The sequence below is a fragment of the Thalassophryne amazonica genome, chromosome 11 (genome assembly GCF_902500255.1).
Source record: "Thalassophryne amazonica chromosome 11, fThaAma1.1, whole genome shotgun sequence".
NCBI lineage: Eukaryota > Metazoa > Chordata > Actinopteri > Batrachoidiformes > Batrachoididae > Thalassophryne > Thalassophryne amazonica.
In genome coordinates, this window is record NC_047113.1 from 72,038,702 (window position 1) to 72,110,790 (window position 72,089).

At 39.7% G+C, this 72,089-nt stretch overlaps 1 protein-coding gene across 2 annotated transcripts; it reads right to left on the reverse strand.

The window, feature by feature from the left end:
* Positions 1 to 20,747: 20,747 nt before the first annotated feature.
* On the reverse strand, positions 20,748 to 49,859 carry LOC117520801 (alcohol dehydrogenase class-3-like). Of its 2 annotated transcripts, none has more exons than XM_034182136.1 (9): positions 49,839 to 49,859; positions 43,948 to 44,049; positions 34,101 to 34,251; positions 27,386 to 27,473; positions 27,055 to 27,274; positions 25,126 to 25,386; positions 21,877 to 22,009; positions 21,584 to 21,722; positions 20,748 to 21,488 (listed from the first exon to the last, which is right to left on the reverse strand). In XM_034182136.1, the coding sequence occupies exons 1-9, from the start codon at positions 49,842 to 49,844 to the stop codon at positions 21,464 to 21,466; spliced, it is 1,125 nt and encodes a 374-aa protein (XP_034038027.1). In that variant the 5' UTR covers positions 49,845 to 49,859; the 3' UTR covers positions 20,748 to 21,463. The 2 variants fall into 2 exon arrangements, with proteins under 2 accessions (XP_034038027.1, XP_034038028.1); XM_034182137.1 differs by lacking the exon at positions 49,839 to 49,859 and adding an exon at positions 49,377 to 49,502.
* Positions 49,860 to 72,089: the final 22,230 nt, after the last annotated feature.

Consider the following 72,089-nt stretch of genomic DNA (forward strand, 5'->3'; position numbering starts at 1 on the left):
TACAAGAAAGAGATCAAATGCAACCACTCACACCCAAGTGGAAACAATCACCTTTAACTCACTGAAGAGCACAGATTTACGCTTGCATTCTTATTTATTTAGTATTTATCAATAAAGCAGATGGGAAAGATCTATTCGGATCAACACATTAACCGGACAAGCAACAAAAACATTTGTTTTACATCAAGACAAAAATAAACTGAAAACAATAATCAACTGCTGGTACAGTTTAACATAACAGTGTACATTAAGTGAAATTGTTAATTTCAAGGAATAATGATAATAATGTTTCATTACATAATTATGATCAACTGCCAGATATTAACTGCATCCTGCTCCTTTGTGCAATCCGTTCCATCTGTTTTCCAACTTGCAGCAGCATACTGAGACACCCTGTAGCATGCTTGATTTTATGAAGCACAGCGCCCCCTGGTGGACCTTTACTTCTGCTGCACTTACCGATACAAGTAAAAACCATGAAGGTACTAAATCTGAACTTCAGCAAACAAAATGTTCTGTCGCACCAGTCGTGACACACGACATGTTATGTTTTCATAAAACCTGCAGAGCAACAGATTTAAAACCAGACAACGGCGGCTCAGAGGATCTTCTTGGTGTTTGCATTAGATGTGCAAATATGCATTTGAAAGTATATTTTCTATGTACTGGCATAAGATGACAGCTGACCTTGATTGTTGACTGATTCTAATCAAAACCAAATAATTTCTTCCCAAATTGTCCCACTTGGACCTGCTGATCAAAACTGGTTTAGTTACACATTATTAAGATATCTTGCTAACATACATGCATACAGAAGACCTAGAAGATCACAAGTGCGTACATCTCAGGCAGCGGCGCTGAACAGTTCGTACACATCTGTTGACAATTTATTGTATTGTCAGAGCAGCGCTGCAAGATGAACCATTTTCCAGTTCAGGGTTTTTTTTGGGGGGGGAGCAATCCAATTCCCCATTAGAGTGCTGATCCTGCAGCCACTGAGGCCTTCGATAAGGGGTTGGAACATGCATTGTGCACACAGGTATGGTTCTGATGCATGATCTTTTGAATACATGATTTATTTATTGCACCTATACCCTTTGCAGAGATAAACGCCCTAAAATCAACGTGTCCATGGGTATTCTCAAGAGCTTCTGTGGTGCACGAACGTGTCAGGGCAGGATGGAGCTCCTGGGTGGGTAAAGCTGCCTCCAGTGCCCTGGGGATGAGGGATTACGCTGGGCTCTTTGGCGGGTTCCAAACAGGTGAGGAGCCAAGTTAGACATGACAGACTTTGTTGGGGTGTCTAAGGCTTATAGGGGCTATTACTTTAAAAGCATCTCCGTGGGTGTTCCTCGCGCTCTCTCGCTGCGCTTCTACTTGTTTGTTTGTCAGAAACTAGAGATGGAGAGTTTTGTGTGGTGGTAGTTCTTAATCCGAGTGGTAGTGATTATAGGGCGGGTCGATGGAAGCTAATTGCATGGAGGCAATAACGCAAATGTAATCAGTCGTCTTTAAATCCTCATCTGGTTGCTGCAGGGTCTTCTTTATTAGAAAGATGATGCAGCACTAAAACAACCTTCTAATGAGAAAAACAACTAAGTATTTTTATGCAAACATAGTCACGTATTGCAGTGAGGCCTATCGCTCGCGTAAAAAATGTGCAGCACTAAAACAACCTTCTAATGAGAAAAACAACTAAGTATTTTTATGCAAACATAGTCACGTATTGCAGTGAGGCCTATCGCTCGCATTAAAAATCATCGTTACTGCGTGGACCCACACTTGGTTCACACCTAAACCTTTCTTGCCCGGGGACTTTGTTTGCCTTAATAAAGTCTAATCACTCGAAGCATTGTTTATTTTCTGTTGCTCTGGCCCCGGGGCCACACAAATTTAAACCTTCAAGCACTGAGGCTTTCCCTCAAAGCCTCACATATCCGCTAAATGCCACCAAAGATCTGAGACTTTTCCTCATCCGTCCCCTTCAGTAATGTTTGTGCTGACCTGACAGCTCCAAAATCTTGTAAATGGTGCGCAGACAATCAGAATTCTTTTGTTTTGTTTTTTTAATCATACATGCTGCCTACTACTATAATCCTTCCTGTCGGTTGATTTAACGTTTGTAGTTTTGAAGATTGCTATGAGTGAGACTGGATTAGAATTAGAATGTCATATAATACAAGATGAATATCTGGAAATTGCAAATGCAAATCTCGAAGTTTGTCAAAAGAGGGAGTACATAAGTACTTGAATAATAGACAAAGTATAATTTTCCTGTGAAATTCAAGTCAACATCACAATATGGTCTTTTATGGCTGGACTAAGTTTGAAAAAAAAAATTCTATTTGCAGTAGCTAACAAATGTTTTTAAAAAGATTTGACAGCATTAGTTTTGAGTATTTATAATGGGAATGTGCACATCTCAATTATTGTGGGCAGGACATCGCCACCTAGTGGATCGTGTTGACTGTACAAGGACAGCAGGGAGTCTCCAAAATTAAGAGTCTCTCAAAGTCCAGTCAGGTCGTGCACGGCTTCGCATGTTGGATATCTCAATAAGGAGCCAAAACATCCCAATTATCATTAACTGTCACTGACACTCATATCAAGGCCAGATTTTCCCAGTTTGCTCAGGGAACATCCCACTCAAGCAAATGTGTTTGCTCACACTCTCAGGACATGTGGGCCGAGGAACGAAATATCAAACACGACAACTATTTACGATCGCATGGGCAAATGCGCGCACGTTGCGTTTATAGTCTTTTAAAATTATATTAAATCCCGCGTCACGCCTGGTGCACGATCAACGGCGACGCCGTCGCTTTCACATTAATAAATTGTCAAGCAGAGAGAGTGCGGGAAGCACGAGATGTGTCCTGTTGTGTTCTGGGACATGAGAAGGCTAGATTACCCGTGTGCCAAGGGAATCTAATGCAATTACGAGTGTTTGCCTACACCATGTGTCCCCTTCCGTCTGCGCGGCAGCTTCGGGACTGCACCCGCCGCCAACCTCCCATTCAGCACTCTTATTTGTTTTCAGTATTTACACCACCCCAATCCTCCCTCTCGCCCCACTCCACTGCCTTGTCCCCCTCCTCCTCGTTTGCCCCTGCCTTCAATATCACTAATTAAAGTAAACCAATAAGGTTGGGGGGAAAGAAGGAGGAGGGTAGAAAATAAGACGTGTTTGAAGACCAGATTGAACTCTACCGGCAACTCAGAAGTCAAAAGAGATACTGGGGCGGGGGTTCTGGTAAAATATACATTATTTATAGTGGTAGAAAGAAAACCACATTGGGAGCGAGTTGGTTTGTTCAACAGATTAGCGATGGCCTGCTTTAGCTCTCAGCCCAAGTCATTTGCTGATTCTTCAAGAATCCAACAAGGTCCACAAAGAAGTAAAGATGGATTATTGATTAAAAACCATTTTGAGTTTTTAATTTGGTCTTCTTTGAGCTCCATGTGGCCAGAAATAGATTAGGTAGGTAGGTAGCTGTCTGGCTAGATAACCAGACAGACAGACATACAGGTAGATACAGTCCAATAATCAATATGTAATTATGCTTGGATTGAATTGTTGTCCTTTGCCCCACTGGACCTTCTTACTCCGACTGTACCCTGCGAAATGGACGACATTTCATCTTTGTGTATTTAGTGCCATGGATGATATTAAGATAATCTGCTCATGCTCCTGTTTGCTCGTAGGGATTTAGGAAGTATAGGCAAACAAGAAGCACAGAGAGACTCCTAACAGGCGTCAGAGAAGACTTTTGGAAGCACAATGTCGCCGAGGTGGCGGCAGAGAACTGTTGTTTTTCTCAGTGTGAGGTTGTCACAGTGTTGTCTATGACCAAACCTCACCGTTCCGGATTACATATTTAATGTTGAATCTGTTAAGTTCACCTCTGTGTGTTCTACAAAGTTGACCTTACCTAGTTTAAACAGTAAATTTACCAAATGCATTCTGAAAGGAGTGGATTTGGACAACAAATGACAACAGAGTTACAAAAAGTACAACCTAAAACAATTAGCACTGCACACTAATCAAAACTAATTTGGCTATAGTTGATGTTAGAAATTCAGTAGTCAGAGAGTAAAGGTGCACAAGAGGACTAAACACCGAGATCCAAAATAAGTCAAAAAGTGCTTCCTGCTTATAGGCCTTTACATGTTTATGGAGTAGTTTTAAATCACAAGGAAACAAATTGTTGAGCAAATTTTGTGAACATCTATTTGTCTCATATTGTATATAGTGACCCCAACATTAAGAAGAACTATTTATAGGTCACTTTTAATCACAGAATTATACAATACAGAGTGTTTTGAAATTAACAATTACATATACCATAATTAAAAGTAATACAAATTAAATAACCACTGTACAAAACTACAAAACCCACTTTAACAAACAATAAAACTTTGAAATACAGTTGACTTTTAGTAATCAGCACCATCCAATTTACAAAATAGGCTGTGACATAAATCCATTGGTTACCATTTCCTGCTTTATCAGCCTTTCCAATCATTTTTAAGTGACTTTGACAACAACCAGTTTCAGTAAAAAAAAACAAAAAAAAAAAAATCAGCTAATAGCCCAAACTGTATCCCAAAACTAAATGTTAAACCTTCCTGCTGGCTAATGGAGAATTCTTAGATGCAACAGAATTAATCACATTAGATGGATAAATGTAAAAATAAATGAATAAAAACATCACTTTTTTTTTTTTTGCAAGTACAAATAGCCGTAGTTTAGTTGGGCTGACCCAAATCGTTGGCCTAGAACCAGTCCAAGGATCAGTCATGTTGGAGCCACGTCTCCAGGCAACAAAACTGATACATTGTAATGCGGCTGCATAACAACTATGACTCACCAATTGTTCATTTCCGTTTCTCTCATCCTGATACAAAAGCTGGAATTAACTTTAAAGATGATTTCACAATAAATCATCACGGTGTCACTTTGTAATAAATCAACAGTTCTCACAGAATCTGTGTTGCACATTTGTCAAGAATGATCATTATTATTATTATTATTTTTAATTGGGCAGGTACTGTTAATTTTATATTTGTCCTTTTTTAAATCACACAAATTTATCTGAAGTTAGAGAATTTAGATCTCGGGCTGCCTCTGAGAAACTGGTTCATGATTCCACCTCCAGCAAATTGGCTTCATGTCTTTGTCTTTGTTGGACTACAATAACAGTGAATAATGACGATCTAACTCACCCAGATAAAGCAGCCAGTGCCCTTAAGACATACACCAAAAGACAACTATAGCTTCTGTCCTGAAATCACTTATTTGGCTTCCAGAATCAAATTTGACAAACCATAAGTGCTTTACAGGTTTGTTCCTCAATACATCACTGACCTGCTCTTGGACCAGAGAAGAATGAGAAGAGCCTTTAGAAATGTTTCCAGTGATCTGTGATTGACCACAACAGATAACGGTTTATAAAAGCAAACAGACATGCTTTCCATTGTCTTATGTTTTTGATAATCTTAGGTTTGAGATCATGTTTTCCAAATGATGATTGCTGAACAGCTCAGTGAAGCACACAGGCCATTTTATTAGGTACACCTTGCTAGTACCAGACTCCCGTTCACCTTCAGAACTGCATTCATTTTTCATGGCATAGATTCAACAAGGCGTTGGAAACATTCCTCAGAGACATTGGTCCATATTGACGTGCCAGCCCATTCAACCAGTCTGCCCATTCCCCTCTGACCTCTGACATCAACAAGGCATTTTTGTCCACACAGCTGCTGCTTACTGGATATCTTCTCTTGTTTGGACCATTCTCTGTAAATCCTAGACATGGTTGTGCATGAAAATCCCTGTAGACCAGCAGTTTCTGACCAGCCCGTTTGGTGCCAATAACCATGTCACATTCAAAGTCACTTAAATCCCCTTTTCTACCCCATTTTGATTCTCAGTTTGAATTTCAGTAAGCTGTCATCACCATATCTAAATGCACTGAGTTTCTGCTATGTGATTGGCTGATTAGCTATTTTGGTTAACATGTAATTGAACAGGTGTACTTAATGAAGTGGCTGGTGAGTGTATTACAATAGTGTTAACAATTTCACCTGCTTTTGTCGTAATTTTTAGGATTGTTATCTCACTAAGAATCTACATATGTAGACTCTTATATACATGGAGGAGTTACCGGCTTATCTACAGAAGAGCTTGTGTTAGTTGCGCTTTTGCATTAGTTAATACAATATAAAAATTAAATGTGATATTTCATTAATCCAGTTTTGTCCATTTGTCCTTGCTTCTTTAAACGGGCAAAATAATATACAACTGTAACAATTTGCTCATTTAAACATTTTACCCATTTAAACCCTTTTATTTTGGTTGGACTGGTTGACCCAACTACAGCTTTTCATTTCTTAGAGTGAACTACTATAATAAGAAAAAGAATTATTACAGTTTCTATTAAAGATGTCCGTCTAGCTACAGGTTGTTTGTACTCCAACTGCTTCAGACGGAATATGTGTTTTTCGGTCTAAACTCTCGTAAGTCCCTTGGACTGCTCCCTTGTTTGCACTTGGGGTCGCCATAGCAAATTTGAGTGGAATCTTCATGTTGAATTGGCACAAGTTTTACACCGGATGCCCTTCCTGATGCAACTCCACATTACATGGAGAAATGTGGCAGTGGTGGGGATTGAACTGGAAACCTTCCGCACTGAAACCAAGCGTACTAACCACTTGGCCAGTCTAAAATGTCTAAAATTGAATCCCCTGTGCACTGAATTAAAATAAAAGTCAATAGGAAAGGCTGTCAGTTAAAAGCATGCTGCTGTTAGAAGAAATTGGTAGCGACATCGACAACGGCAAGCAAGACTATCACAGCATGAGTATGACAGGGTTTTAGAACACGCTGTGGAACCCAAGCAGCTGAACACACATACAAGCAGTCCTGTGCACTTAAACATTCTCTTTATATACAACCCCTGGCAAAAATTATGGAATCACCGGCCTCGGAGGATGTTCATTCTGTTGTTTAATTTTGTAGAAAAAAAGCAGATCACAGACATGACACAAAACTAAAGTCATTTCAGATAATTGTTTTTCAGATAACTCTCTTGCTTGCCTCTACTGGTGGTTGGCTCTCACTGCGGTATTGTATCACTTCCTGTTCCGGAGCACAGCGGTGTTTTTCTGTATCTGTTAGCTGTTTAATCTGCGCAGTTAGATTGATCTAGTTATCTAGATTACGATTTGTTTCCCAGTGTAATCTTTACGTGCCTTAACTAAAGCACTCCTTCTACTGAATCACCTCTAAATTATTTACACATTATTCACTTTGCGTGTTTTTAGGAATCCGCTAGCTTAGCGTAGCTACTAGCTCTTAGCCGATTTAGCATGGCGGCTTCTCCTGTCTCTCCCGCACTTTTCTGCTCTGGGTGTGAAATGTTTAGTTATTCCTCGGCCTCCTTTAGCAGTAATGGTACTTGTAATAAGTGTAGCTTATTCGTAGCTTTGGAGGCCAGGCTGGGCGAATTGGAGACTCGGCTCCGCACCGTGGAAAATTCTACAGCTAGCCAGGCCCCTGTAGTCGGTGCAGACCAAGGTAGCTTAGCCGCCGTTAGTTCCCCCCTGGCAGATCCCGAGCAGCCGGGAAAGCAGGCTGACTGGGTGACTGTGAGGAGGAAGCGTAGCCCTAAACAGAAGCCCCGTGTACACCGCCAACCCGTTCACATCTCTAACCGTTTTTCCCCACTCGACGACACACCCGCCGAGGATCAAACTCTGGTTATTGGTGACTCTGTTTTGAGAAATGTGAAGTTAGCGACACCAGCAACCATAGTCAATTGTCTTCCGGGGGCCAGAGCAGGCGACATTGAAGGAAATTTGAAACTGCTGGCTAAGGCTAAGCGTAAATTTGGTAAGATTGTAATTCACGTCGGCAGTAATGACACCCGGTTACGCCAATCGGAGGTCACTAAAATTAACATTAAATCGGTGTGTAACTTTGCAAAAACAATGTCGGACTCTGTAGTTTTCTCTGGGCCCCTCCCCAATCAGACCGGGAGTGACATGTTTAGCCGCATGTTCTCCTTGAATTGCTGGCTGTCTGAGTGGTGTCCAAAAAATGAGGTGGGCTTCATAGATAATTGGCAAAGCTTCTGGGGAAAACCTGGTCTTGTTAGGAGAGACGGCATCCATCCCACTTTGGATGGAGCAGCTCTCATTTCTAGAAATCTGGCTAATTTTCTTAAATCCTCCAAACCGTGACTATCCAGGGTTGGGACCAGGAAGCAGAGTTGTAGTCTTACACACCTCTCTGCAGCTTCTCTCCCCCTGGCATCCCCTCATTACCCCATCCCCGTAGAGACGGTGCCTGCTCCCAGACTACCAATAACCAGCAAAAATCTATTTAAGCATAAAAATTCAAAAAGAAAAAATAATATAGCACCTTCAACTGCACCACAGACTAAAACAGTTAAATGTGGTCTATTAAACATTAGGTCTCTCTCTTCTAAGTCCCTGTTGGTAAATGATATAATAATTGATCAACATATTGATTTATTCTGCCTAACAGAAACCTGGTTACAGCAGGATGAATATGTTAGTTTAAATGAGTCAACACCCCCGAGTCACACTAACTGTCAGAATGCTCGTAGCACGGGCCGGGGCGGTGGATTAGCAGCAATCTTCCATTCCAGCTTATTAATTAATCAAAAACCCAGACAGAGCTTTAATTCATTTGAAAGCTTGTCTCTTAGTCTTGTCCATCCAAATTGGAAGTCCCAAAAAACAGTTTTATTTGTTATTATCTATCGTCCACCTGGTCGTTACTGTGAGTTTCTCTGTGAATTTTCAGACCTTTTGTCTGACTTAGTGCTTAGCTCAGATAAGATAATTATAGTGGGCGATTTTAACATCCACACAGATGCTGAGAATGACAGCCTCAACACTGCATTTAATCTATTATTAGACTCTATTGGCTTTGCTCAAAAAGTAAATGAGTCCACCCACCACTTTAATCATATCTTAGATCTTGTTCTGACTTATGGTATGGAAATAGAAGACTTAACAGTATTCCCTGAAAACTCCCTTCTGTCTGATCATTTTTTAATAACATTTACATTTACTCTGATGGACTACCCAGCAGTAGGGAATAAGTTTCATTACACTAGAAGTCTTTCAGAAAGCGCTGTAACTAGGTTTAAGGATATGATTCCTTCTTTATGTTCTCTAATGCCATATAACAACACAGTGCAGAGTAGCTACCTAAACTCTGTAAGGGAGATAGAGTATCTCGTCAATAGTTTTACATCCTCATTGAAGACAACTTTGGATGCTGTAGCTCCTCTGAAAAAGAGAGCTTTAAATCAGAAGTGTCTGACTCCATGGTATAACTCTCAAACTCGTAGCTTAAAGCAGATAACCCGTAAGTTGGAGAGGAAATGGCGTCTCACTAATTTAGAAGATCTTCACTTAGCCTGGAAAAAGAGTCTGTTGCTCTATAAAAAAGCCCTCCGTAAAGCTAGGACATCTTTCTACTCATCACTAATTGAAGAAAATAAGAACAACCCCAGGTTTCTTTTCAGCACTGTAGCCAGGCTGACAAAGAGTCAGAGCTCTATTGAGCTGAGTATTCCATTAACTTTAACTAGTAATGACTTCATGACTTTCTTTGCTAACAAAATTTTAACTATTAGAGAAAAAATTACTCATAACCATCCCAAAGACGTATCGTTATCTTTGGCTGCTTTCAGTGATGCCGGTATTTGGTTAGACTCTTTCTCTCCGATTGTTCTGTCTGAGTTATTTTCATTAGTTACTTCATCCAAACCATCAACATGTTTATTAGACCCCATTCCTACCAGGCTGCTCAAGGAAGCCCTACCATTATTTAATGCTTTGATCTTAAATATGATCAATCTATCTTTGTTAGTTGGCTATGTACCACAGGCTTTTAAGGTGGCAGTAATTAAACCATTACTTAAAAAGCCATCACTTGACCCAGCTATCTTAGCTAATTATAGGCCAATCTCCAACCTTCCTTTTCTCTCAAAAATTCTTGAAAGGGTAGTTGTAAAACAGCTAACTGATCATCTGCAGAGGAATGGTCTATTTGAAGAGTTTCAGTCAGGTTTTAGAATTCATCATAGTACAGAAACAGCATTAGTGAAGGTTACAAATGATCTTCTTATGGCCTCGGACAGTGGACTCATCTCTGTGCTTGTTCTGTTAGACCTCAGTGCTGCTTTTGATACTGTTGACCATAAAATTTTATTACAGAGATTAGAGCATGCCATAGGTATTAAAGGCACTGCGCTGCGGTGGTTTGAATCATATTTGTCTAATAGGTTACAATTTGTTCATGTAAATGGGGAATCTTCTTCACAGACTAAAGTTAATTATGGAGTTCCACAAGGTTCTGTGCTAGGACCAATTTTATTCACTTTATATATGCTTCCCTTAGGCAGTATTATTAGACGGTATTGCTTAAATTTTCATTGTTACGCAGATGATACCCAGCTTTATCTATCCATGAAGCCAGAGGACACACACCAATTAGCTAAACTGCAGGATTGTCTTACAGACATAAAGACATGGATGACCTCTAATTTCCTGCTTTTAAACTCAGATAAAACTGAAGTTATTGTACTTGGCCCCACAAATCTTAGAAACATGGTGTCTAACCAGATCCTTACTCTGGATGGCATTACCCTGACCTCTAGTAATACTGTGAGAAATCTTGGAGTCATTTTTGATCAGGATATGTCATTCAAAGCGCATATTAAACAAATATGTAGGACTGCTTTTTTGCATTTACGCAATATCTCTAAAATCAGAAAGGTCTTGTCTCAGAGTGATGCTGAAAAACTAATTCATGCATTTATTTCCTCTAGGCTGGACTATTGTAATTAATTATTATCAGGTTGTCCTAAAAGTTCCCTAAAAAGCCTTCAGTTAATTCAAAATGCTGCAGCTAGAGTGCTGACGGGGACTAGAAGGAGAGAGCATATCTCACCCATATTGGCCTCTCTTCATTGGCTTCCTGTTAATTCTAGAATAGAATTTAAAATTCTTCTTCTTACTTATAAGGTTTTGAATAATCAGGTCCCATCTTATCTTAGGGACCTCGTAGTACCATATCACCCCAATAGAGCGCTTCGCTCTCAGACTGCAGGCTTACTTGTAGTTCCTAGGGTTTGTAAGAGTAGAATGGGAGGCAGAGCCTTCAGCTTTCAGGCTCCTCTCCTGTGGAACCAGCTCCCAATTCAGATCAGGGAGACAGACACCCTCTCTACTTTTAAGATTAGGCTTAAAACTTTCCTTTTCGCTAAAGCTTATAGTTAGGGCTGGATCAGGTGACCCTGAACCATCCCTTAGTTATGCTGCTATAGACGTAGACTGCTGGGGGGTTCCCATGATGCACTGTTTCTTTCTCTTTTTGCTCTGTATGCACCACTCTGCATTTAATCATTAGTGATCGATCTCTGCTCCCCTCCACAGCATGTCTTTTTCCTGGTTCTCTCCCTCAGCCCCAACCAGTCCCAGCAGAAGACTGCCCCTCCCTGAGCCTGGTTCTGCTGGAGGTTTCTTCCTGTTAAAAGGGAGTTTTTCCTTCCCACTGTAGCCAAGTGCTTGCTCACAGGGGGTCGTTTTGACCGTTGGGGTTTTACATCATTATTGTATGGCCTTGCCTTACAATATAAAGCGCCTTGGGGCAACTGTTTGTTGTGATTTGGCGCTATATAAAAAAAAAATTGATTGAATTGATTGATTGATTTCAAATGGCAACTTTGTGGCTTTAAAAAACACTATAAGAAATCAAGAAAAAAAGATTGTGGCAGTCAGTAACGGTTACTTTTTTAGACCAAACAGAGGAAAAAAATATGGACTCACTCAATTCTGAGGAATAAATTATGGAATCACCCTGTAAATTTCCATCCCCAAAACTAACACCTGCATCAAATCACATCTGCTCGTTGACATTAACCCTATGTCATGAAATTGACCCTATGTGTCTTTTTGCAATGAATGTTTTCACAGTTTTTGCTCTATGGCAAGATACATTATCTTCTTGAAAAATGATTTCATCATTCTTAAACATCACAAAAGTGTCCAAAACATCAACGTAAACTTGTGCATTTATTGATGATGTAATGACGGCCATCTCCCCAGTGCCTTTACATGACATGCAGCCCCATATCATCAATGACTGTGGAAATTTACATGTTGTCTTCAGGCAGTCATCTTTATAAATCTCATTGGAACGGCACCAAACAAAAGTTCCAGCATCATCACCTTACCCAATGCAGATTCGAGATTCATCATTGAATATGACTTTCATCCAGTCATCCACAGTCCACGATTGCTTTTCTTTAGCCCATTGTAACCTTGTTTTTTTCTGTTTAGGTTTTAATGATGGCTTTCGTTTAGCTTTTCTGTATGTAAATCCCATTTCCTTTAGGCAGTTTCTTACAGTTCGGTCAGACGTTGACTCCAGTTTCCTCCCATTCGTTCCTCATTTGTTTTATTGTGCATTTTCGATTTTTGAGACATATTGCTTTACATTTTCTGTCTTGATGCTTTGATGTCTTCCTTGGTCTACCAGTATGTTTGCCTTTAACAACCTTCCCATGTTGTTTGTATTTGGTCCAGAGTTTAGACACAGCTGACTGTGAACAACCAACATCGTTTGCAACACTGCGTGATGATTTACCCTCTTTTAAGAGTTTGATAATCCTCTCCTTTGTTTCAACTGACATCTCTCGTGTTGGAGCCATGATTCATGTCAGTCCACTTGGTGCAACAGCTCTCCAAGGTGTGATCACTCCTTTTTAGATGCAGACTAACAAGCAGATGTGATTTGATGCAGGTGTTAGTTTTGGGGATGAAAATTTACAGGGTGATTCCATAATTTATTCCTCAGAATTGAGTGAGTCCATATTTTTTTCCTCTGCTTGGTCTAAAAAAGTAACCGTTACTGACTGCCACAATCTTTTTTTCTTGATTTCTTAGTGTTTCTTAAAGCCAGAAAGTTGCCATTTGAAATGACTTTAGTTTTGTGTCATGTCTGTGATCTGCTTTTTTTCTACAAAATTAAACAACTGAATGAACATCCTCCGAGGCCGGTGAGTCCATAATTTTTGCCAGGGGTTGTAGAACAATGTAAAAAAATAAATAAATAAATAAATCTTTCCCCCACATACATAACTATCAATTTTCTTCTCACAAAAATGCTTCTGCAAACATTTCCAGGAATTATGCAAACCCCACGTGACTGTGAACAAAGACGGGAGCGAGAAGATGAGCAGGTTTGGTGTGGAGGTTGTCTAAATCTTCCAGTACTTTCCTCATGCTTGTGAACTTCTTCTCAGGGATTAGGGAGGTAAACACGGAGGGTCTGAGAGAAATGCCTCCCACTACCGCCCTCCCATAACCACATAAAATAACTGTGCAGACAGACTCCATGCTGGCACGTTGGAGAAAAGCACGCAGCAGACGGGAGAGAACCGAATCCAAGTCAGACTCAAATTAGTTCCGTCAGGCGTAAACGTTCAAATAATCTGTTTAAGAAACAAAGTTGTCTGAATAAAACTTTAAGTTTGGGTGAATGAAGTTACCTGTACCTGCATTTTTGCATTTTTTTTTTTTTTTTTTTTTGTATTTCAGGACTTGGGCTCTGCTTCCTTAAACCATCTTTAAAGTTTTAAGACAGCTGCCAGACTTAACACTGGACAAAAGGCGTAGCGGAAGCAGGCGTAGCTCTTCTTGAACGGCTGAACAAAACTAAAATAAAACCCAAACTATGCCAATCGTCTAAGTGTGTTTGCTCCTTCCCACGCAGGCTGGTGATGTCCTGTGTGACCAATAGGAGACAGACCAAACAAAGGAGTGCCACCTTCACACCTTAAAGCTAATCTCTCAATTACTACTTTCGTACCGCTGTCAGACAAAACACAACAAAAGCTTAGAGCCGTCACGCGGGTAGCGGTGTGTTTGTGTGTCAGTCTTTCATAATAGCCATGTGTGGTCTCTCTAATCCTGTTTCTTTCTGTTGCCTATTTGTGTGGCAACTTTAAAACACTGACACAATTATGACTGACAAGTTGCAAAATCATAAACGGGGGTCTTTAACGCTTCAAAAATAGTGCAAACATTCATGATTAGACTTGGAATTTTGTAACAGACCTCTAAATGTGGTGTAATACAGTATTATTATACAACACCTAAATAGATTTTTGTCATTTGATTTTATATAATGCCTGAATAGATTCTTGTCATTTGATTGGTGGTTTGTATGTCACGTGATATGGATCATTTGTCCCATATGCCATTGTGTTCCATTTACTGTGTAATTTTGGTTCCATACGATTTGTACGATTGCACGGCGCCACCACCGTGGGACACTCACACTAGCAGTGACAGCACTTAGCTTAAAAACAAACATGGCAGGGTTTGTTTTATTAACGGTGCTCATTATTGTAACACAAAAAAACAAATGGAGTACGCCATAAGTCGTCTGGAGGAATTTGCAGTACTCGCTGGGATGTCTACCTGAAGTACAAGCACTGTCGGATTAAGAATTCTACAACTTTTTGGCGCAATTTTTCGCTGGGATGCAGACAGCAGACAGTACGTAAAGTCAATACGCAGCATTAGGTACCGACTACATTATCAGGATGGTTATGCATTATATAAAACAAATAAATGTTTTTCAATTCATGCAATGGAAAGAATATTTCTTTCAGCAAAAGATGGAATGTTTCCATCTTTCACCAAATGAAATATTCTTACCATTGCACTCATAAGCATTCATTATTTGTATAGTATGCCAAGCTGCTTTCATTATTTGTCCCATTTTATAGGAAAATAATTCTATAATTTCTGTATTTTTTGTGGAATTTGGCTCATGTTTCACTCCATTGAATAACTCCACTACCTTTAAAACCAGTTCCATGTTACAAGACAGCAAAATCCAACACACCATAAGTCCATGCGAAGACATCTGTAACAGAAGTTCTGCCAGATGAAGAAAGCTCTGACCATGATTTATTGCTGGACTGAAGAAAGCAAACATAAGTAATTTTCCACCAAATGCTTAAGCAAAATGTCAACTGACAATGATCCACTTAGGTGTCATATAAAACAAATAATGAATGTTTTATTCAACTCTGAGAAGACATGGCAGAACTGGATTGTTTAGTCCAGACAAGATCCCTCAAATTAATTACTGATTTTATCTGACATCACATTAACCTATTAGCTCTTAAACATTATAAAATTGCTTGAAGCTCTGCCATCCAGAGTGGGGGAAGAAGTGGGGTGGTGATGGGGGGTACTGCACCATCATGCTCTACATTTCTGGGGAGAGACCTGGGGTCCTTTTAATGGAATGCATTGTAAGGATGTTGACAGAATGTCAACTTAGTTTGTGCCCGGAGTGTTAGCAGACTCCACACTACGCACAAAACTTCCCACACCAAGTTGATGCTGGTTTTACAGTAGCATTACGGCACAATCATTGAGCTCCCGTGTACATGGGAGCTGACTTTGGAGCAATAACCAATCTGAGCGGAATATGAGGATGTTTTTAATCCTTAGGTACTTTGATAATGGATTAAAAAAAGGTGTATAATAAACAATGCAGCTATGATTTGGGTCAGTCACCCTCAATAATTTGGATTCTGATCACATGTAAATGATAGCCCTCAGTTATATGAGAGTGCATGGCACATTAATTGTGTTAAGTGTGTCCAAAGTGTGCTGTCCTGTACTGAAGCTGAGTGTATTTCTCTGACACAGAAGGTAAAGCTCACCAAGGATGTCACAGGCAATGCCTGGCATTAGCCGTATAATAATCAGGATTTGCTGATAAAACAGGAGCCTCACACTGACCATCTTTAGTGACTTAGCTCCTTCCTCCACAGCCAGTGGATATACACGGTACATTCAGACCTCTTTATTTCTTATTTAATCTTACAGGTTCCAACATGCTTCACTTTATGCGTAAAAAGTCTGTTTTATGCTCACGTGACTAAATTCTAAACTCTGGTATTTAGACCCATGTGAAATTAATCATAGGAACATGGTAAGTATCAAAAGTAAAACACAAGCAGAATATTGTATTTCATTGCTTAGTGGGCCATACAATGGTGATAGCCCAGCATGACATCCTCAAATGCTTCATTTTGTCCACAACCGAAAAAATATTTCATATTTATTGCCAAAGAGGAGGAAAAATCAAAATAAAAAAAATGACCCCAACAGAAAATATTAAAAATTAATAAGATACAGTCAGAGAATCTGGACATTCTTAAAAAGATGAACTGATTATCAAAATTATTTAATGACCAATTAAGTTAATCACTGCAGCCGTAGATGATGTGATACAGGTATGAACAGCACACATACACTGACCACTGTTTCATGAATACATCATGAATCTAAAGAAAATGGATCACAATGCGAAGTCTTTTACAATGATAAAGCCTGAGTAGAAATAAAAAGGAAAACGTAGATAATGCAAAAGGTAACTGTTGGCGACAGCTGAGCACACTTCTTTGGGGTTGCAACGGTTTTGAAACTGAAACGTTTTCTGAACCATGTATCATTTACTGTGTTCTTTGAGTATTTTGAAACTGTGAGCCATTTTGTGAGCTAAATGTTTCATATAATGGTGAACATTGTAAACTGAATTGAATTGAATTTGTGTTTGTAGCATTTTTAAATCATTATTTTCTGATTTCATTTTGAAACTGCAAATCATTTTCTGGATGCTGGTGTTGGGGGAGGTGATGGTCAAGTGGCTAAGCGTTGCGCTTGAGACCAGAAGATCCTCAGTTCAAACCCCAACAAGACCAGAAAATCACTGAAACCCCTCGGGCAAGGTCTGTAATCCCCAAGTTGCTCCTGGTGTGTAGTAAGCACCTTGCATGGCAGCACCCTGACATTGGTGTGTGTGTGTGTATGTGTGAATGAATGTAAGGCATCACTGTAAAGCACTTTGAGCTTCTGATTCAGATGGAAAAGTCCTATATAAATGCAGTCCATTTACCATTTCTACATTTTTTTCCAGCATTTCAAAACAGTGAGATTTTTTTCTGATTTCTTTCATTTAGTTTTAAATGGGTTGAAATAATGTGCGACGACTCCGCTGAGAAATAGAGCTGCTCTGAGTTTATGTTGACTATTCTGAATAAAGATTTTATTTTATGAAATTCTTGTTTTGTGCAGTATTTCCGAGAAGTTAATTTCCTTAAGTAGTTTTCTTCAAGACGCTGTCCCAAATAGTCAGACTTGTACTTTCCGAGTTTCATTCAAAGTGCAGCTGATTGCACAAATCCCAGTATGACTGCACCGTTTTTTCCCCAATAACCACCTTTGTTTAAAACAGGGCGTTTCCCACCTCTTTTTTTTATGTTCTCATCCTATTTATTGTGCCACCATCTGTGTGTCAAAGTGCAGCCAGGAACACGGCTTAATACTGCTTGATCCCAATTTAAATATTGTGAAAGGCAGCAGTTTTTGAAGTTTTCTTTTTCTTCTTCTTCTCAGCCCCAGACATGCCTTTGTGTGATGGCATTTATAAGCGCTGGCATTTCTGTTGTTTGTCAGTTATGTTTGCAAAGTCTCAAAGTACTTTTGCAGCAAAATGTCAGCAAGAGAACAACACAGAAATAACTAGACTGGGCCGAAAGAGTGCACAAAACAATCTTCAAATTCTAAACTCAGATTCACGTTGCTGTAAATGTGCAACTGACTTCATTAAAATCAGTTTTCCCAACTTTGTTTCTTCTTTTTCCACCAAGACCTTAGAATTTAAGAACCCGAATCACTTTAGCTCATAATGTGAACACCAACAGTTTTAAGCATTAAAAAACCCCCAAAAACAAACAAACAAAAAAACAAATTGGAAATTTTGTAGAGCAAGCTGAACGTTTCAGGATGAGTACAGAAAATTGTGTAGAATCACACACTAAAATTCCTCAGAAATCCCCCTTGTGGCCATTTCAAAATCAAAGGTGGCATCTGAATTGGCTAGCATTTCATTTATTTCTACATCTTTGCTTCTGGAAAGGTTGAAACTTGATTTAAGCATCTAAATGTATATTGAGGCACGAGAAACTACAATGATTATCTAGAAAACTAAGATGATGTCATACTGGAATCCAAAGTGGCTGCCATTAAATCTTACAATCCTCACACATAATTTAGATTTCTTTCAGTCTGATTTCACATTTTGCTGCCTCTCTCTCTCTCTCTCTCTCACACACACACACACCACCAGTGTTTACAGAGGTGAAGAGAATAACCGAGGTTTATGGAAGGCCATTTGGGAATTTCTTTATCCTATCCATAAGCAAATGCTTTAGCCTGTGATGATTCCACATAAGCCGAAATAAGAATGAAAATTAACAGCGCCGTCCATGGCATTGAGATCTAAAATGTTAAAATCTGTATATTATCAAGGTGTTCAGATATAAAACATCTAAACAATCATGGTAAAGAGATTCTTGTGCCCTAAAATGTATTTCAAGACTTAAATCAGGTTCGTAACCTTTCCAGAAACATAAGATATGTAAAAATCCTTAAATGGTGGCAATTCTTGAAGCCATCTTGGTTTTTGAGACAGCCACAAATAGGATTTTTTTGGGGGGGACTTTTAGAATGCAATTGTATACATTTTATCTCAATCCATCCTGAAAATTTCCTTTATTTGGCCATTTTTGAGTCAACGCTCTTGGGATCCATAACCATCTCAGTCTTCCATCATTGACAACGCTGAAATCATGAACCGGGCACTGCAAGGCACTGTTGCAAGTGCTGTACCCAGCAGAATTTTGGACTGCTTGCACCAAGATTTTTATGTCCAACACAAAACCCATTCCTTTCTGCAAACCATTATAAGTTCTGAGTTTTCAGTTTGTGATTCTTTAAATTCTATTAAGTTCAAATGACTCTGCTGATGTATTAATGTGCTGTAACAAAGGGGATTTCATTGAGGCCAAATGTTAAAACAGGAATTTTCCAGAAAAAAAAACATTTAGTTAGATCAAATGGCAAACTTGGCGTCAGAGTAATTTAAACTCAAAATCTGCTCTCCAGCCTCAGCGGTTGACATCCAAATATTAACGTTGTATTTTGTGGATTGTGTGGAGGTGTGTCAGGAAAGGCATCTGGCATGAAACTTGTGCCAAATGAAAATACAGGCTCCATATCAGATCCACTGTGGTACTAAAATGGAGGGGGAAAAAAAAAAATATATATATATACTCAACAAAAATATAAACGCAACACTTTTGGTTTTGCTCCCATTTTGTATGAGATGAACTCAAAGATCTAAAACTTTTTCCACATACACAATATCACCATTTCCCTCAAATATTGTTCACAAACCAGTCTAAATCTGTGATAGTGAGCACTTCTCCTTTGCTGAGATAATCCATCCCACCTCACAGGTGTGCCATATCAAGATGCTGATTAGACACCATGATTAGTGCACAGGTGTGCCTTAGACTGCCCACAATAAAAGGCCACTCTGAAAGGTGCAGTTTTATCACACAGCACAATGCCACAGATGTCGCAAGATTTGAGGGAGCGTGCAATTGGCATGCTGACAGCAGGAATGTCAACCAGAGCTGTTGCTCGTGTATTGAATGTTCATGTCTCTACCATAAGCCGTCTCCAAAGGCGTTTCAGAGAATTTGGCAGTACATCCAACCAGCCTCACAACCGCAGACCACGTGTAACCACACCAGCCCAGGACCTCCACATCCAGTATGTTCACCTCCAAGATCGTCTGAGACCAGCCACTCGGACAGCTGCTGGAACAATCGGTTTGCATAACCAAAGAATTTCTGCACAAACTGTCAGAAACCGTCTCAGGGAAGCTCATCTGCATGCTCGTCGTCCTCATCGGGGTCTCGACCTGACTCCAGTTCGTCGTCGTAACCGACCTGAGTGGGCAAATGCTCACATTCGCTGGCGTTTGGCACGTTGGAGAGGTGTTCTCTTCACGGATGATGCGAAGGAGATGTGTTGCACTGCATGAGGCAAATGGTGGTCACACCAGATACTGACTGGTATCCCCCCCAATAAAACAAAACTGCACCTTTCAGAGTGGCCTTTTATTGTGGGCAGTCTAAGGCACACCTGTGCACTAATCATGGTGTCTAATCAGCATCTTGATATGGCATACCTGTGAGGTGGGATGGATTATCTCAGCAAAGGAGAAGTGCTCACTATCACAGATTTAGACTGGTTTGTGAACAATATTTGAGGGAAATGGTGATATTGTGTATGTGGAAAAAGTTTTAGATCTTTGAGTTCATCTCATACAAAATGGGAGCAAAACCAAAAGTGTTGCGTTTATATTTACTTTAATCGTGTAACAAGAAATTACTCTTGAAAACATAGCTGGTAGCACCAGACCACCTTGTGTTCCAAAAATCTACACAGGTGCGTATGAAGTGACCACACAGCACAGGCATTCAAAAATGTGCACATTAATGCAGATCGCATGTCCTGACTGTATCGGTTGCACAATGCTGTGACAGTATCAGAGGTTGGGGTGAGACAGGAGCCTCGTGGACCTCAGTTTGGATAGTTTTCCTAAGAAAGCTTATAAATCTACAAGAGAGTCCAACGTTTAGCGACGAGGGTCACATGAGCACCTGTCACAACCCATCTTCATCTTTAGCTTCTGCACCATTCCCTGGATTTTGCTTCTATTTCTGTGTGTGTATGTGTGTCTGTGTGAGAGAAATTCAAAGTTCTGTTCTCCAAAAGGCATCCATTTATTTTGCTTTTGAAATCAAGATGGATAAATGGGAGAATCTGCCAAGAAAATTCATTTGATCTGAATGGAACTTCAATAACGCAAATTCCTCTGACCTGATTTCACCGAGAAACGTTCCCCAGATGACCTTTTGTCTGCTGTCCTGGCAGTCTACAATTGTTGTTTTAGCCCTTCATCTTGTCTCCGTCTTTAATAAATATATACATTTACCAAGAACAAAAATTCACTCTTCCTGACCACATGAAGCCGATGCTTCTCTTTGGATGATGATGGATTCAGGAGTTTGGCTTCAAGGATGGTTTAGGCCATTTTCTAGACAGGTGGGTTTAATTTCAAATTATTTCTTCACACTGACATCAGTTCCAGAGCTAAGTGAGACAGACGCAGGGAGAAGCCATCTTCATATCTACAAATTACATTCTGGATTATTTTACATGACGACTTTGATCATTCAGTGACATTAAAATATTGACAAAAAACAACAAATACTTTAGTATTTAATTTTCTGCAGTCAAGTTCATATTTAAGGATGGAAATGCTTTAGTCTTACACAAAAGGTTTTATGTGATATTTCACTGCCATCTAGTGGTCAGTGTGATTATTATCTGGAAAAATTAAGGTTTTTGTCCATATGATGATGGTCTGGATCATCTAATCAGATTGCGGTGTTTTGTCCTCAGCCACTGAGTCTCACAGATGGATAACTGTGCGAATGCTGAAAAAGAAAAAAGGATGAACAGATTGACACAAAAATATGTCTGCCCTGTTTACCACCTTTAAAGTAATACTGTAAAATTAAGGCAGAGCTACCCTGTCCCACTTTTCAGGTGGTCAAAAGCACGATTGATCTGGTCCAGTGGAAGGTTGCCGGTGATGAACTCATCCAGCTTCAGCTTCTGTGCCATGTAGAGGTCTACCAGCTGCGGCACTTCTTTCACACTCTTCCACCCTGTGAGGTAGATTAAAATGAACTCTTGTGAAGAAGGAAAAACTTGCCCCACAGAACTGGGCACACAGCACTCAGAGTTCCACTGATCGCTCCACATCTCTGTCATGCTGCTGAAGTCTTTACTTGGCAACGTGTTCACAGCTGCTGAATTCACCTCCAAAATATGTCCCCTTCAAGGTGCGACCCATCAGAAGCTTCTCCACACGGACACTCATTGATTCTGTCTCCGTCCATCCAGCTACAACACACATGCCCCAGCCATCTCTGGTTGACTCCAACGCAGCACTCTAGGATGACAAAAGCTCTGAAAATCTGCAGGTGTGCAGCTACAGAGTCCTCATTTACAAAGGCACAGCATGACCGCACGCTGGGATCCTTCTCTGTTGACACAGCTGACTTCAGTACCGACCCGTTCGTTTGGCATTTTATGTTCAGCGCAAAACTGGACTAATCAATCAATCAATTTTTTTATATAGCGCCAAATCACAACAAACAGTTGCCCCAAGGCGCTTTATATTGTAAGGCAAGGCCATACAATAATTATGTAAAACCCCAATGGTCAAAACAACCCCCTGTGAGCAAGCACTTGGCTACAGTGGGAAGGAAAAACTCCCTTTTAACAGGAAGAAACCTCCAGCAGAACCAGGCTCAGGGAGGGGCAGTCTTCTGCTGGGACTGGTTGGGGCTGAGGGAGAGAACCAGGAAAAAGACATGCTGTGGAGGGGAGCAGAGATCGATCACTAATGATTAAATGCAGAGTGGTGCATACAGAGCAAAAAGAGAAAGAAACAGTGCATCATGGGAACCCCCCAGCAGTCTACGTCTATAGCAGCATAACTAAGGGATGGTTCAGGGTCACCTGATCCAGCCCTAACTATAAGCTTTAGCAAAAAGGAAAGTTTTAAGCCTAATCTTAAAAGTAGAGAGGGTATCTGTCTCCCTGATCTGAATTGGGAGCTGGTTCCACAGGAGAGGAGCCTGAAAGCTGAAGGCTCTGCCTCCCATTCTACTCTTACAAACCCTAGGAACTACAACTAAGGTGGACGGGAAGTCAAGTGAATAAATAGGTACATAATGAAGGGTTGAACTTGACAAATCCAGAAATCAGGCATTTGACAAACACAGACTACATATAATCCATGAGCCCAAAGCCAATTCTGACCTAAAGTGTTTCACTTAAATCAAATAAATAGCACTTATAATCCAGCCTCAGTGTACCACAGCCAACACAAACATGTATGGTGGCCATCCCAGGGTGGCAGCTATAGCCAGGTAGAGCTCAATGAAAAAAAAAAAGAAAAAAAAAAGTATACCATATTATTTGTCTCATCATAAAGATTCCAAATAGTCTGGATGAGCTATGATGGAATGTTATTGAGTTATGTGGTAAAAACTACACAAATGGTGACAAAAATCAATTTTACTTTGCACGCAGTCAAAAGTTGAAGTTGCTCCAATACTGGCGAAAAAGTGATGCATATTATCGGTTGAGTTTATAGGATCAGTAAGCAGACTAGTTTTGACCGTGTTGACTATTTGGTTTCCAAAGTAATGGTCATCAAGGTTGATGTCCATTGGATTCTGTGACATATGTCACGTTCAGTGATGCCAGTAACGCGTTACTCTAATCTGACCACTTTTTTTAGTAACGAGTAATCTAACGCGTTAATCTTTCCAAATCAGTAATCAGATTAAAGTTACTTCTCCATGTCACTGTGCGTTACTATTATTTTTCATTGTGGGTCGATAGCAGCATTAAACTTGGTCCGGGGGCAGGGGGTCGGGGTTCGACTGAACTGCCCACTTTAAGCGAACTGTGAGCTTTTCATCCGCGTTTTTTTTGCAGCTGCTCAACTCGTTACATTTATAAACAATGTAGGTTCGAAATTGCAAGTTTTACTGTTACAGTGCTGTCAACAGTTAAATATGAGGTCAAGAAAGAGGTCTTTATTTTACTTTTTATAAAACAAGTATTTATTTTCATTGAAGTCAAGAAAGGGTGACTATAAAGTGAGTTTTGGCAAAACAGGTATCATTGTCATGTTGAGGTGGCAGAGGGTTGTTTTCGGCAGCTGGGAAAAGTAACTAGTAATCTAACTTAGTTACTTTTACAATTGAGTAATCAGTAAAGTAACAGTTACTTTTTCAAGGAGTAATCAGTAATTGGATTACTTTTTCAAAGTAACTGTGGCAACACTGGTCACGTTACCCTGTAACATGACAACTAAGCATAACAGATAGTGCAAATATTCCTTTTTACAACCATCTGACCACAACCAAAAAGTTGTATCATTTTTCTTTCTTTTTTTTTTTTTTTAAATACCAAAACTGGAGCAATTTTAACTTTTGACCCTTGCACAAAGTGAAACTGACCTTTGTAATGTCATAATGTTCACTCGTAGATAGTCTATACCTTTTTGGAATCTTTATGAACTGAAAAACTATGTGGTACACTTTTCCGTATGACTGGAGGATTTTTAGATGTGGACACCTGGCTATAGCTACTGTCCTGTCATACATTTTTGTGTAGGCCATGATATATTGAGGATGGATTGCAGGTGTCGTTCAATGTCAGACCGCATTTGGTGTAATCAGCAAAAAGACCGGGGAGGAGTTGGTCAACAGACATAACCTTGATCCCAGTGATTCACCTTTGACAAATTTGACCTTGTTGTCAAGTTCTGGAACCCACCTACGGTACGTCCAGAAAGTATTCACAGCGCTTCACTTTTTCCACATTCTGTTATGTTACAGCCTTATTACAAAATGGATGAAATTCTTTTTTTGTCCTCAAAATTCTCAATTTTTTTCTCAAAATACCCTATAATGGCAATGTGGAAAAAGTACTGAGGAAAGGATGTGAATAGTTATGTACATGTGATTTCTTATTTATTTTTTTTTATTTTGAATAAATTTTGAAAAATGTAAAAAGAAAAAAACAAAAAAACTTTTTTCATGTTGTCATTATGGGGTGTTGTGATTAGAATTTTGAAGGGAAAATTTATTTATTCCATTTTGGAATAAGGTTGTAAAATAAAATGTGGAAAAAGTGAAGCGCTGTGCCAAATTTGGTGGACATCAAAGAAGGGGGAAGGGTAATTTGAACGCCAACAGTGTGGGCATTTGCCAAACCAAACCTGTTATTGGCAGTTGTGGGGTCTACAGTCATCCACATATCAAGTTTGGTGGAAATTGGGCAAAGGGCTTGGGAGGGGTAGGGGAATGAACAAACAGACAAACGTTGCTCATATTACGTGTTACTGTAAGCATGCTACACTCACCTAGTGCACCATGAACAGACACTGCACAGATTACTCAAGGTTAATGACAGTATCTTTACTACTGAAGTTTTACCAACAAGAAATACTAATCTTTGGCAAACCTTAATGACTAGGACACACACCATGACTGCTGGTTTTCCAACACATTCCAGGGCGTAGTCCACCCCACCGTCTGTCATCTCCACCACAACCTCCTGGATGGGCCTGTTGTGATCCTTGGAGTTAATAAACTCAGTGGCTCCAAATTCCATGGCCTTACTAGCCTTGTCAGAGTTGGTGTCGATGCCAATGATCTTTGCAGCTTCGTTGGCCTTACAGCCCATGACAGCAGCCAGTCCGACAGCTCCAAGTCCAAAAACAGCACATGAGGCACCTTTTTTAACCTGGATGGCCACATAATATCCATAATCACATATTATGTAGATAATTGCTGGTCTATTATCCATTCATCCATTTTCTGAACCTGCTTATTCCAGTTAGGGGTCATCTGGGGGCTGGAGCCTATCACAGCAGTCATTTGGTGAGAGGTGGGGTACATCCAGTCAATCACAGAGTTGACACACATCTACCTCTGGCCACATCTAAGGTCAATTAACCGTAGCTGCATGTCTTTGGAAGCAGAAGGAAGCCAGAGCACCTGGAGGGAAGCCACGCAAACATGAGGAGAGCATGTGAAGGCCACCCAGAAAGGACCAGGTCGGAAGTGAACCCAGGACCTTCTCACTGTGAGGCAACAGTGCAAACCAAGCCTCCACCCTGCCCCATTTTCCTGTTAAATTATGCCATTTTATGCAAATATTATTTTTAAAGAACAGCTGTTATAAGACTCCAAAGAATTAAATTCACAATACAGTGCACTGCTAGCAGCTGCACATTCAGTTTTGATCAACATTAGGGTGGGTTGCATAGATGGATGAGAGAGTAGATATACATTTATCAAAACGGTACAAAAATTGTCAAATTTGCTGCAATCACAGCTGTGAGAAGTTTAGGTTTGACGTGCACCTTAATCACTCGTCCACTTTCAGGTTTCCAGTATCATCAATTTCCCATGATGCACTGTGTATTTTGGCTCAGCTCCACCAGCTGATAGGTGATGCATCATATTGCGAAACTAGCCAATTATCAGTCATGTGACTGTAATCTCAAGTTTGACTTAGTTATCAATTAAGCTTTGTTGTTTTGCAACAATATTAAGTGACTTTATATGTTTGTAATGCCATACAGTAGGTTTTGATGACAGAAGACGCGTGTCAGAAAACCTGTTTCTTTGCATAGAAAATAAGTCAGAAAGTAACAAACATCATTAAAATTATGCAGATGGACTTTGGGTTACAAAGAATTGATTCTATTTGTAAAAAATAAAATAAAATCCTCAGTCACTTTTTGAGGTTTCATCATTCATCAGATTCTACAATACCACCAGAGGGCAGTACAGGCCCACTTTCTACAGTGGACACAGAGTTGAGCATTTGATGTTTGTAGCCCAGAGATAGACTGGCGTCCTGTCCAGTGTGTACCTCTCCTCACACCCTAAGACTGCTGGGATAGGCTCCAACCCCCCCCCCACCGTGACCCTTAACTGGAGAAAACAGTTATAGAAAATGAATGAATGGAATATCCTCCTGACTTTTCAGGAGTGGTGATGATCAAGCCTCTGAGTGCATTCGAGTTTAATTATGGCTTGTTTTTTTTTTTTTAACTGAAAAAAGAAATCATACAAGGTGCTGTAGCACTAATGAAATATAAAGCACTGACATCATGCATTGCCATCTAGTAGTGGAAATACATCCTTCAGCTACATACTGAGTTTCAATGTTGACAAATTGCACAGGAAGTGAAACTTGCAACCACTTCCTGTTTTTTGAAGTCAGTGTTACCATGTGATTATTTTTTTTTTTTATGTTTTTTTTTTAAGCCAGCCCTGTACATAGTCTTGTCCGAATCCCTCCCCTGTCACATAAATTTCCACACAGTGAAACTGATTCACATCACAGATGGAAAGAATTTAAACTTAAGTGAAATATCACCGACATTTGACTTATTCTTACCTTTGCTGCTTTGACGGCGGTGCCGTAGCCAGTGGAGACACCACAACCCAACAGGCACACTTTGTCCAGTGGAGCGTCCTTACTAATGTTTGCAAGCGAGGTATCTGGAACAACAGTGTACTGGCAGAAAGAACTAATGCCCAAAAACTGGTACACCTGCTGACCTTTGCAAGAGATCCGGCTTGTTCCATCAGCCAACACGCCTGCTTGCATGTTGTGCCTGAAAGACATAAACAGTTTGTGTTATTCAGTAACTGGATGTCATGTAAGCCAACAAGAGTTTATGTGAATTTGTGTCTTTAAACAAGGTAATAGTTTGTCCTGAATTTACCAGTTACGTTTGCAAAGATTGGATTCGGGATGTTTACAGTATTCACAGTCATCACACTGCGGCAGAAAAAGTGGAATAACTTTGTCACCTGGGTAAACATTAAAAACATGCATTAAGTACCTCAGTCAGAACTGAATTAGGTCTAAACATGAGATTTCTGTGCATGATATCAAAAAATGTGAATAGAGACAAAGCAAACCTGCCGTTTTGAAGAGTTGCAACTGACGATTATTTTTACAGTCAGTTAACCTGTTGATATCTTTATGTTTTAATTATCGTGTGCCATTTGAGAAAAAAAAAAATAGCATTGAATGTCTGATATTCCAGCCAACAACAACAAAAAAGTTATTTTTTTTACTTACTGTGTGGAAATAAAAATCAAGATGGTGTCCATAGTGACCACAGGATGATGGCCATTTTTGAAAGGAATCTTCCTATTGTCTCCCCTAATATACCACCAAAAAGTGGTTTCAAATACAACCCCAGTTCCAAAAAAAGTTAGGCCAATGTGTGAAATGTAACTAACAACAGAGTGCAATGATTTACAAATCTCATAAACCCATATTTTATTCCCAATAGAACATAACAGATTGTGGAACAAACACATTTTCCATGAAATGGGAAAATATCTCATTTTGAATCTGATGACAGCAACACATTAAAAAAAAAGTGGAAAAGGGCACAAATCAAAAACAACTGGAGGAGCATTTGCCAACTAATCAGGTTTATTGGCAACAGGGCACAAACATGACTGGGCTTAAAAAGAGCATTTCAGAGAGGCAGAGCCTCTCAGATGTTCAGATGGGCAGAGGTTCACCAATTTGTGACAAACTGAATCTAAAAATTGTGGAATAATTTCAGAAAACATGCTCCTCAACATATAATTGCGAAGACCTTGAAGATCCCACCATCTACAGTGTATAATAAATCACGTCATCTTCAGGCCCTGAGGCAGCACACCATTAAAAAAAAAAACAGGTATGATGCTCTACTGGAAATCACTGTCTGGGTTCAGAAACTCTTCCAGATATCACTGTCTGTGAGCACAATTTGCTGTGAAATCCACAAATGCAAGTTAAAGCTGTATCATCCACAGAAGAAGCCATATCTGAGTATGATCTAGAAATGCTGGCTTCTTCTCTGGACCAAACAACATACTGCATCCATCACAACAGCATGGCTTTGCAGAAGAGTCCAGGTGCTGAACTGGCCTGCCTGCAATCCAGACCTTTCACCAGAAGAAAACATTTGGCGCATCACAAAATGAAAAATCCAGCAATGAAGGCCCAGGACTGTTAAGCAGCTAGAATCCTGCATCAGACAAGAATGAAACATTACTCTCCTAAATCTCCAGGAACTGGTCTCCTCACTTCTCAGATGTTTACAGACAGGTGTTAAAAGAAGAAAGGACACTACACAGTGGTAAACATCACCCTGTTCCTACTTTTTTGAGATTTGTTGCTGCCATCAAATTCAAAATGAGCTAGTATTTTTCATGAAATAGTAAAATGTCTCAGTTTCAACATCAGATGTGTTGTTTATGTTCTATTGAAAATAAAATATGGGTTTATGAGATTTGCAAATCATTGCATTCTGTTGTTAGTTACATCATCTCAACTTTTTTGGAATTGGGGCTGTCGAGTCTTTTATTACTTATTGTGTGGAAGCAAAACTCAAGATCATCATGCCCATGGCAGCCATATTGGATAATAGAGGAACCCATTTTTGAAAGGAACCTTCCTCTAGTCTCCCCCAATTCACCTCCAAGAAATGGTTTCACTCAAACAAGGTGTTCTTTAGTTAATGCGTAGAAATTAAAATCAAGATGGCATCCCTAGCAGCCATACTGGACCAAGGATGACAGCCATGTTTTAAAATGGATCCTTCCTCTATACACCTCTCTCCCTTCCTCCCTCTATATATGGGGGAGGTGATGATCTAGTGGTTAAAGCATTGGGCTTGAGACCAGAGGATCCTTGGTTCAAATCCCAGCCTGACCAGAAAAATCACTAAGTGAGTACCTTGTATGGCAGCACCCTCACATCGGGGTGAATGTGAGGCATTATTTGCAAAGCGCTTTGAGCATCTGATGCACCTATAAATGCAGTCCATTTATACACCTGCTAGAAATGGTTTCAATTAGAGGCGTTCTTTAGTTCTGAACAAAACCCTGAACAATTCTGTTAAGCGGAGTACTTCCTCCCCCCCAAATTTGGCATGCTGATCTTAAAATGAGGTGTGGTTAAGCGGTGTCAACACACCATGCAACTGTAGGAAGTGATTTCATCGTAGACAGCGAAAAACCTGGTCTCAAGTCAAGAGCAAAGTTTTTGTGCCATTCTTTTGGTACAATATTCAGATAAGTGGACTATACCAAGATGGTGCAGCATGTAGATGCAAGGACCCCTCTCTGTCCCGACCGTGCAGTGTTTTGTTCATCTCATCTGTCCACATCGGCATCCAAGTACACTTGACAGGCTCTGCTAGACATCTGCAGGAGTAAGTTTTTGGACATTGCACAAACTAAGACGATAAAGGAGCTTATACTACTCCTCTGGCCTGCCAACACACTGGAGTCGACTACTACTCCTCCAACTGCCGCAAGTGGTGCGCAAGGAAGCAGAAGAGGGGCAAGCACAGAGGTATCCGTGCTAGGCTAGTGGCTAGACCAACTCGTCTAGCGATACCATCCATCCTTCTGGCTAATGTACGATCCTTAGACAATAAAATGGAACACATACAACTGGAGTAGCTAACATACTATTGAGGGCCCTCGCAAACAGAGGTGGTGGTAGGGTCTGTGTTTATATCTGTGATGCGTGGTGCTGGGATGCTGTGATGGTATGCAAACACTGTTCACCTCTGGCAGAGTTTATGATCATAAGGTGTCGTCCTTTTTATTTGCCAAGGGAGTTTACTGCCATTTTACTAGTAGCTGTTTACATCCCTCCCACTCCCAAGAGCAGTGACAAGAATGGATGGATGGATGGATGAGATTTATTGTCATTGTCATTACATGAGTGCAACAACAAGATTACATTCACACTTCAATTACCACAGAAAATATACAGCAATTAATCCACAATTATTACTTGTTTACCGTAATAATGGCACACATCAGAATTAAAGACAACACATATACATTTGGCATTGTTTATGTGCACTAAACTTTGAAACAGTCCATTTTCCGAACTGAGGCGATGTGAGTGTGGGGGGGCCTCAGCAACATGTAGTCACGCCACCGCCAGCTTGGGGGTGAACGGGGAGCTATAACAGCTAAAACTGCACGGCACCCCGGAGGGGGGAGGGAGTGGCGTGAGCGAGGGCCGGGATGGGGTGGTGGGAGCATGTGACCTCCCTCGCCGGAGTCCCAAGCTTTTTTGCAGTACTTTTTGAACTGGATCAGACCAGCAGAGAACAACATTTCCCAACAAGAGGGGATAGCATTTTGGACCCAGTCTACACTACTCACAAAGGAGCATACAAAGCCACCGCCCTCTCCCACATTGGACTCTCTGATCACACCACTATTATGCTAATGTAAGCATACAGACTGAAAGTGAAAGTCACCAAACTGGTTAGGAAGCAGGTGTGTGCAGATCTTCAAGACTGCTTTGTCACAATGACTTGTAACAACCATACAGACATTGAGGAGTACACAGACATTGTGACTTCTTATATCACCAAACGTATCGATGATGTGACCCACACAAAAAAACATCATCACTCAGGCTAACCGGAAGTCACAGCTGATAGGGGATTGTACATCAACTGCTGAAGGCCAGAGATGAGGCCTTCAGAGCAGAGGATGAAACTGGCCTGAGAACAGCGAGAGCCAACCTGTCCCGTGGCATCAGGAAAAGAAAAAAGGATTAAACTCCACCTCCTGAGGAGATTGAGATCCTTTCGAGTGAGCAGGCCTCTGCTTAAGACCTTCTATGACTCTGTTGTAGCCTCTCCTCTATGCTGTCATCTGTTGGGCCCCAGGCAGCACAGAGCGGGAGAGAGAGAGACTGAATAAGCTGGTCAGGAAGCTCAGCTCTGTCCTGGGCTGTCCTCTGGACTCTCTGGAGGAGGTGGCTGAGAGGAAGGTGTTAGCCAAGTTCAAATCCATCATGGACAACTCCTCTCACCCTCTGCACTGGACTGTAGTGAAGCTGAGCAGCTCCTTCAGTGACGGACTGAGGCACCCTTAGTGCAAGAAGGAACGATACCGCAGGTCGTTCCTCCCTGCTGCTGTCAGACTGTACAATAACACAAATAACCACATGCAATAATATGTCCACAAATCACGTGCAATATTAATACGTATGTCCACAGATCATGTGCAATGACAACTCGTTTACAAATCCTAGCACTAATGTCACCTTATCACATCTAAATTCCACTTTACATATTGTAAATAAGATGCTCCTATGTTTGGGGATGATGAAATCATTTTTCAAGATGATAATGTATCTTGCCATAGAGCAAAAACTGTGAAAACATTCCTTGCAAAAAGACACATAGGGTCAATGTCATGGCCTGCAAATAGTCTGGATCTTAATCCAATTGAAAATCTTTGGTGGAAGTTTAAGAAAATGGTCCATGACAAGGCTCCAACCTGCAAAGCTGATCTGGTAACAGCAATCAGAGAAAGTTGGAGCCAGATTGATGAAGAGTACTGTTTGTCACTCATTGCCTCCATGCCTCAGAGACAGCAAGCTGTTATAAAAGCCACAGGTGGTGCAACAAAATACTAGTGATGTCCTGGAGCATTCTTTTGTTTTTCATGATTCCATAATTTTTTTCCTCAGAATTGAGTGATTCCATATTTTTTTCCCTCTGCTTGGTCTAAAAAAGTAACCGTTACTGACTGCCACAATTTTTTTTCCTGATTTCTTATAGTGTTTCTTAAAGCCAGAAAGTTGCCATTTGAAATTACTTTAGTTTTGTGTCATGTCTGTGATCTGCTTTTTTTCTACAAAATTAAACAACTGAATGAACATCCTCTGAGGCCGGTGATTCCATAATTTTTGCCAAGGGTGTGTGTGTGTATATATATATATATATATATATATATATATATATATATATATATATATATTCTATTTCTACCTCATTTTCTTATTTTATTTTACTGTTACAAGTATTATTATTGCTTATCCTTACACACGCTGTCTGATGCACATTTTCCTCTACTCGCACCCATCTTGTGTGTTTTTTTTAAACAGCTGACTTAACATGAATTTCTCCACTGTGAGATCAATAAAGTCTTATCTCTATTTTAAAGAGAGCAGAGACACACGGAGCCTGTGGCAGGGTATTCTGACCATCACAGGCTATAAACCCGTGCCACAGAGCTGCCACAGCAGCACCTCCCTGCTTAACAACCTTGCAAGCTTTGAAGCACAAAAAAAAGAAACACGCCCACGTGCCCCCCAACCACGATCTGACTCTGTGTTCATCTGTTCCGCTATCAACACCCGCAAGACAACTGGTCCAGACAACATCTCTGGTCGTGTGCTGAAGGACTGCACAGAGGAGCTTAAGGATGTCTTCACAGATATCTTTAGTACTTCTCTGAGGCAAGCTGCTGTTCCGTCATGTTTCGAGGCCACCACCATCATACCTGTGCTGAAGAAACATGCTCCATCCTGCTTCAACAACTATCATCCTGTGGCACTGACCCCCATGATCATAAAGTGTTTCAAAAGGCTAGTCATGTCGGACATCAAATCAATCCACCAGTTTGCCACTCCTTAAGCACTGTCCCAGAGCTCCACGCAATGTTGAAGAGATGTTGCATCCAAGACAGTCCCTCCACATCCAGAGCCTTCAGCATTTCTGGACAGTTCTCATCAACCCCCAGGGCTTTGCCACTGAGTTGTTTGACTACATCAGTGACTTCCACCAAGGAAATGGTCCTCCATCAGCTTCCAGCTCTGCCTCTACTAGTAAATGATCTGTTCACGCATTTTGACTCTTTGCGTGTAGATCTGTCCCCTCGTCAGAAAACCCTATATTCTGTCACCGGAGTCTGCCATCTAAAAGGACAGCTGACCATCTGACTGGTTTAATTTGTTACACCTAAAAGACACATGATTAATTAACTACATACAACATGTTTCCATTCAGGTAATTTAGTGTTTAATTGAGTCGGATGCTTCCCAAATGTACATGTGCCCTTGACTGTGTGCTATTTATAGACTGTCAAAATAGGGCCCAACTTCATTCCAGCATTACCAAACAAATCTCCACACAAATATCTAAATGCTGTTTAAAACCTGTTCAAAGAGCTATAAAGGCTTTTTTAAGTAAAAGAAAAAAACAATTATTCATACTTGAAAATTGGGAACAAGTCAAAATTTGACCTTCTGATCCATGACTAATGATCAATGAACATTCAAATGAAATGATTTCTGTGTTGAACAGGTACAGTGGGGGAAATAAGTATTTGATTCCCTGTCAATTTTGCAGATTTTCCCACCTACAAAGACTGGAGAGGTCTGTAATTTTTATCGTAGGTAAACTTCAACTGTGAGACAGAATCTTAAAAAAAAAAAAAAAAAAAATCCAGAAAATCAGTGTATGATTTTTAAATAATTAATTTGCATTTTACTGCAAGGAGACCAGACCAGGAACTAGATACAGAGCATTCCTTACATCAGCAAAAAGAACCAAACTTTAAAAATACAGAAATGGGTCAACTGTCACATGAGTATAGCTCCGTTACCTGGAGAAAACTTGGTCACTTTTGGACCAATGCTCTCCACCACACCTGCTGCTTCATGGCCGAGAACGAGTGGAAAGGGCCTATACATCATTCCTGTTCCAGTCTCATACAGGTAGGCCCAGTCTGTGCGGCAAACCCCTGAGGCAACAACCTGCAGGAACAGGAACAGACTCATGTGGTCCTTTGCATAACTCAATATACACACGGAAAAACAAACAAAAAAAAAAGACAGAAATAACTTCATGCTTCTTCTTCTTCGTCTCTTGGCTGTTCCCGTTAGGGGTCGCCACAGCAGAAATAACTTCATGCATGGGGGAAAAATTTGTGGAATGAAAGAGGATTAAAATTTAAGCTTCAAGCTCTGCAGCTGTTTATTTCAGAAAGCTCTCAGCAACAAATAAAACCCAGTCCACCCTTTCTCTTTCACTTCTTGGCACTTGTCAATATCCTCTTAGGCCCCTTCACCTGCAATATGACATCCACACTGAGAAACCTGAGCTAAGTTCTAATGCTGCGTTCACACTGGATGCCACTCGCGTCTCTCGCCTGGCGATGGACGCGCCACCATCGCCCGGTGTGTCGCTCTGCTTTTGCTGCGAAAATTCGCCCCAATGCGTCATGAAATAGGAGGAGCTTCCATTCCCCTCGCCGTTAAGTCAACATGGCGGACCTTGATCACACAAAGCGAGTTGCTCTATTTGTTGTGGAAAGCTGACAAATGTCACCAGTGGCGCCGTCCCTGGGTTTACAACATCCTCATGAGACGTTCCCAATTCGGGGAGTTTCATTATTTGCTGCAGGAGCTGCATTTGGATGACGGCCGCTTTCAGCGGTACTTCCACCTCTCCAGTTTGAGGACCCCCTGTCCCGGTCACGCGCACACATGTGAACAATTAAAAAAAAACTGGCTGCTGCTGCTCGCTGTCCTCTCAAACTCTGTCATAATTGTGAAATGAAGGACAAAAGGGACATAAGTCCTGCTCACAGGCTGGCTGCCAGAAACAGGACATGTCCACATCAAGTATAAACTCCAGACATCTTAACATCACTACATATCCAGTCCCTGATTGGTCATCGTGGCGCGACAAGATGAAAAAGTTCCAATTTTTCAACTTGGGGAAGAGGGTGACGCATCACAACGCAATGCGATATCGCGCCACAAACGCGCCAATCGCTCAAAATCGCTTTATTAGCATCCATCGCGTCGCATTGCATGGCTTGAACATTTGTGGTGCCACAACGCGTCCTTCCATAAGGATTACATGGCAACCTGTCGCTGCCGTCGCTCGCGTGCCATTCAGTGTGAACACGGCATTACAGCTACGAGGGGTGATTGAAAAGTTTTGAACCCAACCTCAATTATGTTTTCAACATAATCCCTGTTCTCAGAATTTTGTTATCTATGTGTGTTTAAAGAATATCAAGATTCAATCTTGGATGAGAACTTGATAAACATGTTTATTCCCTCGAAGAGGAACACTGGATGCACACATATGATTTAACAGTGGACTGTAGGTGTGTTTTTTGACATACGCCCCTGAAACATCTCCACTTTGTGAAGACATAAATAGAATCAGCTCTTGACAGCTGACTGAGCCTTTTTTCTCTGTAAACATCCAGTATGTAAATGCTTCTCTCGCACGAGATTAAATCTTTAAACTGTGTCTGACAGGTCTCCGGTCCGTTCCTTTACTTTACAATTATTTTAACAATCCCCATGTAAGACCACACACTTATTGCAGCGTGATTTTAACAGCATTCTTATAGAAGGTCTTATCCCGGAGCTCAAGGAACTCATCCACTGCAAATATGACAACATTATCCATATTATAATGAGTTCCAGCAAGATGCCTTTTCATGTTTGAAAACAGATGGAAGTCCAAAGGAGCCAAATCAGGGGAATAAGGTGGGTGCAGAACACGTTCAAAGCCACATTCATGAATGGCAGCCACAGTGATGAGTGATGTGTGGACCAGAGCATTGTCCCGGTGAAACAGAACACCTCGTCAGAGCATTTCATGCCACTTCTGCTTTAGTTTCTCCCACATTTGTTGCTAAAAGGAAGCTTAATAGGCCCCAATGATGGTCTGTATCTTCTGGAGACAGTCCACCATTATGATGCCCTCAGCATTTCAGAAGACAGAGGCCATGACCTTTCCAGCAGATGAGACAGCGTTGGCTTTCTTCAGCAGGGGAGAACCCACACATTTCCATTGCTTCGATTGTTGTTTGGACTCCAGTTTGAAGTGATGGACCCAGATCTCGTCCATGGTCATGAATCATCACATGAAGTTATCTGGATCGGCTTCAAAAAGCCAAAGATTCTCCCTACACATTTGGAACCTTGTGCATTTCTGAAGCCTTGAGACTCATTGTGCTGAAAGTTCATTCTCAGTTCTTCCATCATAACCAAATGAATTCTCACCTGGGAAATGCCTACACATAATGGCTATGTGACGCTCAGTCTTCTGTCAGCAAGGACCATGTCATGAATCACATCGGTTGATGTGGCAGTTCTGGATCTTCCTGCTCTTGCTCCACCTTCCAAGTTTGTTCTGCCCCTCTTAAATTTGCCTGACCAGCATTTAACTGTTGCATAACACATGGCATCCTCCCCAAATGTCACTACCATGTCCTCATGGATCTCCTTCAGAGATATTCCCTTTTTTGCAATCTACTGAATCACAGATATATTGTATCTACAACACTGCATCCAGTGAGTCAATATTTCACACATTCTCATGAGATGTTGATTTCTCGGAATGCAAAAAATGGACAACTACACCCTACTTTTTCTGAGTCAAGCTCAAAACTTTTCAATCACCCCTCAGACCTGAAGACTTATAGTTGTCGGCATTGGACACAGTGCCGAAAAGCTTGATGCTCCTGTGAAAGATCACACAAAATCTAAACCAAGTTAAATAAATGCTCCATTCAGGATGAGGATGTCTTATCTTCCAGAAACAGACACAGACCTTATCATAAACCATAAGTCTGTAGAGTCTTTGCACTGATCCTGCATCAACATTTCCACTTATGCAAGTCAGAGAAATCAAACGCCCATCCAAACCCGTATCCACTGGAGAGAAAGAAAATTATTTGGAAAGTTGCTTGGAAAATGAGATATCAGCTACATTCTCAATCCAGAAGGGCACGGATCCCGCCTGGATCTGCCCCTACTGAACTGACGATTAAAAAGTTACAAATTAACTATGAATGCAGGGTTCTAGCTAGGATGAAATTTTAGCGTAGTGCTAATGTCAAGGGAGCGAAGTGACTGGGTGGGGTACAGAAGGGGGGAAACTTTTGAAAATTCAAGGTAAATATTGGCCATTCTAGGGGTACCCAAAGGGGGATGAAGGGACAGCCCAAGTCCCTTCATCATGTCCAGAAGGCTGGGGAAGTTTGTTGAGTGGGCAATCTCATTCTGGGTTAGCCAGTACATGGCCCTCAGTGAGGCAGTCGGAGTCCTATTTTTATTCTCTTTCTTATGAATAGTTTTTATTTTGTTATGTTTTATTCTTTTACTTCTGTTTTTAATTAGGTATTTGAATTTATTTTTATTTATTTATTTTAATTTTTTTTATGTTGAACTGTTCTGTGTGAGGCACCTTGAGACGGCTTTTTAGACTTAGACAACTTTATTCATCCCACCAGGGGCAATTGGTTTTGGCAGCCTGCATACCAGCAAATTAACATACAACAACAACAACAAAAACAAAAAACAGAATAAGATAAAAAAAAATATATATATATATATATATATATATATACACACACAACATCCATACATCCTCATACCTATACATCTACACCTCACAAAGAATTTAAAAGACGGATAACAGAAGGGATAAAGGATTTTAACAATCGATTCGTCCTGCAGACAGGTGAAACATAACGTCGACCCGAAGGCAACAGAGAAAATTCACCTGCTAGCACATGTCCGGAAGAAGACAAAATACATCTTGCCTTCCTTATCATTTGTTGTTCACAAAAACTAGCTAGGTCTCTAGTTTCCATTCCAATGATCTTTGAACATATCCTTGTAATACTATACAACCTATTTTTATCCTTCAGAGCCAAGCTGGAAAACCAGCAGATAAAAGAAAAACATAAAAGGCTTTCAATAAAAGACTGATAAAAGCGGCCCATGATAACAGGCCTAACAGAGAAGGAATTCAGTTTGCGCAGAAGGTACACTCTCTGTTGCCCACGTTTCACAATATCTGCCGTATTTACATCAAATTTCAACTTCTCATCAAAGAAAGCGCCTAAATATTTATATGCAGAGACTTTTCCACGGCTTTACCATGAATAACAGTGTCCACAGCTGACCCTTTATTTCGTCTGAAATCAATTATTTACTCCTTCGTTTTGGATACATTTAAGTCCAAGTGATTTGCATCACACCATGAGACGAAATCAGTGAGGGCCTCCCCGTGTTCTGACTCATCTCCCTGAAGGAGCGACAGCAAAGCAGTATCATCAGAAAACTTAACCAAATAACTGCCCTGCGTAACACTTCTGCATTCATCTGTATATAAAATAAAAAGTAAGGGGGAAAGGACACAGCCCTGTGGTGAGCCAGTGGACAAAACCACGGAGTCTGAAACACGTCCATTTACCAAGACTCTCTGCCTCCTATTAGTCAAAAAGTCTGACAACCATACAACAATCTGGTGGGGCAATTTAAAATCATACCTCACCCTCTTAACTAAAAGGTGTGGTTGCATCAGATTAAAAGCTGAGGAGAAGTCAGCAAATAAAAGCCGAGCATGAGCTCTAGGCTTCTCTAAATGCCTATAAAGACAGTTAAGAATGAAAAGCTTAGCATCCTCCACTCCTTTTCCCGCCTGATACGCAAATTGGAGTGGATCTATATTCCCCTCCATATTTGCTATTATCATATTCTTCATGATTTTCTCAAAGACCTTCATGCACAATGATGTAAGCGCTACGGGTCTGAAGTCATTAAACTGCTTAGGGAATGAATTTTTCGGGACAGGAATTATGAGTGATTTCCATAAGTCCGGTACTTGACCACAAATAAGTGACCTCCGAAAGATATAAAGGAGGACACTACTAAGTTGGTCAGCACAATACTTTAGTGTGCGTCCACAAATTCCATCTGGACCGGAAGACTTCCTTACATTAACCATCTCCAGAAGTTTTTTCACACTATCCTCACTAATGGCTATCCCATCAGTAGCAGAGGGAGTACTTTCCAGGGGGAGTTTCTCTGCAACCTCATGGTTCTCAAACCGGGAATAAAAGCAGTTGAATGCATTTGGCAGATTCTCCTCGCAACTCCCCTCTACTTTAATTGGTGCTTTATTATTACCCTGTTGAACGTTAGTGACTGAAGCCATAGACTTAATGCCTCTCCAGGCCGCCCGCAGGTCACCACTGCTAAACATATATTCTACTTTATCCTTATAAGCTCTCTTCGCTTTCCGGATTTCAATCCTAACCTCTTTGTTAATTTCTTTCTTTTCCCTATTATTTCCTATAAAAAAAAATTTTTTTCTTCTTATTTAAGACACCCTTTAAATTTTTGGTAACCCACGGTTTGTTATTAGCATAGCTAATAATATTCTTTTGAGGGATATTAATGTCGACAGAAAGAAATATAAGAAGAAACAGTCTGTGTCAGTTCATTCAAATCCGAGCATATGTTATAAAAGACCTCCCACTCTGTCCATTCGAAGCAAGCCCTCAGTTTGTCGATACAATCTTCTGACCAGCACCTCACCGACTTTATAGTCCGTTCACGACGTCTGCAGACTGGCCTATAAGTCGGCAGGAGAAGGACACTGCTGTGGTATGAGGCTCCAAAAGAGGGCATACTGGTGGACCTGTAAGCTTTGGCTACTGAGCCATAGCAAAAGGTCCACCGTAGAGTTCCCCATTGTTGTTGGACATCTAACATACTGCTCGAATGTCCTCAGCACTCCGTCCAATCGGCAGTGATTAAAATCCCCCAAAATAAATTTGGGAGCATCAGGGGAAATTGCAGTCATTTTATTATTCACATCCTCGATCAGCTGGCAGGCTGCCGTGACGTCAGCTCTCGGGTGAATATAAACAAGAGAAAAAAACAGCTGAGGAAATTCCCTCGGTAAATATAAGGGGCGAAGTGAGATACACAATAGCTCAATATCCGAGGTGCATATTTTCTCTCGCACCACCACCGTTTTACAGTATCTCTCATTAATGTAAAAACAAACTCCGCCTCCCCTAGACTTGCTTGTGATAAAAGGGGAACGGTCAAGACAAATGGGGAGACCAAAGCCAGTTAAGCAGAAATCCTCATTCTTGTCTCGTTCTCCCAACCACGTTTCAGTGAACGCGAGGAGGCAAGTCTCTCTAAACTCGCGTTTCCACTTAGCGTAGATCTCGAGTTCGTCCCTCTTATTCCTAATGGACTGGATATTGGAAAGAAGGACTGTAGGGAGAGGCGGGAGCCGGCGTCTGTCGTCAAGTCCGACTCTTCTCAACCGGCGCTGGACGCCCCCCCTCCTCCCCCTTCTTCTCCGGCGCTTCCTTGGCACAACCCCACTTACTGCGATGTTAGAAAAACCGTCTGGCAGGCCAGGAGGACACAAGAACTCTGTACTCGCCGTTGGCAAACGGAGAGACATCAGGAGTTTCCGGCTGTAAGTAATCCTACCAGCACTCACATCTCCGCCATCTTGGTAGCCGCTAATGCTCCGACACCATAGCGACCAAAGGGCAACAAGGATCCCGATGTAAGCTCCCTTCATAGTTCCGCGTAATCCTCGGTAACAAATGTTAGGCGTAGAAGGAAAAAGAGAAAAGAAAAAAAATATCGGCAACACACAGCACTCAAACCATACGCCACAGCAAGCTGCACAGTGTCGCACAGGAAGACGAGCGCCACTTCCGCCACTTACTTTGTTGTAATTTGGCACTTTATAAGCTGATTAAGTTGAAATTGAACATTTTATTGAGTCTTAAAGTAAATATGAAACTGGTTACTGGATCCTTAAACTTTGGACATAATAAACTCTACATGGTGGATCCTTGATCTCTGGACATAAACAGAAATAAAATCTGTTAGTTTTTGTCAAAAGCATTTCCTTTCAGACATTATTATTGGCATGAATGTCTTTCCATACCTATGAGCTGCAGCTCTTGCAGATGTGCTGCAGGTCAGGTTTATAAAGAATGCAGGACGTCTCATTTTGGGAGGAAAAACGTTTTAGTCGATTGTAGTTTGTCTGTATTGCAACGTTTGTAAGACGTGTCATTTTATTTAAAGCGGCAATTCGTTTTGAAGTTATTAATTCCGAGCAGACTCTGTCTCAGCAGAGACCCGCGCAGCGTTTAAAGCTGTGACAATGGAATGGAGGACGATTCTCGTTTGTCGACTGCAACAAGACATGAGTCCAAGTTAGTGACTTTAATCCACACAAAAGTGACTTGTGATATTTTAATGGCTTTCAGAGGGGTTAAGAAGCGGACTTACCACTTCTGAAGAGTAGCGATTCAAAGAGCCAATGCTTCGATTCATACTTCAAACTGGAGTCGCGCTGCAGAAACTGTTGATTACAGACGCTGTACTGAAAATCGTAATGGTCCAAAATTATAGCGTAACGGGCGATAACACAAGTTTGTATGGGGTTAAAATTGTCTCATTAATATTTGTAATTGCACGCAGGGTGATCTACAAATAATCATTGATTTGCAAATGTATTCAGATATCCACAAATGCGAATTTCATATTTGTAACTTGTAAATTGGTCTTTGCAAATAATGTTGTATTTGCAAATATAAAACTTAATTAAAAAAAAAAAATTACATTTGTAAAAATGGAAATTATATTTGTGAATTGAGTTTCAGCATTTGTGGATCACCAATTACACGCATTCATCGCTTTCCTCTGTGACGTAATTTTGAGACATTCTTTTCACGAAATCCACACAGATCCACAAACTAATGCCTACTGATTTGCAAATACACACTCACGCACACTGGATATCCACTAGATATTCCTCCACTCCTCTTTCCATGACAAAAACTCCTGTAACAGTGGAATGTGCCAAAAAAGTGCTGATGTCCACGTCTTCTGCCATTTCTGTGGTAGTCAGATGATGCCCCGGATCAACACAGCCTTCACTTTGGAATTGATCTGGTCGTTTCAGCCTGTCGATCGCCGCTTGGAGCACGGCGCGCTCTCAGCCACTGTGGGCGGTCTTTAAACCGGCTGTAACACTCCTTAATCTGTGTGATCCCCATAAAATCGTCCCTGAAAGCCATCTGAATTTTCCGAATGGTGTCCACCTGGCTGTCTCTCACAGTTTCTGGAAAAATTTGATGCAGCAAAGCTCCAAATCGTTCAGACATTTTACTTGCAATAAAAATCCGACAAGCGGGGTGGACCACTGCTCACTCAAAGCGTGCTCACAGGCAAATGACGCAACCGACAGGCGTGAAAAAACTCATGCATGCGCACGAAGGTTCAAGCTTGGCTGATGCAATCACACGTGATTCAAATCCATATGGTTTTTGCAAAAAATAAGAAGGTCAGATAGTTTTCTAACAGACCTCATATAAAATGATGATGGGTGTTTTACCAGAGCCACCTAACTAGCATCAGGCTCTGGTACTATAAAATACACATCATCATGTCCGTCTTCCGTCCGATGCTTCATTTCTTTTTGGCTTTAAAGTAAGGCTGTAACAAAGATTAAAAAATAAATAAATAAATAAATAAAAATTATGGCTTTACTTAAAATTTGGCCCTCAAAATGCAGGCAACAGTGTTTCAGAGGGATATAAATGTCAAATGTTACTTTGGCCTCAGTCTCCCCTACAGTACTCGCACTTGGAGTGCTGCTGCAGTGTGACACCGGGATAAGTTCTCCCCAAGAGAATGGAGGACGTCTCATTTTGGGGAACAGTTTTGGTCGGTTGGAGTTTGTCTGTTTTACAACATTTGGAAAGAGTTGGCATTTGATTTAAAACAGCGATTCACTTTGAAGTTATTGATTGCGGACTGATCCGTCTTTCCACCTTTACTCGGCAGAGAGCTGCAGCAAATCCCACAACACACACACAGACACGGAGTGGAAGATATTATCATTATTATTTTCATGATGTACACAAACTTTAGTTTAGGAACCAGAGAAGCGGGAGATATTATGGTTCCAGTCCACAGCAAATATCTGCATCGTTGGCTGCCCCACAAAAAAATGCATGTTAATGATGAACAAATAAAAACTGTCCGTGTGAAGGGGTGGAAGATTCTCTCAGAAAAAGATGCCCATTTAGTGCCTTTAATCAGCAGAAAAGGTGAGTCACGACTGACATCTTTAAATGGGTTTGATACAGGTTGATGAATAAATTGTGGACACACTGCTTCTACATCAGAACCAGCGGCTCCACAATCAACATAGAGAAATTATTATTTTCCCTTTACACACCATCGAAAACAACGTAACAGCCCAACTGCAGTGTAATTTTTTATCATAGCAGCGTAACGGACCGTTACGCTGCTATGATGCTGGTGAGAACCCTGCTGTGTGAACTGAATTTTGAGCTTGTTCTAGTCATTAAAGGTTTAGGAACCACTGTTCAAAAGTATGAGAACACAGTTAAAGAATCTGAAGTCCCATGGATAAGGTTTAGCTTTATTGAATCGTTCCTACGTAGAAACCTGAAGGAAAGGCATAGCATTAGGTCAACTCTTCTACCTTGAAAGATGTGAAAATACTCGTAGCTTAATTCAGTGTCAAGCTGGTGAGCTGGGCTGTGTTTACAACGTAAAGCATGACAATGCTTCCAGAAATTAACGATATTTTTTTTGCGAATGAAATTGACTCACCTGCACACGCACTTCATGCTCTTTAGGGGGCGCCACCTCCACATCTTCGATTGTCAGAGGCTTTCCAAAGTCCCAAGCGATAGCTGCTTTACATTTAATCTCCTAAAACAAAGAAGAAAAAAAAATCTTCGATACTCAGCTAAAACAAACAGGGTTTAGAGATTTCCTCATGTGGATTTGAGACGTTGATACCTGCCAACCGTCCCAGATTGGGTGGGACAGTCCCGGAATTTGACCCCCGTGTCTCACATTGGTAATGTGTGGGATGCCCATCAGTCACATATTTGTGAGCTGAGCTGACTGTGACAGATTAATTTTGCCAAGCGCTCTCAGCCAATAAGGACGAAGTTTTGAAACTGTTCATTCGCAGACGACGGCCACAACTTTTGTGTCTCAATCAGGTTTAACTTTGTCTTGTCTTATTTCGTCAGTTTGCTTTTGCAATTGTTAGACAAAAAATTTGAAGCAAAGATCAGCGCTGAGCAGTCTTTGAAATCACAATGCTCCAGCACATTCCTTGCACTTAATACAGACTTTTTTGACAAAAAAACAGACTCCGGTGGTTCAACAGGCTCCTTACTCTCCTGATATGGCCCCTTGCGACTTCTGGCTGTTTCCCAAACTCAAGATGCCATTGAAAGGAACGAGATTTGAGACAAGAGAGGACATTATGGCTGCAACGACAGCGGAACTGAACTCCATTTCAAAAGAGGCTTTTTCAGAATCAATCAATCAATCAACTTTTTTCTTATATAGCGCCAAATCACAACAAACAGTTGCCCCAAGGCGCTCCATATTGAATGCTTCCAACAGTGGCGGCACCACTGGGAGAAGTGTGTGGAGTGCCAAGGAGACTACTTTGAGGGTGATTAGGTTTCCAACGCTCCAGGTATGCCAGTTTTTTTTCCCAGCCAAAGGTCCGATACTTTTCTAACAGACCTCGTACAATGCTTACATCACTTCAGAAGGCGAACAACGAAAGTGTCATGGACTATATCATCAAAGCAGAAGCTGCCATTACAGCACTGCGGAATGCAGGTGAGATGTTGGGAGACGGTCTACTTGTGGCTATGGTCTTGAAAGGACTGCCTGAGAGTTACAAGCCATTTGCCATACACATGGCACATACAGATGATAATATCACATTTACAGAATTTAAAACTAAGTTGCGAAGTTTTGAGGAAACAGAAAAAATAAGTGCGGCTGAGTCAAGTGACAGTGTGATGAAGACTCAGGAGAGAACCGGGCAGCAACACACCCAAACAAACGCACGTGACCGGCGCAGAGACGACACAGAGATGGTGTGCTTTAAATGTGGCACCAAGGGCCATCGAGCGAAAGAATGTCGACAAACGACAAGGTGTAGTCGTTGCCGAAGCGACACACACAAAGACTCCACATGTAGGCGTAAAGACAGGGACAGGAAGGATAAACAGGATGGAGCATGTAAAGTCAGAGACGGAGATGATGGAGCTGACTTTGCATTCAGGATAAGAGACGGCGACACTGGCACCCAGCAACAGCAGGTGAGCGGCATCCAGGAGAGAGGACTGATGGGGGATACGGGGGCCACCTCTCACATCATCACCGACGCGACCAAGTTTAAAAACTTTGACAGCACCTTCAGACCACAAAGGCACAGCGTCGAGTTGGCAGATGGGACCCGATGCAGCGGGGTCGCTTAGAAAAGGGGGACTCCTGAGGTTTCCCTAATCGACAACCGAGGACAGCGACGCTGAGAGACGCTTTGTACATACCATCGTACCCTCAGAACATCTTCTCAGTGAAGGCGGCAACAGTGAATGGAGCCATAGTCGTCTTCAAAGAAGAGAACGATGCACTGATAACCAGAAATGGTACCAGATTTGACATACATGTACATGATAAACTATATTACTTGCATACTGATGGTGAGTCTGAGGATAAATGTAATGCATGTCATGACATACAGACATGGCACAAAATATTAGGCCACTGCAATTACGACGATGTCCTAAAGCTGCAGAATGTGGTTGATGGTATGCAAATCAAGGGCAAAACATGTCGACCAGAAAAAGAGTATGAAGTGTGTATTCAGGGAAAATTTGCCCAAACAAGAAATAGGGACCCAGATGCTCGAGCAGAGGCTCCCTTACAGTTAGTACACACAGATCTTGCAGGTCCTGTAGCCACAGAGTCAGTAGATGGCTACAAATATGTGCAGTCATTCACTGACGATTACTCAAGCGCAGTGTTTGTATATTTTCTGAAAAAGAAAAGTGACACATCAGAAAAATTCCGAGCAGATGTGTCCCCTTACGGGAAAGTGAAATATCTCAGGTCCGACAACGGAACAGAGTATACATGCAATGATTTTCAAACACTGATGAGGAAAAATAAAATCAGACATGAGATGTCAGCTCCATATTCCCCTCACCAGAGCAGGACTGCAGAATGGGGCTGACGTACCCTTTTTGAGATGAGTCGGTGCATGCTAGTTGAAAGCAAACTGCCAAAACATTTGTGGCATTATGCAGTACAAACAGCAGCGGTTGTACGTAACAGATGTTTTAACAGGTGTACAGGGCAGACTCCTTACCAGATGCTGACAGGCAAAAAGGCTAATTTATCAAAAATACAAAAGTTTGGGTCAGTATGCTACACGTACAAACAGGAAAAAGGAAAACTGGATTCCAGGTGTGACCAGGGGCGTTTTGTGGGATAAGAACAGCCCAGCATACTTGATATATCATCCAGATACAAACAGGGTGCTAAAACACAGACTGGTGAAGTTTGTGACAGGACAGCTACAGAAAAGCAGACACAGACAGATGAGACTTACCAAAATGACGACTATGACAACACTAGGTCTAGGGAAACCACACAGGAGGTTAATAGGAGCACAGAAAATGCTCAGGAGCCAAGTGGACAGAGGAGAAATGCTCATAGTGGTAGTTCAACTTCTGTTATGAGGCCTACTGATCATACCCAAACACAACAGAGTGTGACAACTGATGAACCTGAGAGAAGGAGGTGTCCAACTAGAGAAATAAGGAAACCAAGTCACTTAAATGACGTTGTATGTGATGACAGTGATGGGGCTCATACCACACTAGACTACTGCTACAGGGCTGTATGTGGTGTTCCACAGACATATGAGGAGGCTATGAGGTCAGCTAGCTCTAACGAGTGGAGAAAAGCCATGGATGAGGAGGTCCAATCACTAAATGACAACAAAACATTTACCGTGACAACCCTGCCACCAGGCATGAAAACAGTGGGGGGGTCAATGGGTTTAATCTATCAAGAGTGATGTAGATGGAAAAGACAACTATAAAGCACAATTTGTGGTCAAGGATTACAGTCAAGTCTTGGGAATAGATTATGGGGAAACATTTTCACCCACTGCAAACCTAACGAGTGTTAGGGTGATGTTACAAAAAGCGGCACAGGAGGGGCTACTCCTACATCAGATGGATGTGAAAACAGCTTATTTGCACGCCCCCATAGATTATGAAATATACATCAACCCACCAGAGGGTTATGAGGAGATGGATGACCGCGTTATGTATAAACTTGAAAAATCACTCTATGGTCTCAAACAGTCCGGGCGAAACTGGAACAGAGTTTTGCACGATTGTTTAACTAAGAACGGGTTCACACAAAACTCAGCTGACAACTGTGTTTATGCCAAAGAGTCAAATGACGAGAAGGTGGTCATAATAATATGGGTAGATGACTTGATTATGGCAGCAAGCCATGAGAAGGTTTTGAGAGAGGTGAAAGAGATGCTTACAGGAAAGTTCAATTGAAAGATCTAGGCAGACTCAAGCATTTCCTGGGTATCGATTTCAACCAATCCGATGGATGTGTAACAATGTCACAGGAAAAATACATTAACAGGGTGTTACAGCGTTTTAAGATGGAAAACTGTCAAACCAGAGAACGACCATGCGATCAGAAGCTTGAATATACTGAGGATGCAGCAAATATGAGTGATGTCAGAATGTACAGGGAGGCTGTTGGAAGCCTCATATACCTATCCACTTGTACCAGGCCAGACTTAAGCTTTGTGGTCAGCACGTTGTCACAGTATTTTGCTGAGCCTACAGAGGAGCAGTGGGTTACTGTGAAACACGTACTAAGGTACCTCAAAGGCACTTCTGACAAAGGTTTAGCTTCAGAAGGAAGGACAGTGATAAGCTCGGTATACAGGCCTACAGTGATGCTGACTGGGCGTCTGATGTCAGCGACAGGTGCAGTACCACAGGATACTGTGTAAGTCTCAGTAAAAACAGCTCACTCGTTTCATGGAAAACTAGGAAACAGCCTACAGTTGCACTCTCCGGAGTACATAGCCTTGGCTTCAACCAAACAAGAGTGTCTGTACTTGGAGAACTTGCTTGAGGGTATAGATAACTATAAGTACACACAACCTATTGTGCAAGAGGATAATCGGGGAACAACTGCTCTTGCCAAAAACCCTGTTAACAGACAGAGAGCTAAGCATGTAGGCATAAAGTACCATTTTATCAGGTCTACTGTAAGTGAGGGAAGAGTAACCTTGGTTTATTGTCCTACCAATGATATGGTCGCTGATATAATGACCAAACCTGTAAAAAAGTTCAAACTGAAGAAGTTCGAAGCTGCTATTTTTGGAGTTTGAAATGTGTAAGACGGGAGTCCACATTCACTCTGTGTCTTTGTCTGTTATTTACGCTTAGTTTGATTACAAGAATCTGTGAACAAGTGGGGGTGTTAAATGTCACTTTCTATGTAATATGTAGTTCTGCGTCTACTGTTGAAGTATACAGTTATGCCACTGTGAGGCGCTATAGTGCCACGCTTCTTTTGTTCTTCTTCTTCTTGAGAATGAGTGTATCTCGCTAATAAATATGCCAGGCTCGGCTGAAAGTGTTTTCTCTCTCCATCGCCTTTTTCACCCGAATGCAACGTGCTGCAAAGAAGAATAACAACATAAACAATCAACAGTGCATTCACTATTAAACTTTATTGTGATTAAATCAGACTAAAAAAAAAACTAGGGTTGGGACGACTAATGAAATTCATTAGTCACTAACTAGTCGGTGACTAAATTTGACATTAAATGAATTAAGCCCATTTCAAATCTTCGTGGTGAAACTAAAATATTACATTTATTTTAACAAATATAACCAAAAATACAAAGAAAAAAACAGCATTAGCATGAAGACAATAATTGCATTCATTTACTGGGCCTAGACAAAAACAAAATGAGTCTCCAAAATGCATATTTTGAATGTCATTTTAAAAAAATTTCCCGGGATGGGAATTTTTTCTAATTACACGCCTTGACCACGCGTGGGTGTCCCACAGATGTTGACACCAGACTACAGGCAGCACTTTGAGTACGTTTACAGTGGTGAAGCGCAGACAAGCGGTTAGATAAACGCTTTTTTAAAAGTTCTTACCATTGATTTAGTGGGCGGCTGTTGGTAATGTTTCGTACACAGACGAGAGAAGACGGCGTTCTGCTCGAGAAACTAAACTAAATGAAAAAGTCCCGGTGTCACTATAGAGATTAAAAAAAAGACTAGAAGGGACAAAGATCTTTTTCCCGCGAGATTATTGTCTGCCATTTGGGGAGAGGGATTTCAATCACCACACTCTCACGAGCGACAGTAGCTTAATCTATGACAAGCTAAAAGTGGACGCTCTCGTTTTGGCCGAACAACTAACCAGTTTCTGGGTATTCTGTGTTAGTACGCGCCTGCAGCCGACGTGCTTGATGAATTCCTGCGCAAAAATTAGTTCCCAGACCTGCGATGACAGTGCGTTTTCATAGGTAACAAAAACATCAGGAGTATATTTGGCACAAGAACTTGTGTATCTCGTGTGTTTTTACACCTAAATGATCGTAGGTCAATACTCACACTCATCCAGCACCATCTTCTCGTCGGCAAATTCAGAGCTGGGTCAGGCGAAACTAGTCCGGCGAGCTATCCCACAATGCCAAAATAGCAGAGATGTTACTTGAACGAGGGCGCCACGGTGAGCAGGGTGATTTATTGCATAAAACCCGCCCTCTGGTGGCTGTGGTAGATACTACAACAATCCAAACAGGTTTATTGTCTCTCCTCAGTAAAATATTAGTATTCAGCCTCAGTATAGTTACAGAAATCTCTCTCCAGACACAGCCACGCTGTGCCTGGCACATCGATGCTGCAAATGACTCTTATTGGAGCTGAAAAACGTAATTTGGCAAGACAGTAGAGCTGATTTCACTCTATAATAGAGTGTATTTAACTGTATTTGGACTGATGTAAATCAATGTTCTCAATACTCTAATATCTACGACTCAATTTACATTTGCTAATTTAGATGATTTTCTTACAGACTGTCATTTTTGGATCCACTAAAAATGTGATTTTTTTTTTTTTTTGTGCACAGTGAAGGTGAGTTGTTTCCTTGTATGCACCTGAGTGCAGTTTATCATGTGGACCCACTGATTCATTCAGCTTCTTCTCTAAAAAATTGCACAGCATTTTTAATAAGCAGACATCTGAGCTTATTAACATACTCCATCATGTGTCAGTTTAGCATGGTCAGACAAAAATGTTCTGGAAAGCAAGCCTATACCATCTGGGCAGACACATTTTGCATTCAAGTTTAGACCAGGTTTTGGCTGGTTTGTGGCAAAATCACTTTCTTCTTCACTGCTCATGCATGTGCACCGACACCAAGGCCCACCTCTGAAAAATAAAGCTATTTCCATACAATAAAAGGCAAGTGGCCACTGTGTGTGTTTGTGTATCTGGAGCATCAACTGAAATCCAGAAAGAGCTGACTTTCCTCCTTTGGCCAAGTTATGGATTTTTCATGAGGATACATGTGGCGAAAATAACAAGGTGATCAGGCCAATATTTTTTTTAAGAAATCAGTCAATTTGTAAAATTCAAGCCTGTTTATGTCGAACTTCCACAATAAGAGCCTGTATTTCAAAATAAAAGCCTGTGAGGTTGCTGCAGCCCAGGCAGAATTTATCACTCTGAACATCCTCTAACATCCCAGACAGCAGATTCAAATTTGGACATTTTCTGTGTGCATGTGACCCCAAACCCAGAATTGTCATGTTCACCCTCCAGACAGAACAGCAGAATTGTCTCTCAACAGTGTCACACAGGACAAAAAATAAAATAAGATAAATAAATAAAAAGAAATTTGATCTAATGTGAACACGGTCACAGTGCAAATATAAAATGAAAGTTCATCATTTCTTTACATGGAAAAGCTTACTGACAACAAAAATTCACTCACTCAGTTATCTTCAACCACTTAGTCCAATTAAGGGTCGCGGGGGGCTGGAGCCTATCCCAGCAGTCATAGGTAAGCCAGGTACATCCACATATAGACAAACACATTCATCGACAGACAATTTAAAGTTTCCAACCCACCTAAGCTGGAGCACCCAGAGAGAAGCCACGTAAACTCCACACAGAAAGGCCCCACGTGGGAATCAAACCCATGACCTTCTGGTTGTGAGGCAACAGTGCTAACCACTAATCCACCAGGCTGCCAACAACAAAAATTCATTTTAGAAAATTGAACATAACTGAAAACAGATTTAACCTTCAATAAACACTTTATAAAAAAAGACAATACTTTAAAAAAGTAGCATAAATGTAAACAGATTTTCCACAAAAGGCAACTGTCCTCCGTATATATGATGATGATGATCATCATCATCATTTTTTTTCATCGTACGGATGAAGAATGGTTATATCACTGCACTGCCTTTACACACATTATGTGATATTTCTACCAACATTATTAACTTAATTATTTAATTCATCATTACTATTATTTATAAAAGCTGAAGATTCGTATTTACTAAGCAAACAAAGGCTTCTTAGCTTTCAATTCAATCAATTTATTTCAAACACATAGTTCACAGCAGCACATAGAAATAAAATAACACGAATTTACCAAGAAATAAAAGCTCATAAAAAGATCCCAGTCCTGCTATTTAAAATAAGCACCACAAGAGGTCACTAGCACCTCAAGTGGTCGTCAAGAATAAAAGCCTAACGCCATATTTGTATTTAAAACATTAAAAACGGCAATATAACCATGACATTTATTCCCTGTATTTATGATCCTTTTGTTTGTTCACCACAGGGTGGCGCTCTCGACCGCACTGACGCACGTCTTGCAGGCTGGCCCGTGCAGCGCGCGTTGGATAATTATTTTAGCTTTAAGTGCACCTTATTTGGCCCCCAACATGTTTTAAAATCTTCGATGTGACTGTAGCGCATTTATCGGAACATTATTGGCACCTGTGTGTCGCAGGACGGATGATGTGTTTGCTGCAGATGCCATTTGAAAATATAGGCAGTGTAAGCACTGTAGAATCTAATTATTTCTTTGCAAAACCTAATTAGGCATTAAAAAAGGTTAACGCCAGCGCCTGAAACGTTTTTGTTTAATAATCCCATTACTGACGGCTCATCATGTATAAAATGGTGCAGGAGGACACTAAGTTTCCACTTGTTTAAGGGAATCTCTGAGAAATAGTCGCACATTTTTGACACGATTTGGAAATTAGTAATTAAAGCGCGGAGAGTCTGCACGGCGCACGCAGTAAGTAGGCTGCAGCGGCATCACTCTGCATGCATCTTCTAGCTTTAATTCATCATTCTGTCTGCCTATTACAAAAAGCATTTTTCTGATTTGTTGGGCATCGTTAAGTGATGGTGAATATTGAGACGTGGTGATTTTTTTTTTTTTTTTTTAAGCGTCAGCTCCTCTCGGACATTAGTGAGTCACTGGAGACTTCAAGGTGAGAATTTAAATGAGGGATCGGGCTTGAATTTTAAAAGGAGCTTTGCTATCTTCTTTTTTTCTTCTTCTTCTTCTTTGCTTTAAAAAATAAGGCGATATTGCTCAGAAAAAAAAGGTAAAATCAAATGTTAGTGTGCGCGCAATTAAGCTTTTCATATCGCAGCATATTCTTGCAAAAAAGATACAATAAAAAAGTTTCAATTCACGCTTCAAAGTTCATGTTCGTTTTCGAATATAAACGAGCCAAATATTAAATGAATATATTAAGATAAAAGATAAATCGGTGTGATGCTGCTTGTTTTGCTCCCTCGGGATGATGAGAATTTCCAGCTTTGTTTTCTTTCCCGTTGTGCTCTACGGAAAATACATGTATTTGTAATATATACAACAAACGTATTTATTACAGATAAAGTATAAATCCTTATTTTAATACAGTTTCTGCATATATAATGTTGCTATTACCTAATTAATCATCAAAATATAAGCGCAAATAATTTGTAGTGCAACGGAAATTCTGTACTTTCTTTATTCCGTTAATTAAAGTAAACCATTTTAATTTCATTTCATTAATCTATGCCTATTGGCTATTTTATCTTATTTTATTAAGCTGTACGTGCTTCTTTCTTTCTTTCTTTCTTTCTTTCGTAAGCAGTTTGACACGAAAATATTTTAGACGGATTTTTATTCATTTAATTTTCGTGAAAATATACTATTGTAATTATTTTAAGCATTCGACATTTGTGAATAATAATTTAAAAAATCACGTGCGGCATTTTATAATAAAGAATGTCGAAATTTGACAAGTAGAAATTAAGAGGACATAAATGATAATGTCAACCCTTTATAAACCCAAAACAAATCACCATGTAATAATAACAATAACAACAACAACAACAACAACAACAATAATAATAATAATAATAATAATAATAATAATAATAATAATCCCCCAAGGCAGATTTTATTTTATATTATAATCTCATTCTCAAACAAAAGCTTATTTATAAGAGAGTGCTTCATTAATTCCACCATATTTTCCCCTTTCAAATCTTCTCCATCAACGGTTTATACATAAAAGACTTAAAAAAAAAAACTATAAATAAATAAATAAATGCGCGACTGATCAAAGCCATAACCTTCTTAAAGAAGTAAACCGCCCTTGATTGAAAGACATCAAAGCTCTTGTAAGGGCCGCGCGTCACAGTCAGGCTGTGGGATCGGATGGAAATCAGGACAGGCGAGGTAGACGACAGGAAGAAAGAGTCCGTTTATGTTGAGAGGAAAAGAAGGACACGGTCATTTTCCCCTCCTCAGACTGGTTAAAGAAACAATAAAGTGAGTTATCGGCATTTTATCCCTTCGTTGACGGCTCCAGCAGCAAAACGTAACAACACACACACACACACACACACACACACACACACACATATATATATATATATATATATATATATATATATATATATATATATATATATATATTCATAATGCGCTTGGTTTCAGTTCGGAAGGTTCTGGGTTCAAATCCCACCCCTGCCACATTTCTCCATGTAATGTGGAGTTGCGTCAGGAAGGGCATCCGGCGTAAAACCTGTGCTAAATCAACATGCAGATCCACCTTGGATTTGCTGTGGCGACCCCGAGTGCAAACAAGGGAGCAGCCGAAGGGACTTACTTTACATGCATTAAATGGGGTGGGGTAAATGATTTTCACCAGTGACCACTGATCTGCAAATGTTATAATAATAATAATAATAATAATAATAATAATAATAATAATAATTATGATGACAACAATAATAATACATGCTTTTATTTTTTATTTAGAGCATCATTATGATTTTAGAAGTTGCTAGTAGAAGACTTTAAACCAGTCAAAGTTGTTTTTTTATTTGACTGTTTATTATTCTATTGTTATTAATTTAAAATCCTGAGCAAGATGCTGCTTCTGAGAACTATAAGGAGAATTTAATAACAGTAATCAGAAATTCTCCTTTAAAAAACGAAATAAATAAAATTAAGCCACATTTTGTAACAAGTCCTCTATAATGCTGTTTTATTATTATGCACTTTTTGGGGCTAATTTTCTTTATAGGAGAGTTTAAACAAACAATACCAGACTGCTGATTTTTCATTTAACTGTCTGGATGTCATTTAAAAGTAGAGAAAAATTTTGATCAAAGCTCTGCTCTGGCGGAGGAGGATAAAAAGGGACATTTCTGAATTATCCAGATATTATTTGTCTCACTGAGCCAAAATTTTAAAATTTGTTCTTAAATATTACAGGTAAACACTTGTTTGTTTGTTGTTTTTTTTTTTGTTTGTTTGTTTTTGGGTAGGGGGTTATAAAGCAATAATGACACCTTTTGAGATTAGATTTTGCAATATTGTTTTCTGTTTTCTTACAGGATACTGTAGGATTCCCCATATTTACAATTCATGTGAATTGTTTCCTGATTTGCATTTTTGTTGTTTGTTTTTGCATTGGCAATGGTACATATGTCAGCTTTCTAGGGTTTTGCATGTCAAGAGAATGTGCACTCATTTTACTACGTGTGCAATTTTCTATATTGTGCACTTGTTTTACTAAATCATGTGCTCGTTTTACTGTGTTCTTGTTTAATATATACTGTGTGCACAATTTTCTATATTGTGTGCTTGCTTTACTAAATCATGTGCTCGCTTTACTAAATTGTGTTTTCGTTTTGCTATGCTGTGTGCACAGTTTTCTATATTGTGTGCTCGTTTTACTAATTTATGTTTGTTTTACTAAATTGTTCTCTCGTTTTACTATACTGTGTGCACAGTTTTCTATATTGTGTGCTTGTTTTACTCAATCATGCTCATTTTACTAAACTGTGTGCTTATTTTATTATACTGCATGCATGTTTTACTAAATTGTGCTCTTGTTTTACTATACTGTGTGCACAATTTTTTATATTGTGCATTCATTTTACTAAATCATGCCCTCGTTTTACTAAATTGTGCTCTCGTTTTACTATACTACTGTGTGCACAATTTTTATATTGTGCACTCGTTTTACTAAATCATGTGCTCATTTTACTAAATTGTGCTCTTGTTTTACTATACTGTGTGCACAATTTTTTATATTGTGCATTCATTTTACTAAATCATGTGCTCGTTTTACTACATTGTGCTCTCGTGCTATGCTGTGTGCACAGTTTTCTATATTGTGTGCTTGTTTTACTAAATCATGTGCTTGCTTTACTAAATTGGGTTCTCATTTTACTATACCGTGTACACAGTTTTCTATATTGTGCACTGATTTTACTAAATGATGTGCTCGTTTTACTAAATTGTGCTCTCATTTTACTATACTGTGTGCACATTTTTTTATACTGTGCGCTCGTTTTACTAAATCATGTGCTCATTTTACTAAATTGTGCCCTCGTTTAATATACTGTGTGCACAATTTTCTATATTGTGTGCTCGCTTTACTAAATCATGTGCTTGTTTTACTAAATTGTGCTCTCATTATACTATACTGTGTGCACAATTTTCTATATTGTGGGCTCATTTAACTAAATCATGCTCATTTTACTAAATTTGGTTCTCGTTTTACTATACTGTATGCACAATTTTCTATATTGTGTGCTTATTTTACTATAGTGTAATTTTAAGCATTCTAAAATGAACACACAGTTTAATAAAACAAGGGCACGATTTATTAAAATGGGAATGATTTAGTATAATGAGAGCACAGTTTTGTGACCACTGTTATAAAACGTTGTGTGCACAATCTACTTATTGTAAATGTGGCCACAATTTGTAAAATGTGCACTCAATATTGTCTTGACACATGTAAACATGAGCACGTTACAGTATATTCGAGATCTTGATCTACTAAAATAAACCCAGGAAAAATTAAAATGTGTGCTCGAACAAATTAAATTGTGTGCACAAAAACATAGGCTGTTTAGTCAATAGTCACCACCTAATGGTGAAAACTAAAAAAGCTTTAAATAAATGCCTACAGTTGTCATCACTTATCAGTATTAACTGTAATGTTACAGACATTTTACTAGTAGCCCAAATATCTGTAAAATAACTTATGACAGCGAGCGATGAGAAAATGTCAGAAATGACTAAATCTAAGCACGAAATACATATTTCAAGAGCTCAGTTTAGGTCTATAACATGCTCACATATTATTAATTTGAAGGCTCAATTAAATGAAAACGTGCTCACAAATTTTAATGGACAGAAAAAAATATCACTTTTAGTGACCACTTCTGTGCATCATCCAAAATGCCTGTTATTTTTCACTTATGTTTTCATTATCAAATCAATACAAAAAGCATAAACATTGGCAATGTTACAGCAGATTAAAGGCCCAGTGCCCAGCTTCTTTTTTATGGGGGGTGTTCCACAATTAAAAGAAATAAAATCAATGACACATTCTGCTGTAAAAGTTAAACATTATCTGGAGCTCTGAGCCCAAACACACTGAATTATAGAATCAAAGAGGATCCAACAGAAAACTGAGTTTTTTTTGTTGTTGTTGTTTTTTGTTTTGTTTTTTTTTCAGTGAGGCCGTGATTGTTTCTGGGGTTGAATGGGGCTCTATAATGGAACTGATGGCATCAGGATTGCCACCACAAATGGTCTGGGCGTTTTGCAAGGCTGTTTGACACAACCTATTATGTCATCAGTCACGTCCCTCCACTTCTTGCTCGCTTCGGCTTGAATGGGAGTGAATTAATCAAATGGTCTGAGAGAGATCAGCCAACTTAATGCACTCTGTGTCAGGGTCCGTATGTGATCCTAGACCCTGACCTCCCTCTACCTGCCCGGTTTTCATCTGACCTGAAATGCCAATGAACCTAACATGTCTCTCAGAGATGTGATGTTCAGCTGACTGATAATCAAAACATCAAGGACTTCAATATCAAGCTTGCAGAAATTACTTCAAACTCAGATTACTAGAGGATCACTATCCAGTTTGAGCAATTAAAGATGAAATGAGAGGGACACCCAACCAAGCACACATCATCACCAAAGCACAACAGGTCTTAAATTTAAGGGGCATTTCCACCATCTGTGTTTAACTCGACAGCCACTGAACTGTAGGCTCATCTCAGATTTGGTGAGTCCTGTTGACATCTTGCTGACATCAGGCACCATGTTATGGGGTCATGGTGGCCTATGACACACCGAAATGTTCAAATTCTTGCACCATCTTGACATGTTATGTCACATCATGATTAAGAATTGGTGCATCTTGCTGATGTCTTGGTATTTTCGTGATGGCATCTTTCTGAGTCATGAGTATTCATGGTGATTCACGAGGGAAAAACAAATGGTCAGTAGTTCTCAAGGTGGTGTCAGGAATGCAACATGAAGCCCAACATACATCGATCACAAACTGGGATGATGCAGTCAAACTCACGTGATGGCAAATGTTCTTTCTTATCAGCCTGTCGCAGCATCCATCATCCATAAAACAAACAAAAAAACAACAGACAAACAAATGTATTGATTATTACATTTACTTTGACTTTTAATTTATTCCATACAGTATGAACCCAAGATAATTCATGTTTTTCTGGTCAAATTCATTTTATTTGTTAATATACATCCATTCCTGCACTTAAGGTCTGCAACACTTTACAAAAAAGTTGAGAAGTTAAAGCATTTACCACTTTGTAATGCTGTCATTCCTTCTCACAACAAAACATGTTTTGCTATTGAGGATACAAAGCAATGAAATGTTCTGGGTGTTATTTTGTAGCATTCTTCTTACAAACATGTCTTTTTTAAGGTGTGCAACTGTGGAACATTAAAAATTGTTGCATTTTTCATATCAAAATTCTCCTCACATTCTCTAGTGGGGACAGGTCAACAATGCAGGCAGGCCAGTCCAGTACCCGTACTCTCTTCTTTTGCAGCCATGCCTTTGTAATGTGTGCAGAATGTGGTTTTGCATTGTTGTATTGAAAAAAATGCATCCGCATCCCCCGGAAAATATGTGGTCTTGAAAGTAACATTTTTACTCTTAAATCTCAAAGTAGTTTTCTGTGTTAATTCTGCCATCATAGAGTTGTAAATTTCCTTTCCTTAGACAACTGTTCATATCCATATCATAACCAGCCCAGTGTCATATTTGTCTGCTTTTTTGTTTTATTGTGATACGCCACAAAATGTTTCATATTTTCATGACACAGTCATGTTTCAGTCACCATTTTTAACCCTAATGCTAACCCTAACCATAACCCCAATGCACCCCCCCACCCACCCCCATGTCACCCCAAATTTCGTGATACCTTCACGAACTGTGTTACACATTTGTGATGCTATCCTGAACTAATACAACCCCTGGCAAAAATTATGGAATCACCGGCCTCGGAGGATGTTCATTCAGTTGTTTAATTTTGTAGAAAAAAAGCAGATCACAGACATGACACAAAACTAAAGTCATTTCAAATGGCAACTTTCTGGCTTTAAGAAACACTACAAGAAATCAGGAAAAAATTGTGGCAGTCAGTAACGGTTACTTTTTAGACCAAGCAGAGGGAAAAAAATATGGCATCACTCAATTCTGAGGAAAAAATTATGGAATCATGAAAAACAAAAGAACGCTCCAACACATCACTAGTATTTTGTTGCACCACCTCTGGCTTTTATAACAGCTTGCAGTCTCTGAGGCATGGACTTAATGAGTGACAAACAGTACTCTTCATCAATCTGGCTCCAACTTTCTCTGATTGCTGTTGCCAGATCAGCTTTGCAGGTTGGAGCCTTGTCATGGACCATTTTCTTCAACGTCCACCAAAGATTTTCAATTGGATTAAGATCCGGACTATTTGCAGGCCATGACATTGACCCTATGTGTCTTTTTGCAAGGAATGTTTTCACAGTTTTTGCTCTATGGCAAGATGCATTATCATCTTGAAAAATGATTTCATCATCCCCAAACATCCTTTCAATTGATGGGATAAGAAAAGTGTCCAAAATATCAACGTAAACTTGTGCATTTATTGATGATATAATGACAGCCATCTCCCCAGTGCCTTTACCTGACATGCAGCCCCATATCATCAATGACTGTGGAAATTTACATGTTCTCTTCAGGCAGTCATCTTTATAAATCTCATTGGAACGGCACCAAACAAAAGTTCCAGCATCATCACCTTGCCCAATGCAGATTCGAGATTCATCACTGAATATGACTTTCATCCAGTCATCCACAGTCCACGATTGCTTTTCCTTAGCCCAATGTAACCTTGTTTTTTTCTGTTTAGGTGTTAATGATGGCTTTCGTTTAGCTTTTCTGTATGTAAATCCCATTTCCTTTAGGCGGTTTCTTACAGTTTGGTCACAGACGTTGACTCCAGTTTCCTCCCATTCGTTCCTCATTTGTTTTGTTGTGCATTTTCGATTTTTGAGACATATTGCTTTAAGTTTTCTGTCTTGACGCTTTGATGTCTTCCTTGGTCTACCAGTATGTTTGCCTTTAACAACCTTCCCATGTTGTTTGTATTTGGTCCAGAGTTTAGACACAGCTGACTGTGAACAACCAACATCTTTTGCAACATTGCGTGATGATTTACCCTCTTTTAAGAGTTTGATAATCCTCTCCTTTGTTTCAATTGACATCTGTCGTGTTGGAGTCATGATTCATGTCAGTCCACTTGGTGCAACAGCTCTCCAAGGTGTGATCACTCCTTTTTAGATGCAGACTAACGAGCAGATCTGATATGATGCAGGTGTTAGTTTTGGGGATGAAAATTTACAGGGTGATTCCATAATTTATTACTCAGAATTGAATGAGTCCATATTTTTTTCCCTCTGCTTGGTCTAAAAAAGTAACCGTTACTGACTGCCACAATTTTCTTTCTTGATTTCTTATAGTGTTTCTTAAAGCCAGAAAGTTGCCATTTGAAATGGCTTTAGTTTTGTGTCATGTCTGTGATCTGCTTTTTTTCTACAAAATTAAACAACTGAATGAACATCCTCCGAGGCCGGTGATTCCATAAATTTTGCCAGGGGTTGTAGATTAAATCACTTTTTGTGATGCCGTCACAGGTTTGGCGTGAGATCAGGTTGACCATGACAGTCCCTGGCTTTTGGACCTGTTGTCAATAACAGTCTGGAGGGTCATTTTTGAGCACATAGGGTCAATTTCTTCAAAAAAAGATCCAGAACATTGATTCAGCTGGCCACAACACACATTTACACTGTGTGGTGGTTCAACCCAGATACTTTCAAGGCCAGAGAAGAGCCAGAGAAGACACTGCCCTTCTAAGGCAAGGTGAACATAAAGCTTTTTTGTATGTTTGTTTGTTTGTTTTGTTCTTGTACAGTTAAGTTTTAAGTGGCATTTGTGAATGTACTCTATATTATTATATATTTAGTGCGTGACAAAGGATTCCCATAGTAACCCCTTGCCCATGTGGTTATATAAGCTATTGATGAATGACGGTTCTTGATCCAGTGACATCTGAAGGACACTGTCTGCAATAAAACAGAAGTAAAACTGAATGTAAGAATCACTACGTTTTGTTTTAAATTTGCATGTTTCATACAATTTCAATTCAATTTCAATTTATTCAATTTGTAGAGCGCCAACTCACAGCAATGTCACCCCAAGGCGCTTCACACAAAACAACCCAAAAACAAATTAAAATGAATTAAAAGATTAAAAAGCACAATTAAAAGACACAATTAAAAAGTAAAAGAAATATTAAATATTTAAAGAAATGAAAAAGCATAAAAACAACAATAAAAAGCATAGTGACAAATATGCTAACTAAATGAGAGGGAGAACAGATGTGTCTTCAGTCTGGCTTTGAAAGTCTCCACAGAATCTGACTGCTTTATTGAGGCTGGAAGACTGTTCCACAGAAAGGGGCATGCTAAGAGAAAGATCTTTGCTCCGCAGACTTTTTATTCACCCTAGGAACACAAAATAGTCCTGCATCCTGCAAGTGCAAGGCCCGGGCCAGAACGTAGGGTTTTACAAAGTCAGCCGGGTAGGAAGGTGCCAGTCTGTGAACAATTTTATTGTTAAGTAGCAGAACCTTAAAATCTGCTCTCACAGAGACAGGCAGCCAGTGAAGAGACGTCAGAATTGGTGTAATGTGATCAAATTTTCTGCTTTGTGTCAAAAGTCTGGCAGCAGCATTCTGAACTATTTGGAGAGTCCTAATGCTGGACTGTGGTAACCCTGAAAATAGGACATTGTAATAATCCAATCTAGAAGAAACAAAAGCATGAATCAGGGTCTCAGCATCAGCCAAAGATAGGATGGGACGAATCTTCGCTATATTTCGCAGGTGGAAGAAAGCAGTCTTCATGATGTCCCTGATGTGGAGGTCAAAAGATAACGTAGGGTCAAAAATTACCCCAAAATTCCCCACTTTGTCTGTAAGATCATGCCATCCCAGCCTTTTATGATTTGGGGTTGTAATGTATTTAGAGTTTTTAGTGGGTTTTCTCGCACCTCATGCAAGCAGTGGCTGTATCATGCCAATGTCTTGTCTTACCTTTGTATGCCTTACTAGCATTATAACATATTTGTGATATTTCACATTGACATTGTGACAATTCACAGTGATGATGGACTTTAATAATATCAAGATGAGGGCGCGGCTGTCTCAAACTGTTGCACTAACTATCTTGCAGCAGTCTTGGTGGTGTCATGGTGGGCGGGGCAATTTTGAGCCATATAGCCAAGGAGTGTCATGAAGTACATTTCGTGGTGGTGGTGGTGCAACTTGTAGGTCTTAAATGGGCCACATTTATATAGTGCTTTTCCATCTGAAGCGCAAAGTGATTTACAATGATGCCTCACATTCACCTATGCATGCACATACTTACACACCAGGGGTCTTCAACTCCAGCCCTGGAAGGCCGGTGTCCTGCAATTTTTAGATGTGTCACTGCTTCAACACACCTGAGTCAATTACGTAATGAGGTCATGAGCAGCATTCTGGAGAACTTGACTGCATACTGAGGAGGTAATTCAGCCATTTGATTCAGATCCTCCAATCCCCGAGGATTGGAGTTGAAGACTCCTGCTACACACCAATGACAGGGTGCTCAACTGCACGGCCTTAGCGATTTTCTGGTCTGGCTGGTGCTTGAATCAAGGATACTCTGGTCTCTAGTCCAACCCTAAAACACTAGACCATCACCTCCCCAACTGGTCATGACAATTCATGAAAGTAGAAACCCAGAGTGACCCATAGCCACGTGATATTAATGCTCCAGTGGTTCTACGTAGATCAATCCATGCAAAGGTCCTGGGCCCATCTCTGAATCTGCATCTGCACGAAAATTTAGTGGGTCATTAATTTGCCCAACCTTCATCCCTCCATCAATTTTCATGAAAATTGGTTAAGTTTTTGAATCATCTTGGCTTTAAATTAAAATGAATAAACAACAACAACAATAATAATAATAATAATGAATAAATTGCCTACAGGATTGAGTGATTTATTTCGATCAGAAGGTGATGGTCTAGTGGTTAAGCGTTGAGCTTGAGACCGGAGGATCCTCAGTTCAAACACCAGCCACAGCAGACAATCATGAAGTGCCCTTGGGCAAAGGTCCTATATCTCCAATTTACCAAGTGTGTGTAGTGAGCGCTTCTCTTGACAGTGCCCTGATATCAATGTATGAATGCGAAGCATCATTGTAAAGTGCTTTAAGATTCTGATGCAGTTCATTCGCTGGAAAATGGACTGATATAGTTCTACTGTACTTTAAGACACCTGTGCTTTTTTTTTCCAAGCACAAAATTAGATTCAATATGATTTGAAGGGAACAAGTATTTACAAAAAATCTAAGATACGAACAAATATAAAGCAAAGATGTGTTTCTGTAAGAGGTGTTAATTTATGGAATAGCTGTGACAATGAATTAAAAAGGTGTACTTCATTTTCATTATTTAAAAACAGGTTTAAAACTAAAATATTATGGAACTATATAAATCAAGTATGAAGAATGATAATGTAACTAATGTAATTTTTGGTTGTATTATTATTATGAAAGTGTATTTATTTCTATATTATTTTTTCTAAAGTGCTTCAGGTTTTTTCTTTTTTGCTCTTATATTTCATATTGTTGAATTTGTTTTTGTAAAAAGGTTAGGCATAATAAGCTTGAGCTTCAGCCTATACCTTTTTCATTTGCGTCATCCCTTTTTGAAATGTTTTTTGTTGAATATGTGTGTGTATGTATATATGTAATTGTATTTCATTTGGGGGGTTGAATGCTAATCAAATAAAAAGTTTTCATCATCATCATCATCATCATCATCATCATCATCATCAGCATGAATTTGACAATTTGACAAGAATAACTATAGTTGACAGTAATGTGCATTATTATCACTTACTGAGGCGTTGCAGGGCCGGTAGCATAGATTTACATTTACGCTACCTGTCGGTACCTGCCCACATTAACGGGCATAAAGTGATGACATCATATCATGTGCAACCCAAGAACTGTCCACAGACGATAACATGAAAAGACGAGAAGTGTGTGTTGGTCCCAATATGGATATTCCGGATGATTTTATCATGGATAGTCTGACAATAACAGCAGCCAAAGCAGCCAGCTTGATGAGGACGCACTGGTGAATTTGGAGAACAGCACGGTACCAGCCAACACAACAGAAGTTAAATTGAGCCAACTTTTTATGTATGTGTTTGCTGGTTGTCGTGCGTTTTGAAATGACATTAAATATTGTTTATGTGTTGTGTATCTCAGTAAGTGATAATAATACAATAACATGCTTTTGGAGGGCTGTATGCATTTTCTGAGTCCCTCCATCCATGCCCAGTCGCCCAAAATGGCTGATATTCACCCGAGTTAGACAAGGGTGAATAGCAGTCATTTTGGGTGACTGGGCATGGATGGAGGGACTCAGAAAATGCATACAGCCCTCCAAAAGCATGTTATTGTATTATTACCAGACAACTTTGCACTTCATTAGCAAAATTGTTAATTAGGAAATTAATTATACAGATTGTATTTATTTATCAAGTATGAGGCACAGTTTGGGCCATAAACAACTGGCCTGCAGGTCTTATTCAGCACTCGGGCTGCCAGTTTGACACCCCAAGTTTAACTCCTCTTGCGGCAAGAATCATTTACTTTTGTGCTTACATCTTAAGTGTACTTTTTTGAATGGAATGCATTTCTTCTTAAATTTTACATTTTCATTAGACTGTGGTTGTAATTTTTATAAAGCCAGGTCCTGCAGATGAATGGAATATGATGAGGAGTAGCAGTAAATTTGAATGTCATGAAATCACACAACTATAGAGTACAGAATTTATCTGCAGACGATATATTTCTGTGAGGATAGGTTTCAGATCAGCAATGACATACTTAGACCTTGTGACACTTATAATTGGACCTCATTCATAATTGGGATCATTTATGTGGCGATTCATCTTTCCACGCCCCTGGACTTCATCTGAATCCCCTTGGACAATAAACAAATGGTCTCAGTGGCTCTAACACATTAATTATTGATAGGATTTTTTTAAAAGTCAAACTCAGCCACTATTGTAGAAATATTTTTTTGCAGAATAAAAATAGTCCAACTGGTGCAAAATCAAGTGCCATAACATTATTGCTTTATCAAACACAATCAAAATATGAATTAATCAAAGTGCTATGTGTTAGAGCGCACATGCACAAGGATTGTTTGGCTGTAATGGATGGCTTTAAAATTTGACGTTATTATTTCCCTTCATTTCTGGAAACAAATTGAACATTTATTGCATATATATTAAAAATTATACAGTCGTTGAGAGAGGCTGATGTCTCTTTTATTGAGGCGCATGGAGAGGTGAGGTCTCACCGGATCAATTTCCCTGTCTTGTTACTCCCGCAAGAGGATGTTTGGAAAATGCCTGCACCGCTAAATTGATTCAGAAACAAATTCATAACTTGAGGGGGTTTAAGCAGTTTTATGGCGAGGAGCTTTATCCCCAGTTATTTCTTTTGTTTCATGTTTTGAGTGCTTTAAAGCATGTGGAAAAAAAGCTACATTTTGTCCTCTGATGGAAACCAGTTTATTCTCAGCGTTCGTCCACATTTGCCTATTTTTCATTCTCAGGGAAAAAAATGCATTTAATGCACAGGGTTTTGGGTGGTTTCACAAACATAGTCATTAAGCTTTCACAACGCTTTTATTGTGCACTTGATCTTAAAATAGAGGCTGCAGTCTGACTGCAGCATCCAGACGAAACTATGGAAAAGGCCTTGTCTTTGTGTGCCTGTAAGGAGATGAATGGCCCGTGTCAACCAGATGATTAGTTTGCACTATTAAATTGTCAAAAAGGAAGGATTTTTCCCTAATAGTGCCTTTTGGTGAAGAATTATGGAATTCAGAGTTGTTTGTGACTGCTGGGGAACTTGCTGGGCTTTGCAGGGGCGAGGGCGAAGGTCAGGCAGAGTTCTCAGCGCTCTGTCCAGTGTGACGAATAGAGACAAATGTAGGCCTATTTCCTACACAATGAGAATATTAACATCTACGTGCCCTGCCAAGGACAGAAGAAGAAGGGCTGAGGTGAGGTGTAACCGAAAGTGCTTATCCGGAGATACCTGATCCAAAAAGCATCACAGCTTGAAATTCCATCACCAATTTGGAAATCGCAACCAATGATGTAAAGCGAACAGGCAAAATGATACTTTGGTTTTACTGCCAGCGTGGGTGCATTCAAGTGAAAATTAAGTTTAGAAAAGATTAGTTTGGTTGTTTGCTGGTGTGCAATCAAGAGAGTATAAAATAACTCTCCCTAAAGATGAGCTGCTTTTCAGCAAGTGGGATCTCACTGCTCGAAACTCAATACCCCCCCCCCCCCCCCCCCCCAATTCGGCTGCACCTCTATTCTAGTGCCAGGGTTTTGTGTTAAATGTTAACAACTTGGCCCGATCCATTTAATCGCCAACAACAAATCTGTGTTGACTCTAACACTCGCCTCTATTGTTCCCATTATACGCCTGCCCTCACTTGAAGATTTATGTATTTTTGATATTAAATTCCTTCTGTCATCAAGACTGCTCTCTTGTTGACTTTTCTTGACCTGTTGACCTCTTTCCCCAAACTTTCCCATATTTAACGCGGGACCCACAGCCCCCCCACGCAGTGCCACAGCTCAATGCTCTGTCTCCTTTTTGCTGGCATGTGCTGTTTGCACTGTTCTTGAACTTCAGTGTGCAGGCCTGTCCCCATCCTGTACTTTGAACTCAGCAGAACCATCTTTTCCCAACATAACGCTTTATTGTTCACAAGCCATGCTGACACTTGACTAATCCCCAACTACAGCCTCTGCAGGATTACTGTAGAAATCTAGAGCAGTGGCCGAAGACTGACTGATAAATGATTTGTGACCTGACTTTGGTCCTGAATGATCATTTCCTCATTGAAAATTTCTGTTTCATGACATTTCTGAAGGCTGAACCTTTGGTTTACACACGCAAGTATAGTTGGAGTGACAGAGTGCAACTGATAAATGTTTTCATTTTCAATCTTCAAATCAATTATGTTTTACACAAAAGAAGTAATCATGTAATCTTTAAAATGGTCAAAAACAAAGAGGAAATACCCACCATTTTATTACAATTCAATGAGACACCTTAAAATTGCACATAAATACATCCATCAGACATTGTCTGGTTTAAGGTAGTTTAAAACATGTTTGAAGCAGTTCTAAATTAGTTTTGACAATCATATTTGACAATCCAACAAATTTAAGCCAGTGAAAACCAGTTTCTAAAAATAACTTTAAATACACTGTGGTTTCAAATGGTTTGCAATAAATTCAAGACAGATGGCTTAAACAATCTTAAAATAGTTTAAAAGTTGTTATTTTTGAGAACAGATCTCTAATTCAGAAAAATCAAAAACAGTTAAAACATTTTAGGTTTATAGCCATTTAACATCATGACAAAATGTGTGGATTAAACCAGTTTAAATTTTTATTGACTGTTTAAAACCAGTTTTAACAATTTAATCACCCTTTATAACAGAACCAATGAAAGGGCTAAAATCTAGCCATTTTTAATCTAGTTTAAACTTGTGTGTCACTGTCTTGAAGCTATTTGAAAACAGTTTAAAAAGTTAGTGACTTAAATTAACACAACTTAAAATCTGTTTTAAGTTGTGTAATTGTTGTTTTACATAACAGATCTCTAACAGAGCAAAAGTCCAGCTAAAACATTTTACCTTAGCTTTATAGTTGTTAATACACATCAGAAAATTTGTGGATTAAACCAGTTTAAACATTTTTAAGGCAGTTTAAAATCAGTTTAAAAACAATCTAATAAGCCTTTGTAGTAGAATTAAACTGCTGAAAGGGCTCCAACTGAGCCAGTTAATCTAGTTTATACTTGTGTGTCACTGTCTTGGAGCTATCAGAAAAAGTTCAAATGAGTTAATGTGGCTTCAAAGAAGTTTTAAGTTGTATAAAGATTGTTAATTCTACATAACAGATCTGTAACACAGCAAAACTCAACACAGCTAAAAACATTTTACCTTATCACTGTTAACAGTCATTATAAAATGTTTGGTTTAAACCAGTTTAAATATTTTAAATGCTGTTTAAATTCAGTTCTAATATTTTGATTAACCTTGGTTTACAGCAGTTTTAAACCAACTGAAAGACTCAAATGAAGCAGGTTTTAATCCAGTGTAAAGTAGTGTTCCATTGACCGAAAAAAAAAAAATTAAAAACTGTTAACATTGTTTAAAAGCGCTGGCCACCAATCATCTTATCATTTATTTCAAATTATTTTGTCCTTGGGTGACAATAGCCAAGACAATCACTCAATTTAACTGTTTAAATCCAGCAAAAATTAGGGTCAGCTGGGTTTGAGCTGTTCAAAACTGTCTGTGTTATTTAAAACATCTTTAAACGTCTTTCTTAACAGTCTAAGTTAATAGCTGATAGTGAATATTTGAATCCAGTTAAAGACAGATTAGCTTAAATTTAAAACTAGTTGGTGACACATACCACTGTTTGAAAGCGGTTTAATATGTTACAGAATATCTCTCTGACACAAGCTTAAAACACGTTTGAAGCCGTGTAAAACTTGTGTAATCATTCTTGGCATAGAAACTTTTGAAAGAAGATTCAAACACTTTTTCAACCAGTTTAAATCTGCACACCATAACATTACATTGTTTTGAACAGATTGAATCTGCTAAAAAAAATAAAATAAAATCTAAATACTTGGTTTAAAACCCAGTGAAATCTTGATATAGAACAATTTTAAAAAAAGTCAAACTATTTTAACATTTCACCTTGTGATTAAACTGTTAAATACATTACAAAATATTAATGTTATCTGATTTAAACCAGTTTAAAGCACACAGAAAGAAGTTTAAATTACTTTATTTAAAATAAAATACACAAGTAGATCATCACATTTGTAAAACTGTAACATGTCATTTTTTTTTCTTTGCAGATGACTTACTTAATTGATAACACTACAACCCCTGGCAAAAATTATGGAATCACCGGCCTCGGAGGATGTTCATTCAGTTATTTAATTTTTAGAAAAAAAGCAGATCACAGACATGACACAAAACTAAAGTAATTTCAAATGGCAACTTTCTGGCTTTAAGAAACACTATACGAAATCAGGAAAAAAAAAATTGTGGCAGTCAGTAATGGTTAGTTTTTTAGACCAAGCAGAGGGGAAAAAAATATGGAATCACTCAATTCTGAGGAAAAAATTATGGAAACATGAAAAACAAAAGAACGCTCCAAAACATCACTAGTATTTTGTTGCACCACCTCTGGCTTTTATAACAGCTTGCAGTCTCTGAGGCATGGACTTAATGAGTGACAAACAGTACTCTTCATCAATCTGGCTCCAACTTTCTCTGATTGCTGTTGCCAGATCAGCTTTGCAGGTTGGAGTCTTGTCATGGACCATTTTCTTCAACTTCCACCAAAGATTTTCAATTGGATTAAGATCCGGACTATTTGCAGGCCATGACATTGACCCTATGTGTCTTTTTGCAAGGAATGTTTTCACAGTTTTTGCTCTATGGCAAGATGCATTATCATCTTGAAAAATGATTTCATCATCCCCAAACATCCTTTCAATTGATGGGATAAGAAAAGTGTCCAAAATATCAACGTAAACTTGTGCATTTATTGATGATGTAATGACAGCCATCTCCCCAGTGCCTTTACCTGACATGCAGCCCCATATCATCAATGACTGTGGAAATTTACGTGTTCTCTTCAGGCAGTCATCTTTGTAAAATCTCATTGGAACGGCACCAAACAAAAGTTCCAGCATCATCACCTTGCCCAATGCAGATTCGAGATTCATCACTGAATATGACTTTCATCCAGTCATCCACAGTCCACGATTGCTTTTCCTTAGCCCATTGTAACCTTGTTTTTTTCTGTTTAGGTGTTAATGATGGCTTTCGTTTAGCTTTTCTGTATGTAAATCCCATTTCCTTTAGGCGGTCTCTCACAGTTCGGTCACAGACGTTGACTCCAGTTTCCTCCCATTCGTTCCTCATTTGTTTTGTTGTGCATTTTCGATTTTTGAGACATATTGCTTTAAGTTTTCTGTCTTGACGCTTTGATGTCTTCCTTGGTCTACCAGTATGTTTGCCTTTAACAACCTTCCCATGTTGTTTGTATTTGGTCCAGAGTTTAGACACAGCTGACTGTGAACAACCAACATCTTTTGCAACATTGCGTGATGATTTACCCTCTTTTAAGAGTTTGATAATCCTCTCCTTTGTTTCAATTGACATCTCTCGTGTTGGAGCCATGATTCATGTCAGTCCACTTGGTGCAACAGCTCTCCAAGGTGTGATCACTCCTTTTTAGATGCAAACTAACAAGCAGATCTGATTTGATGCAGGTGTTAGTTTTGGGGATGAAAATTTACAGGGTGATTCCATAATTTATTCCCCAAAATTGAGTGAGTCCATATTTTTCTTATTTTTTCTTATCCCATCAATTGAAAGGATGTTTGGGGATGATGAAATCATTTTTCAAGATGATAATGCATCTTGCCATAGAGCAAAAACTGTGAAAACATTCCTTGCAAAAAGACACATAGGGTCAATGTCATGGCCTGCAAATAGTCCGGATCTTAATCCAATTGAAAATCTTTGGTGGAAGTTGAAGAAAATGGTCCCTGACAAGGCTCCAACCTGCAAAGCTGATCTGGTAACAGCAATCAGAGAAAGTTGGAGCCAGATTGATGAAGAGTACTGTTTGTCACTCATTAAGTCCATGCCTCAGAGACTGCAAGCTGTTATAAAAGCCAGAGGTGGTGCAACAAAATACTAGTGATGTGTTGGAGCGTTCTTTTGTTTTTCATGATTCCATAATTTTTTCCTCAGAATTGAGTGATGCCATATTTTTTTTCCCTCTGCTTGGTCTAAAAAAGTAACCATTACTGACTGCCACAATTATTTTTCCTGATTTCTTATAGTGTTTCTTAAAGCCAGAAAGTTGCCATTTGAAATGACTTTAGTTTTGTGTCATGTCTGTGATCTGCTTTTTTTCTACAAAATTAAACAACTGAATGAACATCCTCCGAGGCCAGTGATTCCATAATTATTGCCAGGGGTTGTATGTAACAAATTTTTATTTTTGTTTTGTTCCTGGGTACACAGTGTGTTTTCCTAACCTGTTATGCCTTAAATAAATAGAAAATAGCTGTTATTCCACAGAAACGTTGCTTCTGTGATCAGAACAGTGATATTTTGAAATTTGTCTGTTTTCAAGAATATTCTCGATGCGCCTTCACTACTACTGAGTAGTCTTCTAGAATATTCTTTAACTGATAGAACTGTCCAGAATTTTCTAGAAGATTCCAGAATTATCTAGAAATTTCAAGAAACTTTTAGAACTTTCTAGAACATTAAAAAAATAAAATCAAAGTTTGTGCTGAATGTAGTCATTTTTCCATAGACATTAGACATAATCAGTTGAAATATAACACTTAGAAGCCAGGAACAAAAATTGTGCTACATAGTGTAATCTAAACAGTTGATAAGTGTTTTTCTGCTGATTGAGAATTAAATTAATGCTCAAATCTTTTAATTTGTTGCTTGTATGTATATATATCTTGACATATATGACATCCATGTAGTCCATACAAGCCTCCCTGTGACTGCCCAGCTTGCTAATTAGTTAAACAAACGCTCATACTAATGGTCCCACTGGCATGAAGAGCTTTGGGCTTTTTGTTCCTCAACTTTGCCTGTCCTGCTGGAAACTTGGCCCTGCTGACCTAAGCTATCTTGGCGCTGTGGGGACAACTCAACCGCCCTGTCCGGAGTCCAACCCCCCCAGGGGCCAAAGGGCAGCGTCCAA

Bases quoted from the DNA above. Each gene is read 5' to 3' on its own strand.
- LOC117520801 (XM_034182136.1), bottom strand. The intron at 27,275-27,385 runs GTAAATTCAGGA...TATGTCTTTCAG, and splicing joins AATCTTTGCAAACGTAACTG to GCACAACATGCAAGCAGGCG. The intron at 25,387-27,054 runs GTAAGAATAAGT...GTGGCCATCCAG, and splicing joins CCGCCGTCAAAGCAGCAAAG to GTTAAAAAAGGTGCCTCATG.